Raw genomic sequence first — 71,821 nt, 5'->3', positions numbered from 1 at the left:
GTGAGAAACAGAGGGCGAGAAACAGATGGGATGAAACAGAGGGGCTGAAACAGAGGGGCTGAAATAGAGGGGCTGAAACAAAGGGGCTGAAACAGAGGGGCTGCAACAGAGGGGCTGAATCAGAGGGGCTGACACAGAGTGCGAGAAACAGAGGGGCTGAAACAGAGGGCGAGAAAAAGAGGGGCTGAAACAGAGGGCGAGAAACAGAGGGGCTGAAACAGGGGGGCTGAAACAGAGGGGCTGAAACAGAGGGAGAGAAACAGAGAGGCTGAAACATAGGGCGAGAAACAGAGGGGCTGAAACAGAGGGCAAGAAACAGAGGGGCTGAATCAGAGATGCGAGAAACAGAGGGGCTGAAACAGAGGGCGAGAAACAGAGGGGCTGAAACGGAGGGCGAGAAACAGAGGGCGAGAAACAGAGGGACTGAAACAGAGGGGCTGAAACAGAGGGGCTGAAACAGAGGGCGAGAAACAGAGGGGCTGAAACAGAGGGTGAGAAACAGAGGGGCTGAAACAGAGGGCGAGAAACAGAGGGGCTGAAACAGAGGGGCTGAAACAGTGGGGCTGAAACAGAGGGGCTGAAACAGAGGGCGAGAAATAGAGGGGCTGAAACAGAGGGTGAGAAACAGAGGGGCTGAAACAGAGCGCGAGAAACAGAGGGGCTGAAACAGAGGGCGTGAAACAGAGGGGCTGAAACAGAGGGGCTGAAACAGAGTGGCTGAAACAGAGGGCAAGAAACTGAGGGGCTGAAACAGAGGGCGAGAATCAGAGGGGCTGAAACAGAGTGCGAGAAACAGAGGGGCTGAATCAGAGGGGCTGAAACAGAGGGCGAGAAACAGAAAGACTGAAACAGAGGGCGAGAAACAGAGGGGCTGAAACAGAGGGGCTGAAACAGATGGTGAGAAACAGAGGGGATTAAACAGAGGGCGAGAAACAGAGGGGCTGAAACAGAGGGGCTGAAACAGAGGGGCTGAATCAGAGGGGCTGATTCAGAGGGGCTGAAACAGAGGGGCTGAATCAGAGGGGCTGAAACAGAGGGCGAGAAACAGAGTGGCTGAAACAGAGGGCGAGAAACAGACGGGCAGAAACAGAGGGCGAGAAACAGAGGGGCTGAAACAGAGGGGCTGAAACAGAGAGCGCCAAACAGAGGGACTGAAACAGAGGGCGAGAAACAGAGGGGCTGAAACAGACGGCGAGAAACAGAGGGGCTGAAACAGAGGGCGAGAAACAGAGGGGCTGAAACAGAGGGCAAGAAACAGAGGGGCTGAAACTGAGTGGCTGAAACAGAAGGGCTGAAACAGAGGGGCAGAAACAGAGGGCGAGAAACAGAGGGGCTGAATCAGAGGGGCAGAATCAGAGGAGCTGAAACAGAGGGGCTGAAACAGAGGGCGAGAAACAGAGGGGCTGAAACAGAGGGCGAGAAACAGAGGGCGAGAAACAGAGAGGCTGAAACAGAGGGGCTGAAACAGAGGGGCTGAAACAAAGCGGCTGATACAGAGGGTGAGAAACAGAGGGGCTGAAAAAGAGGGCGAGAAACAGAGTCGCTGAAACATGGCGAGAAACAGAGGGGCTGAAACAGAGGGGCTGAAAGAGAGGGGCTGAAACAGAGGGGCTGAAACAGAGGGCGAGAAACAGAGGGGCTGAAACAGAGGGCGAGAAACAGAGGGGCTGAAACAGAGGGCGAGAAACAGTGGGGCTGAAACAGAGGGCGAGAAACAGAGGGGCTGAAACAGAGGGCGAGAAACAGAGGGGCTGAAACAGAGGGCGAGAAACAGAGGGGCTGAAACAGAGGGGTTGAAACAGAGGGGCTGAAACAGAGGGGTTGAAACAGAGGGGCTGAAACAGAGGGCGAGAAACAGAGAGGCTCAAACAGAGGGCGAGAAACAGAGGGGCTGAATCAGAGGGGCTGATTCAGAGGGGCTGAAACAGAGGGGCTGAATCAGAGAGCCTGAAACAGAGGGCGAGAAACAGAGGGGCTGAAACAGAGGGCGAAAAACAGAGGGGCTGAAACAGAGGGCGAGAAACAGAGGGGATGAAACAGAGGGGCTGAAACAGAGGGCGAGAAACAGAGGGCGAGAAACAGAGAGGCTGAAACAGAGGGGCTGAAACAGAGGGGCTGAAACAGAGGGCGAGAAACAGAGGGGCTGAAACAGAGGGCGAGAAACAGAGGGGCTGAAACAGAGGGCGAGAAACAGAGGGGCTGAAACAGAGGGGCTTAAACAGAGTGGCTGAAACAGAGGGCGAGAAACAGAGGGGCTGAAACAGAGGGCGAAAAACAGAGGGGCTGAAACAGAGGGCGAGAAACAGAGGGGATGAAACAGAGGGGCTGAAACAGAGGGGCTGAAACAGAGGGGCTGAATCAGAGTGGCTGAAACAGAGGGGCTGGATCAGAGGGGCTGAAACAGAGGGCGAGAAACAGAGGGGCTGAAACAGAGGGCGAGAAACAGAGGGGCTGAAACAGAGGGCGAGAAACAGAGGGGATGAAACAGAGGGGCTGAAACAGAGTGGCTGAAACAGAGGGCGAGAAACAGAGAGGTTGAAACAGAGGGCGAGAAACAGAGGGGCTGAAACAGAGGGCGAGAAACAGAGGGGCTGAAACAGAGGGCGAGAAACAGAGGGGCTGAAACAGAGGGGCTGAAACAGACGGGCTGAAACAGAGGGCAAAAAACAGAGGGGCTGAAACAGAGGGCGAGAAACAGAGGGTGAGAAACAGAGGGCGAGAAACAGAGGGGCTGAAACAGAGGGCAAAAAACAGAGGGGCTGAAACAGAGGGCGAGAAACAGAGGGTGAGAAACAGAGGGCGAGAAACAGATGGGATGAAACAGAGGGGCTGAAACAGAGGGGCTGAAACAGAGGGGCTGAAATAGAGGGGCTGAAACAAAGGGGCTGAAACAGAGGGGCTGCAACAGAGGGGCTGAATCAGAGGGGCTGACACAGAGTGCGAGAAACAGAGGGCGAGAAAAAGAGGGGCTGAAACAGAGGGCGAGAAACAGAGGGGCTGAAACAGGGGGGCTGAAACAGAGGGGCTGAAACAGAGGGCGAGAAACAGAGAGGCTGAAACATAGGGCGAGAAACAGAGGGGCTGAAACAGAGGGCAAGAAACAGAGGGGCTGAATCAGAGATGCGAGAAACAGAGGGGCTGAAACAGAGGGCGAGAAACAGAGGGGCTGAAACGGAGGGCGAGAAACAGAGGGCGAGAACCAGAGGGACTGAAACAGAGGGGCTGAAACAGAGGGGCTGAAACAGAGGGCGAGAAACAGAGGGGCTGAAACAGAGGGCGAGAAACAGAGGGGCTGAAACAGAGGGCGAGAAACAGAGGGGCTGAAACAGAGGGGCTGAAACAGTGGGGCTGAAACAGAGGGGCTGAAACAGAGGGCGAGAAATAGAGGGGTTGAAACAGAGGGCGAGAAACAGAGGGGCTGAAACAGAGCGCGAGAAACAGAGGGGCTGAAACAGAGGGCGCGAAACAGAGGGGCTGAAACAGAGGGGCTGAAACAGAGGGGCTGAAACAGAGGGCGAGAAACAGAAAGACTGAAACAGAGGGCGAGAAACAGAGGGGCTGAAACAGAGGGGCTGAAACAGATGGTGAGAAACAGAGGGGATTAAACAGAGGGCGAGAAACAGAGGGGCTGAAACAGAGGGGCTGAAACAGAGGGGCTGAATCAGAGGGGCTGATTCAGAGGGGCTGAAACAGAGGGGCTGAATCAGAGGGGCTGAAACAGAGGGCGAGAAACAGAGTGGCTGAAACAGAGGGCGAGAAACAGACGGGCAGAAACAGAGGGCGAGAAACAGAGGGGCTGAAACAGAGGGGCTGAAACAGAGAGCGCAAAACAGAGGGACTGAAACAGAGGGCGAGAAACAGAGGGGCTGAAACAGACGGCGAGAAACAGAGGGGCTGAAACAGAGGGCGAGAAACAGAGGGGCTGAAACAGAGGGCAAGAAACAGAGGGGCTGAAACTGAGTGGCTGAAACAGAAGGGCTGAAACAGAGGGGCAGAAACAGAGGGCGAGAAACAGAGGGGCTGAATCAGAGGGGCAGAATCAGAGGAGCTGAAACAGAGGGGCTGAAACAGAGGGCGAGAAACAGAGGGGCTGAAACAGAGGGCGAGAAACAGAGGGCGAGAAACAGAGAGGCTGAAACAGAGGGGCTGAAACAGAGGGGCTGAAACAAAGCGGCTGATACAGAGGGTGAGAAACAGAGGGGCTGAAAAAGAGGGCGAGAAACAGAGTCGCTGAAACATGGCGAGAAACAGAGGGGCTGAAACAGAGGGGCTGAAACAGAGGGGCTGAAACAGAGGGGCTGAAACAGAGGGCGAGAAACAGAGGGGCTGAAACAGAGGGCGAGAAACAGAGGGGCTGAAACAGAGGGCGAGAAACAGAGGGGCTGAAACAGAGGGCGAGAAACAGAGGGGCTGAAACAGAGGGCGAGAAACAGAGGGGCTGAAACAGAGGGCGAGAAACAGAGGGGCTGAAACAGAGAGGCTGAAACAGAGGGGCTGAAACAGAGGGCGAGAAACAGAGAGGCTCAAACAGAGGGCGAGAAACAGAGGGGCTGAAACAGAGGGGCTGAAACAGAGGGGCTGAATCAGAGGGGCTGATTCAGAGGGGCTGAAACAGAGGGGCTGAATCAGAGAGCCTGAAACAGAGGGCGAGAAACAGAGGGGCTGAAACAGAGGGCGAAAAACAGAGGGGCTGAAACAGAGGGCGAGAAACAGAGGGGATGAAACAGAGGGGCTGAAACAGAGGGGCTGAAACAGAGGGGCTGAATCAGAGTGGCTGAAACAGAGGAGCTGGATCAGAGGGGCTGAAACAGAGGGCGAGAAACAGAGGGGCTGAAACAGAGGGCGAGAAACAGAGGGGCTGAAACAGAGGGCGAGAAACAGAGGGGCTGAAACAGAGGGGCTGAAACAGAGTGGCTGAAACAGAGGGCGAGAAACAGAGGGGCTGAAACAGAGGGCGAAAAACAGAGGGGCTGAAACAGAGGGCGAGAAACAGAGGGGATGAAACAGAGGGGCTGAAACAGAGGGGCTGAAACAGAGGGGCTGAATCAGAGTGGCTGAAACAGAGGGGCTGGATCAGAGGGGCTGAAACAGAGGGCGAGAAACAGAGGGGCTGAAACAGAGGGCGAGAAACAGAGGGGCTGAAACAGAGGGCGAGAAACAGAGGGGATGAAACAGAGGGGCTGAAACAGAGTGGCTGAAACAGAGGGCGAGAAACAGAGAGGTTGAAACAGAGGGCGAGAAACAGAGGGGCTGAAACAGAGGGCGAGAAACAGAGGGGCTGAAACAGAGGGGCTGAAACAGACGGGCTGAAACAGAGGGCAAAAAACAGAGGGGCTGAAACAGAGGGCGAGAAACAGAGGGTGAGAAACAGAGGGCGAGAAACAGAGGGGCTGAAACAGAGGGCAAAAAACAGAGGGGCTGAAACAGAGGGCGAGAAACAGAGGGTGAGAAACAGAGGGCGAGAAACAGATGGGATGAAACAGAGGGGCTGAAACAGAGGGGCTGAAACAGAGGGGCTGAAATAGAGGGGCTGAAACAAAGGGGCTGAAACAGAGGGGCTGCAACAGAGGGGCTGAATCAGAGGGGCTGACACAGAGTGCGAGAAACAGAGGGCGAGAAAAAGAGGGGCTGAAACAGAGGGCGAGAAACAGAGGGGCTGAAACAGGGGGGCTGAAACAGAGGGGCTGAAACAGAGGGCGAGAAACAGAGAGGCTGAAACATAGGGCGAGAAACAGAGGGGCTGAAACAGAGGGCAAGAAACAGAGGGGCTGAATCAGAGATGCGAGAAACAGAGGGGCTGAAACAGAGGGCGAGAAACAGAGGGGCTGAAACGGAGGGCGAGAAACAGAGGGCTAGAACCAGAGGGACTGAAACAGAGGGGCTGAAACAGAGGGGCTGAAACAGAGGGCGAGAAACAGAGGGGCTGAAACAGAGGGCGAGAAACAGAGGGGCTGAAACAGAGGGCGAGAAACAGAGGGGCTGAAACAGAGGGGCTGAAACAGTGGGGCTGAAACAGAGGGGCTGAAACAGAGGGCGAGAAATAGAGGGGTTGAAACAGAGGGCGAGAAACAGAGGGGCTGAAACAGAGCGCGAGAAACAGAGGGGCTGAAACAGAGGGCGCGAAACAGAGGGGCTGAAACAGAGGGGCTGAAACAGAGGGGCTGAAACAGAGGGCCAGAAACTGAGGGGCTGAAACAGAGGGCGAGAATCAGACGGGCTGAAACAGAGTGCGAGAAACAGAGGGGCTGAATCAGAGGGGCTGAAACAGAGGGCGAGAAACACAAAGACTGAAACAGAGGGCGAGAAACAGAGGGGCTGAAACAGAGGGGCTGAAACAGATGGTGAGAAACAGAGGGGATTAAACAGAGGGCGAGAAACAGAGGGGCTGAAACAGAGGGGCTGAAACAGAGGGGCTGAAACAGAGGGGCTGAAACAGAGTGCGAGAAACAGAGGGGCTGATTCAGAGGGGCTGAAACAGAGGGGCTGAATCAGAGGGGCTGAAACAGAGGGCGAGAAACAGAGTGGCTGAAACAGAGGGCGAGAAACAGACGGGCAGAAACAGAGGGCGAGAAACAGAGGGGCTGAAACAGAGGGGCTGAAACAGAGAGCGCAAAACAGAGGGACTGAAACAGAGGCCGAGAAACAGAGGGGCTGAAACAGACGGCGAGAAACAGAGGGGCTGAAACAGAGGGCGAGAAACAGAGGGGCTGAAACAGAGGGCAAGAAACAGAGGGGCTGATACAGAGGGCGAGAAACAGAGGGGCTGAATCAGAGGGGCTGAATCAGAGCAGCTGAAACAGAGGGGCTGAAACAGAGGGCGAGAAACAGAGGGGCTGAATCAGAGGGGCTGAATCAGAGGAGCTGAAACAGAGGGGCTGAAACAGAGGGCGAGAAACAGAGGGCCTGAAACAGAAGGCGAGAAACAGAGGGCGAGAAACAGAGAGGCTGAAACAGAGGGGCTGAAACAGAGGGGCTGAAACAAAGCGGCTGATACAGAGGGTGAGAAACAGAGGGGCTGAAACAGAGGGCGAGAAACAGAGTCGCTGAAACATGGCGAGAAACAGAGGGGTGAAACAGAGGGGCTGAAACAGAGGGGCTGAAACAGAGGGGCTGAAATAGAGGGCGAGAAACAGAGGGGCTGAAACAGAGGGCGAGAAACAGAGGGGCTGAAACAGAGGGCGAGAAACAGAGGGGCTGAAACAGAGGGCGAGAAACAGATGGACTGAAACAGAGGGGCTGAAACCTAGGGGCTGAAACAGAGGGCGAGAAACAGAGAGGCTCAAACAGAGGGCGAGAAACAGAGGGGCTGAAACAGAGGGGCTGAAACAGAGGGGCTGAATCAGAGGGGCTGATTCAGAGGGGCTGAAACAGAGGGGCTGAATCAGAGAGCCTGAAACAGAGGGCGAGAAACAGAGGGGCTGAAACAGAGGGCGCAAAACAGAGGGGCTGAAACAGAGAGCGAGAAACAGAGGGGATGAAACAGAGGGGCTGAAACAGAGGGGCTGAAACAGAGGGGCTGAATCAGAGGGGCTGAAACAGAGGGGCTGAATCAGAGGGGCTGAAACAGAGGGCGAGAAACAGAGGGGCTGAAACAGAGGGCGAGAAACAGAGGGGCTGAAACAGAGGGCGAGAAACAGAGGGGCTGAAACAGAGGGGCTGAAACAGAGTGGCTGAAACAGAGGGTGAGAAACAGAGAGGTTGAAACAGAGGGCGAGAAACAGAGGGGCTGAAACAGAGGGCGAGAAACAGAGGGGCTGAAACAGAGGGCGAGAAACAGAGGGGCTGAAACAGAGGGGCTGAAACAGACGGGCTGAAACAGAGGGCAAAAAACAGAGGGGCTGAAACAGAGGGCGAGAAACAGAGGGTGAGAAACAGAGGGCGAGAAACAGAGGGGCTGAAACAGAGGGCAAAAAACAGAGGGGCTGAAACAGAGGGCGAGAAACAGAGGGTGAGAAACAGAGGGCGAGAAACAGATGGGATGAAACAGAGGGGCTGAAACAGAGGGGCTGAAATAGAGGGGCTGAAACAAAGGGGCTGAAACAGAGGGGCTGCAACAGAGGGGCTGAATCAGAGGGGCTGACACAGAGTGCGAGAAACAGAGGGGCTGAAACAGAGGGCGAGAAAAAGAGGGGCTGAAACAGAGGGTGAGAAACAGAGGGGCTGAAACAGGGGGGCTGAAACAGAGGGGCTGAAACAGAGGGCGAGAAACAGAGAGGCTGAAACATAGGGCGAGAAACAGAGGGGCTGAAACAGAGGGCAAGAAACAGAGGGGCTGTATCAGAGATGCGAGATTCAGAGGGGCTGAATCAGAGGGCGAGAAACAGAGGGGCTGAAACGGAGGGCGAGAAACAGAGGGACTGAAACAGAGGGGCTGAAACAGAGGGGCTGAAACAGAGGGTGAGAAACAGAGGGGCTGAAACAGAGGGCGAGAAACAGAGGGGCTGAAACAGAGGGGCTGAAACAGTGGGGCTGAAACAGAGGGGCTGAAACAGAGGGCGAGAAATAGAGGGGCTGAAACAGAGGGCGAGAAACAGAGGGGCTGAAACAGAGCGCGAGAAACAGAGGGGCTGAAACAGAGGGCGCGAAACAGAGGGGCTGAAACAGAGGGGCTGAAACAGAGGGCAAGAAACTGAGGGGCTGAAACAGAGGTCGAGAATCAGAGGGGCTGAAACAGAGTGCGAGAAACAGAGGGGCTGAAACAGAGGGGCTGAAATAGAGGGGCTGAAACAAAGGGGCTGAAACAGAGGGGCTGCAACAGAGGGGCTGAATCAGAGGGGCTGACACAGAGTGCGAGAAACAGAGGGGCTGAAACAGAGGGCGAGAAAAAGAGGGGCTGAAACAGAGGGCGAGAAACAGAGGGGCTGAAACAGGGGGGCTGAAACAGAGGGGCTGAAACAGAGGGCGAGAAACAGAAAGACTGAAACAGAGGGCGAGAAACCGAGGGGCTGAAACAGAGGGGCTGAAACAGAGGGGCTGAATCAGAGGGGCTGATTCAGAGGGGCTGAAACAGAGGGGCTGAATCAGAGGGGCTGAAACAGAGGGCGAGAAACAGACGGGCAGAAACAGAGGGCGAGAAACAGAGGGGCTGAAACAGAGGGGCTGAAACAGAGAGCGCGAAACAGAGGGACTGAAACAGAGGGCGAGAAACAGAGGGGCTGAAACAGAGGGCGAGAAACAGAGGGGATGAAACAGAGGGGCTGAAACAGAGGGGCTGAAACAGAGGGGCTGAATCAGAGGGGCTGAAACAGAGGGGCTGAATCAGAGGGGCTGAAACAGAGGGCGAGAAACAGAGGGGCTGAAACAGAGGGCGAGAAACAGAGGGGCTGAAACAGAGGGCGAGAAACAGAGGGGCTGAAACAGAGGGGCTGAAACAGAGTGGCTGAAACAGAGGGCGAGAAACAGAGAGGTTGAAACAGAGGGCGAGAAACAGAGGGGCTGAAACAGAGGGCGAGAAACAGAGGGGCTGAAACAGAGGGCGAGAAACAGAGGGGCTGAAACAGAGGGGCTGAAACAGACGGGCTGAAACAGAGGGCAAAAAACAGAGGGGCTGAAACAGAGGGCGAGAAACAGAGGGTGAGAAACAGAGGGCGAGAAACAGAGGGGCTGAAACAGAGGGCAAAAAACAGAGGGGCTGAAACAGAGGGCGAGAAACAGAGGGTGAGAAACAGAGGGCGAGAAACAGATGGGATGAAACAGAGGGGCTGAAACAGAGGGGCTGAAATAGAGGGGCTGAAACAAAGGGGCTGAAACAGAGGGGCTGCAACAGAGGGGCTGAATCAGAGGGGCTGACACAGAGTGCGAGAAACAGAGGGGCTGAAACAGAGGGCGAGAAAAAGAGGGGCTGAAACAGAGGGTGAGAAACAGAGGGGCTGAAACAGGGGGGCTGAAACAGAGGGGCTGAAACAGAGGGCGAGAAACAGAGAGGCTGAAACATAGGGCGAGAAACAGAGGGGCTGAAACAGAGGGCAAGAAACAGAGGGGCTGTATCAGAGATGCGAGATTCAGAGGGGCTGAATCAGAGGGCGAGAAACAGAGGGGCTGAAACGGAGGGCGAGAAACAGAGGGCGAGAAACAGAGGGACTGAAACAGAGGGGCTGAAACAGAGGGGCTGAAACAGAGGGTGAGAAACAGAGGGGCTGAAACAGAGGGCGAGAAACAGAGGGGCTGAAACAGAGGGGCTGAAACAGTGGGGGTGAAACAGAGGGGCTGAAACAGAGGGCGAGAAATAGAGGGGCTGAAATAGAGGGCGAGAAACAGAGGGGCTGAAACAGAGCGCGAGAAACAGAGGGGCTGAAACAGAGGGCGCGAAACAGAGGGGCTGAAACAGAGGGGCTGAAACAGAGGGCAAGAAACTGAGGGGCTGAAACAGAGGTCGAGAATCAGAGGGGCTGAAACAGAGTGCGAGAAACAGAGGGGCTGAAACAGAGGGGCTGAAATAGAGGGGCTGAAACAAAGGGGCTGAAACAGAGGGGCTGCAACAGAGGGGCTGAATCAGAGGGGCTGACACAGAGTGCGAGAAACAGAGGGGCTGAAACAGAGGGCGAGGAAAAGAGGGGCTGAAACAGAGGGCGAGAAACCGAGGGGCTGAAACAGGGGGGCTGAAACAGAGGGGCTGAAACAGAGGGCGAGAAACAGAAAGACTGAAACAGAGTGCGAGAAACCGAGGGGCTGAAACAGAGGGGCTGAAACAGAGGGGCTGAATCAGAGGGGCTGATTCAGAGGGGCTGAAACAGAGGGGCTGAATCAGAGGGGCTGAAACAGAGGGCGAGAAACAGAGTGGCTGAAACAGAGGGCGAGAAACAGACGGGCAGAAACAGAGGGCGAGAAACAGAGGGGCTGAAACAGAGGGGCTGAAACAGAGAGCGCGAAACAGAGGGACTGAAACAGAGGGCGAGAAACAGAGGGGCTGAAACAGACAGCGAGAAACAGAGGGGCTGAAACAGAGGGCGAGAAACAGAGGGGCTGAAACAGAGGGCAAGAAACAGAGGGGCTGAAACTGAGTGGCTGAAACAGAGGGCGAGAAACAGAGGGGCTGAAACAGAGGGCGAGAAACAGAGGGCGAGAATCAGAGATGCTGAAACAGAGGGGCTGAAACAGAGGGGCTGAAACAAAGCGGCTGATACAGAGGGTGAGAAACAGAGGGGCTGAAACAGAGGGCGAGAAACAGAGTCGCTGAAACATGGCAAGAAACAGAGGGCCTGAAACAGAGGGGCTGAAACAGAGGGGCTGAAACAGAGGGGCTGAAACAGAGGGCGAGAAACAGAGGGGCTGAAACAGAGGGCGAGAAACAGAGGGGCTGAAACAGAGGGCGAGAAACAGAGGGGCTGAAACAGAGGGCGAGAAACAGAGAGGCTGAAACAGAGGGGCTGAAACAGAGGGGCTGAAACAAAGCGGCTGATACAGAGGGTGAGAAACAGAGGGGCTGAAACAGAGGGCGAGAAACAGAGTCGCTGAAACATGGCGAGAAACAGAGGGGCTGAAACAGTGGGGCTGAAACAGAGGGGCTGAAACAGAGTGGCTGAAACAGAGGGGCTGAAACAGAGGGCAAGAAACAGAGGGGCTGAAACAGAGGGCGTGAAACAGAGGGGCTGAAACAGAGGGCCAGAAACAGAGGGGCTGAAACAGAGGGCGAGAAACAGAGGGCCTGAAACAGAGGGGCTGAAACAGAGGGGCTGAAACAGAGGGCGAGAAACAGAGGGGCTGAAACAGAGGGGCTGAAACAGAGGGGCTGAATCAGAGGGGCTGATTCAGAGGGGCTGAAACAGAGGGGCTGAATCAGAGGGGCTGAAACGGAGGGCGAGAAACAGAGTGGCTGAAACAGAGTGCGAGAAACAGAGGGGCTGAAACAGAGGGGCTGAAACAGTGGGGCTGAAACAGAGGGGCTGAAACAGAGGGCGAGAAATAGAGGGGCTGAAACAGAGGGCAAGAAACAGAGGGGCTGAAACAGAGCGCGAGAAACAGAGGGGCTGAAACAGAGGGCGAGAAACAGAGTCGCTGAAACATGGCAAGAAACAGAGGGCCTGAAACAGAGGGGCTGAAACAGAGGGGCTGAAACAGAGGGGCTGAAACAGAGGGCGAGAAACAGAGGGGCTGAAACAGAGGGCGAGAAACAGAGGGGCTGAAACAGAGGGCGAGAAACAGAGGGGCTGAAACAGAGGGCGAGAAACAGAGAGGCTGAAACAGAGGGGCTGAAACAGAGGGGCTGAAACAAAGCGGCTGATACAGAGGGTGAGAAACAGAGGGGCTGAAACAGGGGGCGAGAAACAGAGTCGCTGAAACATGGCGGGAAACAGAGGGGCTGAAACAGAGTGGCTGAAACAGAGGGGCTGAAACAGAGGGCAAGAAACAGAGGGGCTGAAACAGAGGGCGTGAAACAGAGGGGCTGAAACAGAGGGCCAGAAACAGAGGGGCTGAAACAGAGGGCGAGAAACAGAGGGCCTGAAACAGAGGGGCTGAAACAGAGGGGCTGAAACAGAGGGCGAGAAACAGAGGGGCTGAAACAGAGGGGCTGAAACAGAGGGGCTGAATCAGAGGGGCTGATTCAGAGGGGCTGAAACAGAGGGGCTGAATCAGAGGGGCTGAAACGGAGGGCGAGAAACAGAGTGGCTGAAACAGAGTGCGAGAAACATAGGGGCTGAAACAGAGGGGCTGAAACAGTGGGGCTGAAACAGAGGGGCTGAAACAGAGGGCGAGAAATAGAGTTACTGAAACAGAGGGCGAGAAACAGAGGGGCTGAAACAGAGTGCGAGAAACAGAGGGGCTGAAACAGAGGGCGCGAAACAGAGGGGCTGAAACAGAGGGGCTGAAACAGAGGGGCTGAAACAGAGGGCAAGAAACTGAGGGGCTGAAACAGAAGGCGAGAATCAGATGGGCTGAAACAGAGTGCGAGAAACAGAGGGGCTGAATCAGAGGGGCTGAAACAGAGGGCGAGAAACAGAAAGACTGAAACAGAGGGCGAGAAACAGAGGGGCTGAAACAGAGGGGCTGAAACAGATGGTGAGAAACAGAGGGGATTAAACAGAGGGCGAGAAACAGAGGGGCTGAAACAGAGGGGCTGAAACAGAGGGGCTGAATCAGAGGGGCTGATTCAGAGGGGCTGAAAGAGAGGGGCTGAATCAGAGGGGCTGAAACAGAAGGCGAGAAACAGAGTGGCTGAAACAGAGGGCGAGAAACAGACGGGCAGAAACAGTGGGCGAGAAACAGAGGGGCTGAAACAGAGGGGCTGAAACAGAGTGCGCGAAACAGAGGGACTGAAACAGAGGGTGAGAAACAGAGGGGCTGAAACAGACGGCGAGAAACAGAGGGGCTGAAACAGAGGGCGAGAAACAGAGGGGCTGAAACAGAGTGCGAGAGACAGAGGGGCTGAAACAGAGGGGCTGAAACAGAGTGGCTGAAACAGAGGGCGAGAAACAGAGAGGTTGAAACAGAGGGCGAGAAACAGAGGGGCTGAAACAGAGGGCGAGAAACAGAGGGGCTGAAACAGAGGGCGAGAAACAGACGGGCTGAAACAGAGGGCAAAAAACAGAGGGGCTGAAACAGAGGGCGAGAAACAGAGGGTGAGAAACAGAGGGCGAGAAACAGAGGGGCTGAAACAGAGGGCAAAAAACAGAGGGGCTGAAACAGAGGGCGAGAAACAGAGGGTGAGAAACAGAGGGCGAGAAACAGATGGGATGAAACAGAGGGGCTGAAACAGAGGGGCTGAAATAGAGGGGCTGAAACAAAGGGGCTGAAACAGAGGGGCTGCAACAGAGGGGCTGAATCAGAGGGGCTGACACAGAGTGCGAGAAACAGAGGGGCTGAAACAGAGGGCGAGAAAAAGAGGGGCTGAAACAGAGGGCGAGAAACAGAGGGGCTGAAACAGGGGGGCTGAAACAGAGGGGCTGAAACAGAGGGCGAGAAACAGAGAGGCTGAAACATAGGGCGAGAAACAGAGGGGCTGAATCAGAGATGCGAGAAACAGAGGGGCTTAAACAGAGGGCGAGAAACAGAGGGACTGAAACAGAGGGGCTGAAACAGAGTGGCTGAAACAGAGGGTGAGAAACAGAGGGGCTGAAACAGAGGGCGAGAAACAGAGGGGCTGAAACAGAGGGCGAGAAACAGAGGGGCTGAAACAGAGGGGCTGAACAGTGGGGCTGAAACAGAGGGGCTGAAACAGAGGGCGAGAAATAGAGGGGCTGAAACAGAGGGCGAGAAACAGAGGGGCTGAAACAGAGGGGCTGAAACAGAGGGGCTGAAACAGAGGGCAAGAAACTGAGGGGCTGAAACAGAGGGCGAGAATCAGAGGGGCTGAAACAGAGTGCGAGAAACAGAGGGGCTGAATCAGAGGGGCTGAAACAGAGGGCGAGAAACAGAAAGACTGAAACAGAGGGCGAGAAACAGAGGGTCTGAAACAGAGGGGCTGAAACAGAGGGGCTGATTCAGAGGGGCTGAAACAGAGGGGCTGAATCAGAGGGGCTGAAACAGAGGGCGAGAAACAGAGTGGCTGAAACAGAGGGCGAGAAACAGACGGGCAGAAACAGAGGGCGAGAAACAGAGGGGCTGAAACAGAGGGGCTGAAACAGACGGGCAGAAACAGAGGGCGAGAAACAGAGGGGCTGAAACCCTAACCCTAACCCTAACCCTAACCCTAACCCTAACCCTAACCCTAACCCTAACCCTAACCCTATCCCTAACCCTAACCCTAACCCTATCCCTAACCCTATCCCTAACCCTAACCCTAACCCTAACCCTAACCCTAACCCTAACCCTAACCCTAACCCTAACCCTACCCTAACCCTAACCCTATCCCTAACCCTAACCCTAACCCTAACCCTAACCCTAACGCTAACCCTAACACGAACCCAACCCTAACCCTAGCCCTTGCCCTAACCCTAACCCTAGCCCTAACCCTAACCCTAACCCTAACCCTAACCCTAACCCCTAACCCGAACCCTAACTCTAACCCTAACCCTAACCCTAACCCTAACGCTAACCCTATCGCGGGCCTCCCTAACCATAACAATAACCCTAACCGTAACCCTATCACAGGTAAGCACGGGCCTAACCCTAACCCTAACCCTAACCCTAACCCTAACCCTAACGCTAACCCTAACCCTAACCCTAACCCTGACCCTGACCCTAACCCTGACCTTAACCCTAACCCTGACCCTAACCCTGACCCTGACCCTAACCCTAACCCTAACACTGACCCTAGCCCTAACCCTAACCCTAACCCTAACCCGGTCCCTAACCCTAACCCTAATCCTAACCCTATCCCTAACCCTAAACCTAACCCTAACCCTATCCCTAACCCTATCCCTAACCCTAACCCTAACCCTAACCCCTAACCCTATCTCTAACCCTAACCCTAACCCTAACCCTAACCTCTTTTTCCTTTTTTTTCCTCTTTTTCCTCATTTCTCCTCTTTTTTCCTCTTTTTCTCCACTTTTTTCCTCATTTCTCCTGTTTTTTCCTCTTTTTCTCCACTTTTTTCCTCATTTCTCCTCTTTCTTCCTCTTTTTTCCTCTCTTTTACTCTTTTCTCCCGTGGGCCGGTTACGATTTATCCGAGGATTCTCTGGGAAGTTAGGGAGGAGATGACAGAGCCTTTGGTTTTGATATTTGAGTCATCGTAGCCTACAGATTTAGTACCAGAGGACTGGAGGATTGCGAATGTTGTGCCCGTGTTCAAGAACAGCAGTTGACACGACCCAGGTAATTATAGAATAGTGAGACTTACGTCTGTTGTAGGAAAGGTTTCGGAAAGAATTATAAGCGATAAGATTTATAATCATCTATCAAGCAACAATTTGATTTCAGATTGTTAACACGGTTTCGTCAAGGGCAAGTCATGTTCACAAAACCTCACTGAGTCTTTTTTAGAAGGAGACCAAGCATGTGGATGAGGGTAGGGCAGTTGACGTGGTTTATATGGACTTCAGTAAAGCCTTTGATAATGTTCCACGTGGTAGGCTGTTGGAGAAATTGTAGAGGCATGGGATTGAGGGTGATTTAGCAGATTGGTTTAGAAACTGTCTTTATGAAAGAAGTCAGCGAGTGGCGGTTGATGGAGAATGTTCAGCCTGGAGTCCAGTTACTAGTGGTGTGCCACAAGAACATATTTGGGACCACTGATGTTTTTCATTTTTATAAATGACTTAGACGCAGGCATATGTGGATGGATTAGTAAATTTGCAGTTGATACAATTGTCTTTGAGTTCGTGGACAGTTTGGAACAATGTTACAGGTTGCAGGGGGACTTGGATAAACTGCAGAATTGGGCTGAGAGATGGCAAATGGAGTTCAATGCATTTAAATGCGAGGTGATGCACTTTGGGAAGAACTACAGGATGGCAGAGGACTGGGTCAATGGAAAGATCGTTGATAGTGTGAATGTGCAGAGGGATCTTGGAGTCCATGCATATAGATCCCTGAAATTTGCCACCCAGGTTGGCAGTGCTGTTAAGAAGGTATACAGTGTGTTAGGTTTCATTGTTTGTGGGATTGAAATCTGGGGCCACAATATGATGCTGGAAATATGTAGAAGGCTTGTGCGGCCACACTTCAAATATTGTGTAGAGTTCTGGTCACCATATTTCAGGAAAGATGCGGAATCAGTGGAAAAGGTGCAGAGGATGTTTGCCAGGTTGCTGCCTGTCCTGGAGGGAAGGTCTAATGAGGAAAGGCTGAGAGACTTGGGTCTGTTCTCATTGCAAATAAGAAGGCCAAGAGGGGATTTTATAGAGACATACAAGATGATCAGAGGATTAGACAGGGTAGACAAATAAACGCCCTTTCGTAGCGTGATGACGTCATCTTGAACGAGGGGGTATAACTACAAATTGAGGGGTGATAGATTTACGATAGATGTCAGAGGCAGGTTCTTTACTCAGAGAGTGGGAAGGGCGTGGAATGCCCTACCTGCCAATATAGTTAGCTCACCCACATTAGAGAGATTTAAACAATCCTTAGATGAGCACATGGATGATTTTGGGATAGTGTAGCGGGACGAGCTGAGAATAGTTCACAGATGGGCGCAACCTTGAGGGCCGAAGGGCCTGTTCTGTGCTGTATTGTTCTATGTCTAAGTGTTCTGGCAGAATAAGGCTAAGGGGTTTAAAATGAAGCCATATTTGTATCCTGATTATTCTTTTCGTTAAGGGTGGATGTGTAAAGATGGTGTCACCATGAAAACGTCATTTTGCCCTTTTTTGAAGAGATTTCGTAAATGCAGAGATGCAAAGGAGTCTATTTTAACAGGGGAGGGTCCAGTTCTCTGAGCTGAGTTTATTTATTAAGTTGGTTGAGCTGTAACACTCACAAGATGTGAGTCCAGCAGAGATGCAAGTGTCAGTAAAGAATTCCTCTGGCTTTCTTTTGATACCTCTCGTTGGCTTCCGTTGTCTCTTGCTTGTAAGAATCTGTGTTTGAATTCACATTATTGTCAACGGGTGTTTATACGATGTTACTGTATTGGAACAGGAAATTAGTAATTGCTAATCTATCGATACACTTGCATTTTCTAATGGTTAAGTTATTCTCAACGTTGTCTTCATTTGTTCGCATTTCAACTGTTATGCTTAAATCAGTTCTGTTTTGCTCAAAGTCAAATGTTTTAAACAATTGAATCACACTTGTAATATTCACCCCACATCTGCCTTTTTGAAATAAGTAAATGTTGTGTCCAGATTACTTTCTGAAAATATTTTGAGGGTGTCTGGCCTGGTACATACACATGGGTTCGCATTTTCAGGTATGTTTAACGAAGAATCTGATTAACGATTGGAAGAGGGCTGCAGTTGTAAGAAATAAGAACAAGATAGAAGTTCCCCACGATATTATGGAATTTTATGTACGTTTCTTCTCGAAATCACATTAAAATCTACTGAAAAAAAAATGTCCAAGTAAACAATGCATGTGGCTGTGTTTAGTATTTTGGCATTTTATTTTAAAAAAGGAACAGATTGTATTGACAAGGAAATCAAAACTATTTTGTTCTATTAGAAGTCATATAATTTCCGGAAAACAGACACACCAAACTGTTGTTAGAAAATAATTGCATGGAAAAGGTCCTCAATCGAATGATTTCCCTAAGGCATGGCATCAGGTATAAATGGAAAAGTGCTGCATTTAATTTCACAGCCTTCGCTCGAAATGCACGGAATACCAAAGGGCCTGTTGTTTGCCATTTACTATCCTCTCATTGCAGTTATCGGAGTTTCAGGTAAATGGTGAGAGTTAGGGACTGGCTGGTGTTGAGGTATATCAATTCTCCATTTCATTAACAGCCCTGCTCTCAGGTGCAGAATTTATTGTTTTTTCTGATATTTCTGTCTCTTTTTAAATATTTATTCTCTTTAACGTGCGTAAGTTTTTTTTTCTTATTTTATCCTATAAATTAAAATCTTCCTGCTTTGAAGCCATTAGTTCAGCATTTATTGTGTCTTCTGAGTATAATGATGTTATAACGTTGATACTGTACAACGTGAAGATGAGACTCTCCTGTTTAACTCCACAATTCCAAATCAGTACCAGCATAAGTACCACAAGCTTAATTTATGACTTTAGCTCTTCATTTCCACATTACGTCATGACAAGCAGTGCTTTGTTGCTTTAACTAGGTATTGCATCTCAGTTCCTTCTACCCTCTCAAGAGGAAATCTAGATCCACTGAGTGATTGACATTTTCACAGTCGTCAATTGTTGTATTATTGTTATTTTAAAAGTACAATCCTGTTGTGTTGTTGACAGTGCTGTAGTCAGTTACTTATTATATTATTGTAGATGGATCATGGTAAAAGAAATCTTTGTTGTTCAGTTTACCTTTAGAACATTATTAAACTAACATCATTTTTTTTTGTTTGAGCTTCAGTTCGAACTTAGTGTTCTTTATAATGAGGATTTATCATACTGCAATAATTATACACATATCAATCTACCAAACGTAACTTGTTACTCCTGTCATTGGATGTGTATAAATATACTGCCTGATCAGCACGTGCATCTGAATAACCTGTCTTTTCTGAAACAAAGCGTGGTTCAGTAATGTAATGTCCCCCCTCTGTATTTAATAATTCACAGAAATTATTGTATAATTGAAAGGTTTCAGCCATTTTGGAATCTCTCAACTTACAGAATTAATTACCTGAAGAAGCAGTCAAATGCAGGAGTTGCTGAAAACATCATAGAAAGCTTATTCGTTGCTTTATAACTACTCTTAACTCACAAAGTACAGAGTTCATATTCAACATTTTTTACTGTTTATTTGTGAAGTGTTGCAGTTACTGGGCCGGACAGGTATCTTTTTACCTGTCGATGTTGTCCTTGAGAACATCTATTTTAAGGGCATTTGAGCCGGCAACATTGAAAGAGCAGTGTCAATATCTAAGGCATGGTGATAATTTCCCCGGAGGGACCTGGTAATTGGCGGTGTTTCTGTGTATCTGCTGTCTTTGTCCTTTTAGATGGAAGTGCTTGTGGGTAAGCATGATGCTATGTAAGGACATATTGCAGCGTGTCGCTAGCACTGGAAGCGGGGTTGATTATGGATGTGTTGTCCTGAATGATACCAAGATTCTTGAATGAATGTGGATCTGAACCCATCCAGGGATTATTACATCACAATACTGACATGCGCATTCCATATATTGGACAGAGTTTAGGATGTGAGAAAGTGAGTTACTTCCTGCCTCAGCCTCTGACCAGGTCTTGTCACCACTGCAGTCAATGTGGTAAGTCAAGTTCAGATTATGAACAGTGCTATCTCCCGGGGGTTGAAGTAATAGAAGCATCATTGCACGTCAAGCCGTTGAGATGAGATTTTCTTGTATTGGAGATCGTGATTTGCAGGCAGTTCTGTGTCTCTAATGTCATGAGTCACGTGTCAGCCTGGGTATTGTCCAAAATGTGCCATAATTAAACATGGATTCTTTCAGTTGTTAAGTAAGCTGCTGTAGATGGCGGGCTAAGGAACCCAATCTGAAGGTCTGGGCAGAACTGTCTTGGAGTTGAAACGACAGACCACCAATAAGGACATCCATCTGTGGATGGGCCAGTCATACGGTGGCACAGTGGTTAGTGCTGCTACTTCTCAGCGCCAGAAACCGGCGTTCAATTCCCGCCTCAGGCAACTGCCTGTGCGGCGTTTGCACATCCGCCCCGAGTCGGCGTGGGTGCCCTCCCACAGTCCAAACGTTTGCAGGTTCAATGAATTGGCCATACTATATCGCCAGTGGTGTTAGGTGAAGGGGTAAACGTAGGGCTCTGGGTGGGTTGCCCTTTGGAGGGTCGGTGTCGACGTGAAGGGCCTAAAGCCACACTGCAAGTAATCAAATCTAATGACTGAAGTCAGAGGAGGATTTATCATTTAATACCCCTTTATTCCAGATTTTCAAGAGATCCTTGAAACAGCACTCGCTTGATGTCAAGGGCTGCAGCACTTATCAGGTATTCACATCCATTCTCCAGGTTTGAACCGAAGCTAAACACACTTCGGGAATTTCGTGTCCCTTGCCGACCCTAAACTGGCTGTAATTGAGCAAGTTAGTGCTGAGAAGCTGCTGCTTGATAACACTTTTGATAGCATTTCTTTATGGACCAGACCAATCCTCACATAGAAAATATTTTAATGAGCTAACTTTGAATTCAAATTCTATCACATCAAAAGGACTGCAAAAGTTGCTGTGTGCAGATATAATTCAATCGGCTGCACTACTCGGTAGTAATCAAACAAAAAATAACAAAACTAAGAACAAAGAGAAGTGCAGCCCAGGAACAGACCTTTCACCACTGCAAGACTGTGCTAATCTTCGTACCCTGAATAAACGGAGACATGTTTTTCCTTTTTTTTTCCATTTACGCTACATTTATGAGGAAAAAAGATCATTCTAAGCTGTTAGACACGACAATACGTTTCATTACATTGACTCTAAGCAGCTGGCAATCTGTAATGTAATACATTTCAATCCCTTTCTTCTGCCTCACAGGGCCAGGGACATAGGTTCGATTCCTGCCTCGGGTTTGCACATTCTGTCTGCGTCTGTGTGGGTTTCTTTTGGGTGTTCCGGTTTCCTCCCACAATCCAATGATGTGCCAGTCCGGTGAATTGGCCAGGCTAAATTGCCCATAGTGTGAGGTGTATTAGTTCGGGATAAATATGGGGTAGTGAGTAGGATCTGGCTGTGTTACTCTTCGGAGGTTCTGTGTGGACCTGTTGGGTCAAATGGCCTGTTTGCAGCCTGTATGGAATCTAATCTCATCTAAATGGTTTCCATTCATTGATTTGTAAATTCCAGAACTGCTCTTCAGTGACATCGTCAAGATAACTCGAGATTAATTACGAAAGCTCAGGCAATGCATTGAGTGTGAGGTTAACGTTTTACTATATGCCAATCCTGAGTCAGACTAGCTCTTCTTCCAAAGTGGAATTTGCAAAATATTACATGCATTGACCGTCTGCATTGACAGCCCATAGTTTGCGCATTTTTGTGCAAAATAGAATGTATCTGCCAATATTATTCTGCAAATGCAAATTCAATCCATATGCGTATATTTTTGTGTGCGTGCATGACAGAGAGACAGTGCGTGCGAGTGTGAGTGGGTGTGGGTTTGCATGTGTGAATGCTGGTAAAGTGTGTTTGTGGTTGCAATTGGTTATAAGCCTGTGAGAGAGTGTCTGTGTATGTGTGCGTTGCCAAGAGAGAAGTCTGTCTGAGAGAGGGTCTGCGAGTGAAAGTATCTCAGAGTTTGAGTGTCTATGTGCTTGTGTTAGTATGTGTATGTACGCACCTTCCTTTATCCAGACATGTGGAACAGCCATGGGGATAAAATGTTCAACTCAGTATGACAAGATTTTCATGCACGACTTTTTTGCTGCACAGAACCTCCAACGAACGCTATTCAGCAGATATAGCGATGACGGTTTCTTCCTCTGGACCCATGGCAAGGAATCACTGAAACAACTGCACAGTGATGTCAACAGGTTTTATCCCGCCATCAGACATTGCATGGTTACTCCATAGTATCTGTCTCATTCTTGGACACATGCATCTCCACCAAGGATGGGCACTTCAGAACTTCACTCTACCACTAAACCGCGGATAACCTCACAATGCTCCACTTCTCCAGTTTCCACCTGAAACACTGTAAAATAGTCATATCATATGGATAAAGGCCTACACTACACAGGATCTGTTAATATGAGAAGGAACGTAACAGACACCTGAATTTGCTCAAAGGTGCCTTCCTAAGAACAGAGTGTGGTACTCAACTCGTCGATGACCAGTTCAGACGTGCCACAGGAGATACTGTAATGATCTCTTTATGAGACAGACCCGGGTTGCAATTGACAGGGCATGGCTTCGTTGTCCAGTGCTTCCTGGGAGCCGAAAACCTACACCGTGTTTTTTGCGGCATAATCGATGAGGATAAGCATCTTACCTCAACCTCTACTCTTCACTTTAAACAACAACCAAACCTTAAACAGACAATTGTTTGCAGCGATCTTCCCAGCCTTCAGGCCAACGTTGGCCACAACACCGGACAACGCTGCTGTGTCCAACACTGCGAGTATACCCATGGAGACACCTGCTACTCCTTATACACGTGTGAACTTCATACACAAGCCATTTCTTTTAAATGACCTAGTACTTTGTTAAGGACCAGTCCTAGACAAGGCCATTTGCTGCTCTTCAGCTCGCACTGGGTCTGGCTTTACCACGTTAATAAACCTCTGCAGCTTATCCTGGTTAACCACATCTGCCTTCGCAGTGCTTAACTCAAACTTCTAGCATCAAGACTTCATGTGGCCGAACTGGTTGCAGTGATAGCAACTGAGGCTTTTTATGGCTTTTTCTCCACGCCATGGGTTTACTCTTTAACCTGGTATCTCCTAGGTTTATAATGTTCAATGAGAACGCATTTTCATTTCGCAATCCGGGATTTCTGGTTTCCCCACATTTTGTCCCTCACAGATTTAAATTGATGTCGCGAGGTAAATGTTGATTTGAATTAATTCATAATCAACTTTCATTTCTGCTACTAATCACACAGTCTTCCAGACGAGAATTCTCAGCGTTCGCAGAATGAATACTTGAAATCCTCCAAGACATCAATCTCTGAAAGAGTGGAATGTGTCTGATCTATTACATGGTCCTTATGTAACTATCAGATACATTGTTTAATCCTTTCAAACTCTATATAGATTTGAAAAAGGTTCTCTTCTAATATTCCTAAAACGTTATCTGCAGGATTCTGACTCTACTTTATCTGAACTTAAGATCTTTTTCATCTCTCATACTATCCAGATACCTTCTCTGACAGTGATGCAAATACTTCGTTAATCTACCTACTTCTTTTGAATGAACAACACGTACATGATAATAAGTCACTTCATTTAGAATAGATTCATAGAATCCCTACAGTGTGGAAACAGGACATTCGGCTCAACGAGTCCACACCGATCCTTCAAAGTTTAACCCATCCAGACCCATTACCCTATCCTAGTATCCTATTTTTATTCATGAATATTGCACCTAACCAACACATCCCTAAATACTTTTGGCAATTTGGCATGTTCAATTCATCTAATCTGCAAATCTTTGGGAACCGAGATGAAACCGGTGCACTCGGAGGAAAACCACACAAGCATGGGGAGAATGTGCAAACTCCACACAGACAGTCACCTCAGGCTGGTATTCCAACCTAGATCCCTGGCACAGTGAGGCATCAGTGAGAACTGCTGAGGCATCGTGCAGCCCCACTTTTGTTTAACCACTTCCTCAAATTATTTCATTAGAGAAGATGTCTTCGACGCCTATGCCATCAAACTTCAGAAATTCTTGGACATATTTAAATAAAGCCCCTAGACGTTTGGGTAAAATGGGCTTGCTTTTCATTGCTACTCCTGCCTTCGACATTCGCCATTTTTTAGTCGACATTCCTCTTTCAACGTTCAAAAACTCCCTATTTCTCGGTTTTCTTTGCTTTACTCATCATCATATGGTTTTACTTCTTTTCGTATTCAAGTTGTTTTAATTATTGTCTTCTTTCTTCACTGAAATGTTCTTTCTCTCGTTTTCTCTCTCTCTCTCTCTCGCTTCTGCTCTCTTTCTTTCACATTTAGCTCGCTTAGGGCTTTTTTTCCCTTCTTTTCTTGCTTGTACAACTAATTCAAGCTGTTTAATTTGCAATTGAATTTTAGCCAATCCAGTAATAGCAGTTGCGTTCCAAGCATCACAACTGTATTTCTGTACTTCGTTCACCATTCCACACAGCCACAGGCAATTCCTTCATCAACATGTTTGCCAATTGCAGAAGTTTGTAGTGGTCACTTCACCATATGCACTGCCTGAAGTGACGCATTCCATGCCCATCAAACTCTGAGCGACGAAACAAGAACTGTATTTAAATCAACCGAATACAGCACTCACAAAAAAAAAGAACTCACCAGCAGGGGGATTGAGTTTGAGACCTGCAAGGTTATTCTCAGCTCTATGGAGCCCTGGTGAGACCACTTGGAATATTGTATTCAGTTCTGGACATCTCGTTGTAGGAAAGATGTGGAAGCTTTAGAGATGTTTCAGAGGAGGTTTACGAGGATGCTTCCTGGAGTGGAGGGCATATCTTTTGTAGAAAGGATGAGGGAGTTATGATCTTTCTCATCAGAGCGTCGAAGAATGAGATGTGATTTGATAATGGTGTACAAGATGTTGAGTGGAGATCGAGTGGAGATCCAAAGCATTTTTTTCCATGACGAAAATGTCTAGCACGGGAGTGTTAATTTTAAGGCAATTGCAGGAAGGTTTAGGGGAGATGTGTTCTTAGCACAGAGAGTGGTGGGTTTGTGGAATGCAATGCCAGCCGTGGTAGTAGAGTCAGATACATTAGGGACATTTAAGCGACTCTTGGAAATGCACGTGGAAGTTTGCACAATCAATGGTATGTACGTTTTCTCATCTTAGAATCGGATAAAAAGACAGCAAAACATCGATGGCCGAACAGTCTGTCCTGTGCTGTACTGTTCCATGTTCCATGCTCTACGTTCAGTCACGGTCTTTGAGTCCGGTAATCTGAAACCCAAACTGGAATTACCGACTTCGAACCCAAAAAGAATTCCTAATTTGTCATGGATGAGATTTCTAGACTCCACCCAACTAAAGTATATCAGAGAGGTAGGTACAATTGAAATATGCTGCGCTTCCTATATAATTTAATTGGTTACACTACTTGGCTTTAAGAAAAAAACATATTTTATTCTTACCTTACATTTAAAATGCAAACAAATGAAAGAAAAGTTGGTATAACTTGACTCTATTGTAAAATTAACGGAATAATAGACTAGTAACAATGAAACACAACTGTTCCATTCTAGTAACATCCCATTAACACACACTTGGCAAAATTAAATTCAGTAAAATACTTTGTCTTAAATGCAATATTTCTCCAGTGCAGAGGGGACGAAAGCTTAGGCAAAATAGGAAAAACAGAGAACTCAAAGCTTGTGCAGTAGAAGGGAGAGACGGACGGGGAGTCACAACAACTATTAAAACCTCAACTAAAGCTCTGAATCTGTGGAGGATTGCCTCCATTCATTCATTCTGCTTTGATTGCTCCTCCTTTAATACAAAACCGAAGGCCTCACAAGATGCTTACATTACTGGCTTGGTGCAGAGCACTTGCCACATTTGTCGCAACCTCACTTCATAAAAAAGGACAAAATACATCCTTTAACGTCGTAGTACATCTCACCTTCCATCACTTTACTGATGTTCAGTGGCAGACTAATGGGAAATTAAGGAGGGCCGTTGGATTTGTTCTGTGTGGCGTGTACAGGGCGTACCAGGGCAATCAGCAAAGAGTGGGGACAGCAGATGCCGGTGGTCAGATTCGGGTAGTGTGGACTTGGACAACCACAGTTGGTCAGGCAGTATCGGAGGAGAAGAAGAGTCGACCTTTCAAGTCGACCTCTTCATCAGGACTTGATCGAGGGCGGGTACCAAACCAGCATATGGTGTCCATGTGGATTGGTTGTCATGGAAGCGTGAGATGGGTTCCTCGGAGGGTGGGCGGTGCTCCTCATGGAACAAGAAAGCCCAGAGGTAGAGGTGGCGGAAGAACATTTCAGTGGAGTAATGCGTGTGGAGTTCATTGGATCCAGGAGCATGGAGGGTGTGGCTAAGGTCTTTACTGAGGACCCGATCGTTCTTCCTCAGTGAGGGGGACGCCTGGTGGGATGATAGCAACACGGCGGAACTGGGAGGTCGGACCTTGTGTGTGCAGGGATTTGGGAGTGCGGGGGAGACTGTCAGCCGACTGGGCGTGGTTGCGGGGCCGTGGGTGATGCCGCCAACCAGTGTCGCACGAAGCCTGGGAGTCAGGGTGCAGAAAGGTCACATTCCGTGTGTTGGAAGCGTCGTAACCAGCTCTGGTTTCTGATGTCGGTGGAGGCGGAACTGGCTCAGGTCGTGGCAACTTCGAGGGCGGAAATGATGTACAGGTTAGACTCAGTGGTTGATTGGGGCAGGTTTGAATCGTGTGGCAGCAGTGGATATTGCAGTGGTCACCAGTGATGGACGCCTCGCTGGTGATTGTGAAGCTGGGGTTTGGGTTTTTTTTTTGAGCGGTGACGTGGGGGCTGTGGATGCAGTCTGGGCGGCAGCCAGGCGGAAATGACGCCATTGCTCGCTGCCGGGGTGGAGTCCGGTGCAGTCGCGTGGCGGCCGAGCGGTTCCGGAGGCAGGGATAAGGTTCTGGGAATGATCGAGGAATCCCGGGATTTGAGCTGAGTCCACGAAGGTTTTCCAAGGTTCCGTTCCTTGATGTCCACTCTGGTCGAGAGAGAAGAAAGAAAGTTTTCATTGAGCCTTTGTATTCCTGTAAGGATGAAGAGCAACAAAAGGGCCCGATGCACGCCTGGGAGAGTGCGACCAAGAGCGAAAGAACCGGCTGACTGCAGCGAGTTGTAGGCTGCGAATGTAGAGTCAAGTTTCTGGAGAGAGTCTTTGGATTTTTTTTAGAAATTTACTCGTCGCTCTGTTCCGATCCAAGTTGTGATTGCCCGTATGTAGCCCGGTGTCCATGAGGGATCAGTCGGTTCCATACGCAGATAGTGAGGAAGGAGATGTTCCTCTGTTAACAGATCTGCTTTAGATGTGGCTAAATAGCTTCTGGGCAGAGGGGAGTACTGGGTGGGGTGCAGTGATAGACACACTCATTAAGCTCCTTTTAGAGGGAGGAGGAGAACTTCTCCCGGGTAGGCATCATTGGAAGTGGTTTCGTACAGAGATTATAATCAATGAGGAGCAAGTAAGCATTGCAGATGCTGAAGGTCAGAAAGACGTCTGCACTAGCACCGATATGATGTCAGTTCCGATAGCAATTGCACATTCCCTTGTCTCCAAATTAAGAAATCACATTCTTAGTTTCACGTGACATGAATCGAATTGGCTGAAGACTAGTTCGATCACCTACAGAATGGAAACAGGCCCTTCGGCCCAACAAGTGCACACTGACCCACCGAAACGTAACCCAGCCAGACCCATTGCCCTACTGTACAGTGACGATGGGCACAATTTGACATGGTCAATTCACCGCGCCTGGGCAAGTTTGGGCTGTGGTGGGGTGGGGGGGGGGGGGGGAATCCCACGCAGACATGGGGAGAACGTGCGAATTCTACAGCGAAAGTCACTCCGAGTTGGCGGATCGAACCCAGGTGCCTGGCGCTGAGAGGCGGCCGCGCTGACCACTGAGCCACCGTGCTGCTCACAGCGGCGGGTCACTGGAGGTTGCTGAGATCGACTGGGGAACGCCAAGCTGAAGATGACAGTAAATGTTTCGAACATACATTTTGCTTCGATTTTGTCGGGCTGTCCCATCACTGAGTTTGGCTGTATTTGCAGAAACGTCTCCTCCAGTGATTTACTGACCTGTCCTTCCCCATTCGCAACTGGATAGTGGTCGAACTATCGATCTTTGATCTGACCTCTTCACTGTTATGTTGCTGAGCTGTATCTGTTCGCGTGTTGGTAGGCCTTCTTCACCAGACAGCTTCACCAGGCTGGTACCGCATTTTAAAATTTGCCTCGTGCTGCTATCGAGCGCTCTCCATGAACCTGGGATTAATCTCTTGGCTTGATTCCAATGGGGATATGGCAGGCCACGAGTTTTCAGATTTTGCAAGGATAATGTTCTGTTAGTTTTGATGGTCCCGAGCACCTCATAGATGCCCAGTCTTGAATTGCTCGATTTACTCGCAAGCTGCTCCATCTTGCTCGATGATCGTGCTACACAACATGGTGAGGATCTTCCTCATGTGAAGGTAGAACGTTGTTTCCACCAGGACTGTGCGTCAATTACTGTCATAGACGGGTGCAACCGGTAGATTAGCGAAGATGAGGTTAGGTGTGTTTTTGCCTCTTGTTCAATACTTCAACAGCGACTGCAGACACATTCTAGCTTTTGTGTTAGGCATTTAACTACCCTCCCCCCCCCCCCCCACCCCCCCACCAGAGGAATAAGGGCCCAATGCTGATGCCTTTACCACCTCAGTCCTCCCTCCAAGTGTTGTACAAAATGATAAAGTACTCACGTATCAGCTGAGGGAGGGCTGGACACGGTAACCCACCAGGCGTTGCCGTGACCATGCTTGACCAGAAGTTTTAATGAAAATTGGATTCAGTGTTGACAACAGTCAGGGCAATTTCATTCCAAGGTGTACCACTGTGCTACCACCTCTGCTTGGTCAGTCTGGCTGGTGGGTCAGCACATATCCAAGGGTGTTGATAACAGCATCTAGAAAATTGGCAGGAAGTTATGACCCCATGTGTAGACTTATGTCAGGCTGTTGTCTGACTACTGTCTAAACCAACCCTCCCAGTTTTGGCACGGGCTATTACATGTTAGTAAGCAGAAATTTGCAGGGTCGATAAGGCTTTTTCTAGCGTTGTGTTTTATAGTGCCCAGCTCGATGCCAGCTCAGCGACTTGTTTTCACTTTATTTTGAGACTGCACAGCGATAAGTCTAAGTAAATCGATTGCGAGGCCTGCAGGCAGCAAGTAAGCATCAACAACATTGCTGTGGGTCTGGGATAGCATGGAAGTCAGAGCAGGTGGGTATGGCAGACTTCCATATCCGAAGGACATTCATGGTGCAGACTGACCCACCGAAACGTAATCTTTCGATATTCGGTGGTGGTTTAATGATTATCAGTCGGACGCCCAGAAATGTACACAGTATTCCAAACATCGAATCGCCAGTGTCCTGTATTGGTGCAACGCGACCTCCAAACTCCTATACTTAATTGGAGATTTTTAAAATTATATACAAGTGTCTCAGTTCCGTGTGGTGGGATTCGAAACCAGCTCCCCAACGCATTTGTTAAGCTTCTGGATTAATAGCCGAATGGTAAGACAGCTAGGTCTCTCTTGAAGTCTGCTTTAGTTGGGTGGTCACCTTGCATGTGATTTACTGCTGTTGATGATGAATTTCAGCCAGCAAAAACGAATTGGCGACAAGGATTTCACTGCTTCCGTCCCCTGGCGTTGTCCCAGGATGCTCCTGAGCTCACTATTCCACACCGTTGTCGCTGATGACATCTCTCACCCACAGGGTACGACTCCATACGACATGGTCGATTATTCTAGTGGGCAGAAAAAAAATGAATCATTTTTTCTCAAAAGGTCTTCCTTCGAATCTAAACTCCTAATTTGTCAGTTCCAGTGCTTGAGATCAATAAGAACGATGTCCCCGACCAGTAACTGAAGACATTGGTATTAGCACTGAGGCTCACTCGAGGGTTAAAGTGTTCCTTGAAAAGTCGGCAGAGTCGTCAACTGTCCATTCACTTGCCTCTATTTCTCGTGATTTCTAATCTATTTCCTTGCCAACTATGGTTGAATTAAATAATTCTCCAGCACATCATTTTATAGGGCCACAGAGGGTTCACATTAAGATGCCAGGCCTTGTCTCTTTAGTTCAGAGACATATTGTTGTTTGGTTCCTTATGTATCTATTCCATTATTAACTTTGCTGCCATGTTGATGTTGTTAGTGAGTGTTCAAACTCTGTTTTTATTGCTATCTTTGAAACATTCATGTTATGCGTTGTCCAACGAAAATGTTAGGGCAGTCATTTAATTCCTTTTCTGATGCACACACAAAATTACTTTAAATGTAGGTTTTTTTCATGTTTGAATGAGTAAGTCTGTCCTGACTATAGTTTTGGAGATAACAGTAAAATGTTTTTACTAAGAATCAAATTAATGTCATTTATGCTGTTCGATTGGATGACATAAATACTCTCTTATTTGTTATGTCTCCCTCTTTGTCTCTCACTGTATACTGCAGCTAACCTGACAGTAATTGTGATCCTTTCTCGAAGAAGATGTGGTTTATCTGAATGCATCGTCTGCTACCTCGTGTCCATGGGACTGGTGGATCTCCTGGTCATCGTCACGGCTGTAATACTGAACAAAATTGCTGGGATTTATTTCCCAAACAGTCTCCTGTCTATCACACAACTGTGTAGCTTCCGTTCTGCCCTAATTTTTGTCACCGTAGACAGTTCTGCTTGGATAACGGTCACTTTCACTTTTGATCGATTTGTGGCCATTTGTTGCCAGAGGTTGAGAATAAAATATTGCACTGCAAATGCAGCAGCACGTGTCATAGCACTCGTGTCGGCTCTATCCTGTGTAAAAAATGCATTCTTATATTTTATATATGAACCTCTTTACGTGATTGATGGTGTATCCTGGTTTTGTAGTGTAAAAGTAATATTTTACAAATCACGTGCATGGGCAGCATATGATTGGTTACGTTGTATTTTAAACCCCTTTCTCCCATTTATTCTGATCTTACTGCTCAATGCTTTGACCGTCAGACACATTGTAGCAGCTAATAGAGCCCGCAGGAGATTCCGTACTCAGCATGCTGCTGAGAATCGGGCAGACCCAGAGATAGAGAAACGGAAGAAGTCTATTATTTTACTCTTTGCAATCTCAGGAAGTTTTATTCTCTTATATTCGTTGTTTTTCATAACTATCCTCTATGTCCGAATTGCAAAACTTACTTATTTCTCAGGTTCTAATTACATTCAATCAACATTTGTTCTTGAAGAAACCGGATTTATGCTTCAACTTCTGAGTTCCTGTATCAATCCATTTATTTATGCTGGGACCCAGAGTAAATTCAGAACTGATTTAAAGGATGGTGTAAAATATCCAATTAACTTAGTAATTAAATTACTTAGTAACTGGAAAAAGGCCTGTATGAAATAAATCAGTTATTGTTCACATCAAGCAAAATATCTTCGACAAGTTTCTCTGTCTTTTAAAACTGGTTCCACAGAATGAATTTAACCCACATCTGCTTTGTTATGTCGATACCTGAGGCCTGATTGTGTGCTTCGGAGTGAATAAGTCAACTTGAAGAACATTACCTGACATTCCTACCGTCTCTCGATTAATGCGTGGCTCTAAATACAACTACCTCCGCCAGACGAACGAGTTTGACTGTGGTGCTGCCGCCTCCGAATTGTTCAGCTGTCAATGCTCCGGCGGTAAATTCCACCAACTTGATGACATCTGCACTGTTGAAAGGGGTTGGGTATTCTGCAACCTGAAACAATTCAGATGTCCCTCATGCGCTCAGAGTTGAAGGAGCGTCGCAAAATTTCGTTATTCTTGATCCTCAGGTGCAAGTGAGATGAAAACATATAAGAGACAACAAATTGTCCTTTTGAATGTGTAAATTTTGGACGTATCTCTGTGTACTCGTGCACACATGGAAGTCTGGTTCATTCATTAATTTATGTTGCCTGACCTTCGTATGCTTCTCACTGCTCGTGACTTCTTCCTCTATCTCTGTGGCTCCCAACTTCAAAGCATCTTTTTCTGCAAGTAGTCCATGCATATAAAATGCGGTTCTGGTTAAAGACACTGTGTCAAGTTTTGTAGGCTCTCCTGTCCTGAAATCCGATATATTTGAATTTCAACTCAGTTGAAAACCAAATCCGCTCGCTAAGTTTTCATCTGTCTGTCTTTCCGAGCAGCTATTGAAACGCTACGTGCAGTGATCACAAATACCTCAGCAGTGTCATGCATGGTGAGGCTAACTGCCCTCAGCTAGTCAACAACAATATCTTGGCAAAGACTGGATCACCAGACTCCAAAACCTCAAGCTCTAATAAGGGTTGCATGTATAATATTATGAACTCTTGCTCTTCCATCTTGCTGGATTTTTCCAAGTCCTGAATTCTCTTCCAGGAAGGCACCCATCCGGAGAGGTGGAAACGCCAGATTGCGTCTTATCACCTCTGCAATCATTATTCACACCAGTTTAATTTTGCAAAACGAATTCATCCTTCCAATTTCGGATGAAGAGAGATGAATGTCACATTAAACCTTAAACACCTGGAGAGAAAGTAGAGAGATATCTCAGTGAGTCCATACTCAAGTGCTTCTCTGCAATGTGGCATGGTACTGCCCCTCACGATGTCAGATGTGTTACTTCTATGGAAGTATTTGTGTATGCAAAGTTAAGAAAGTGGCAGTCATACTCGCCCCGATTCCTGTCAATTTTTTTTCGATTTTCACCCCTGCATTATCTTTACTGGCTCTTTGCTACACCTTGACGTATCGAGTCATAGAGTCGTACAGCACGGATACAGACCTTTTGGTCTAACTTGTGCATGCTGACAAGGTATCCCAACATAATCTAGTCTCATCTGCCAGCACCAGGCCCATATCCCTCCAAACCCTTCCTGTTCATACACCCATCCAGAATGCCTTTTAAAAGTTGCAATCATGCAAACCTCCAGAACTTCCTCGATACCATACATGTACCACCCACTGTGGGAAAAATTTGACCCTAAGTTCTCTTTTACATCTCTCCCCTCTCATGCAAAATGCATGCATCCAGTTCTGGACTTCCCCACCCCAAGGAAGAGACTTTGTCTATTTATCATATTCATGCCCCTCATGATTTTATATGCCTTTATAAGGCCACACTCCAGCCTCCGACGCTTCAGGGAAAACAGCCCCGGCCTGGTCAGCCTCTCTCAATAACTCAAATCCTCCAATACTGACAACATCCTTGTAAAACTTTTCTGAACACGTTCAAGTTTCTCAACATCCTAACCAATGTCCGGTACGGCTGTAGCATGACCTCCACCCTCCTGTACTCAATTCTCTGACCAATAAGGACAGCATACAAAACGCCTTCTTCACGATCCTATCTACTTGCGTCACCACCTTCAAGGAGCTATGAAACTGTAGTCTCTTTGTTCAGCAACACTCTCTAGGACCTTACTATTATGTGAATAAGATTTGCTTTCCCAAATGTAGCACTTCGCTTTTATCTAAATTAGACTCCATCTGCTACTTCTCAGTGCACTTGCTCATCTGATCACAATCCCGTTGTTATCTGAGGCAACCTGCTTAATTGTCCAATGCCCCTCCAATTTTGGTGTCATCCGCAAACTTACTAAATGTTCCCTCATGTGTTCACATCCAAATCACTTAAATAAATGAAGAAAAGTAGTGAGCCCAGAACTGATGCATGTGGCACGCCACCGGTAACAGGCCTCCAGTCTGAAAACAACCTCCCCAACACTTTCTGTCTTCGACCTTTGTGGCCAGTTCTGTGTCTAAGTGTCTAGTTCTCCCTGTATTCCATGAGTTTTAACCTTGCTAACGAGTCTCCCTTGGGGAATTCTATCGAATGCCTTACTAAAATACATTTCTATCATGTCCACAGCTCTGCCCTCGTCAATCCTCTTTGGCATTTCTACAAAAAACGCAATCTACACGATGTCTCCACTTCCATTCCTGTTACAATGTCTCTAAGTTCGGTCCCCACTTTGCAACTACCGAACCACCACCAAGATTTAAGCCCGATTGATGGGTGCCACACAGTACAATGGGGCTCAGAACACATCACGTTGACCAATGATCTTACAGAATGGCTCAATCGGCTCAGTAGAGCCGCGTGGTCAAATCCTATTCCACATACAACGCTCCCAAAACTTCACATCTGCCTCTATTCACTTCCCTGCCCCTCTGTCACACTAGGTTTCAATGACTTCAAATAGACAATGAAAATGGAAAGATAGAATAACACAGACAAACACGACTCCAAGAGATTACATTTCAAATGGTGAAAAGAACCGGACTCTTATAACCAATGCTCTGCAAATCAAAAATCGAATTTGACGAATTAGTGCACAGCACTTCATTTCTTGTTGGGGAAATTCAATTGCTGACAGATGCAGACTGTAGGAGAATCTTTTAACTAGTGTTTCGACTCGGATGGCAATCCAGTCAGAGCAAGTTAGTGGTCATCGTTCAACCGCACAGGCTTTCTAATGTAGTTACTATACTGCGAAGTGAAAGTACTATCAAATTCCAAGCTTTTCAACAGAGTGAGGAAGAGACTTGCTTCCTTCCTGCAACTTTTGAAATCGGTTCCCGAAAGACCCTCCACATTATTGAAGCAGAATCTAAATCCACAATTGTCGCTGGAGAACTCACAGTAAAGGGCTACAAAGTATCTTCCAGCAATAAATTGGAACAAAGGCCACATCTCATTTCCCTAAAAAGGTTGCTTCAGACGTGTTTTCTTCGAAGTCAATTGACTTTCTGGCATAAGCAGATAGATCACATCTGATGTTAATCCATTGAATTAATTAAAAGAAGCTCCGTGTCTTGCTCAAACTCGCGTTAAAATAATCAATAAAATCCTCTTAATCTAAATACTTTCGAAACTGGTCAAAGTCCGCTGTTGATGGCATCCCATCCATGAATATAGATACTTGTCACAACAGCAGTATCTTTGTTGTGGTTCTGTTCGCCGAGCTGGGAATTTGTGTTTCAAACGGGCACCCGAGCTACAAATCTTCTCCCAAACTTTGAGCAGTATCTTTCCTTTAGATTCTCAGAAACTTTTATTTGCATGACTTTCTTGGCCTTTCGCTCCTGTTGGTTTTCATATGGATTGTTCTCGAGTTAATAAGATTGGTTCGACTTAATCTCTCCATTTCTATCTTTGTTCTTCCAGTCAGCTGGTGATATTACATGTAAATTCCAATGTAAGGTCAGATATAAATTGTCTGCACCATCTGAGCACTTTCAATGTTTCCATTATTAGTTCCATTTTTAAAACAGTAATGCTCTTTTCCAGCTTTTATTTGTATCTGAACTCGACGCAGCGAATTTCGACTTATCCTTTAAATGCTGGATTTGTCTCATATTCTGACTTCTACTGATGTCATATTTGGTTGACTTCTATTTAATCTTAACATTTTACTCTGCCAACTTTCGAACTTCGGACTTCATTTCTTGCAATATTGCATTCGTTACTTTGCCTCTGACAGCACATCTTCCTTGCAGAATTTATCTTTCTCAGAGAAATGAGTTTCACTGCAATAAAATATGAAAAGTTCCTTTAATATGTGGGCGGCACGGTGGCACTGTGGTTAGCACTGCTGCCTCACAGCGCCAGAGACCCGGGTTCAATTCCCGCCTCAGGCGACTGACTGGGTGGAGTTTGCACATTCTCCCCGTGTCTGCGTGGGTTTCCTCCGGGTGCTCCGGTTTCCTCCCACTCTCCAAAGATGTGCAGGTCAGGTGAATTCGCCATGCTAAATTATCCATAGTGTTAGGTAAGGGGTAGATGGAGGGGTATGGGTGGGTTGCGCTTCGGCGGGGCGGTGTGGACTTGTTGGGCCGAAGGGCCTGTTTCTACACTGTAAGTAATCTAATCTAATCTAATATCGACCATTCATTGTCTGCAAGCTTGTGAGTTAACCTTTCTCAAACAACATAGCAGGGAACTTGCTGCATTTCATATATTTCAAGTAAACCTTATTTAAGATTAGGAGATGAACTATTACAACATGCCCAAACGATCACTCTTAACGGGACAAAGATTGCATACCATCTTATTGCTTACTATCGAGAAGATAACAAGTTCACCTGTTATTTACTTGAATCTATATTTTATAAACCCTCAAGTGCATTTGATGCATTCACACTGCAGATAAAATCTGTTAGAATAATACATTCAAACTTGATGCAGATTGTTGCAGAATGTGTATCACAGATCATGATTAGGTCTTCATATCGAATTCATTCTGTTCCCATTCCCAGAGTTCAAATGCACAATTCATACCATTGCCAAGTTCTCTTTGATGTATCTTAACTCGCATGAATTAAAATTCATACATTATAGTTAATGAAACACATCGTAATTTCCAACTTTGTTCTCACAGCCATCATGTTCTTGTGCCTCCCTATCTCTGTATATCCCTCCAGCTTCATAACCCTCCCAATATCTGTGATCTTCTGTCTTTCCAAAACCCAAGACTGGCAAAGAGGAGGTTTTCGCAATTTTAGAACAGCTGAAAATAGATAGCTAAGACCATTGGGCTGGAAGGGATTTCGGCTTGGATTCTCCGGGAAGCCAGGGAAGAGATTGCAGTATCTTTGGCTTTGTACTTTACGTCATTATTGTCAACAGGGGTATTGCCCGAACACTGGAGGATAGCAAATGTTGTCCCCTTGTTTCAGAAGGGTGTCGGTACCAACCTGGTAAATATAGGCCAAAGTGCCTTACTTCTTTTGTGGGTAAATGTTGGAAAATATTATATGAGATAGGATTTATAATCATCTGGAAAGGAATAATTTGATTGGGGATAGTCAAAACGGTTTTGTGGAGGGTAGGTCGTGCCTCACTAGCCTAATTGAGTCCTTCGAGAAGGTGATAAAACAGGTGGATGAAGGTAAGGCGGTTGATGTGGTGTACATGGACTTCAGTAAGGCCTTTAATCAGAATCCACACACTAGGCTGAGTTTCGGGATTGAAGTTTATTTAGCGGTTTGGATCAGAAATTGACTTGCTGAAAGAAGACACGGTGTGGTGGTTGACGGGAAATGTTCATCTTAGAGCTCAGTTTTCAGTGGTGTGAGGCTGGGGTCAGTTTTAAAGCCACTGCTGTTCATCATTTTTATCAATAGTCTGTAGGTGGGCGTGGAAGGGATGTTTAGTAAATTTGAAGTTGTCACTGAGGTCGGCAGAGTTGTGGATAGTGCCTAATGGTGTTGTGTGTTCCAAAGGGACATCTGTTGGTATTTATACTGATTCCCCTGCCATCTCTCTCTGGCAGTAATGTTCACACCCACAGCAACGCTTGACATGGCACAGTGGGAATATGGAGCTGTAAATTGATGGGAGCGGTACATCCGGTCACTTCCAACAAGGGCTGCAAGCTCCCCACGCTGTGCAACAAGCTAACATGGTGTTACGGAACAACGCACTGGGGTGGTGCATATGCTGGGAATTTAAATGTTCCCGATATAGAGATAAATTCACTGGTATTATTTGCACAGCTACCAATGCCCGACGGACATTTAGTCCAGGATAATAGATCAATGCACAGTGTTCGGCATAGCTTCTCATTCTCGACAGATTGCCAAATTGGATTGAGTAGTACACTAACCTAGTCTGTACAATGCTTCATGCTGAAGAGATGGCTCACCCGGGTTTCTGATGTCTAAGCTGGTTCTGTGACGTGTATTGATATAACTAACCACATTGGCTGAACTGACAATGACTTCATATTATGGTTTCATTCCGGTGATTGGACCTTGCAAGCTAGCACTTCTCCAGCGACTCCCATTCCTGTGACGACCCTAGTATTTCTGAAGGTTGTGGGCCATTTAGCAATTATCCAACTGTATTACAAGTATCAGTTGTTATGTAGATTACCCTGTCTTTTTTTTTTATGTTGGTCGCTCGCGATTAATAGGGTCCATTACTGAGAAGCTCAGAAAAAATAAAGTTTAAAAGAAATCTGTTTCGCGCTCACTTACACTTTCGGGTTGTGCCAACTGGTGCTCCATGGACAAATGTGTGTCTGCCTGGTTCTTGTTCACTTCCCAGTGTGTCTAATGTGGTGCTCTCTGGACAGCGGTGCGTGCGCGTCCAGCTGTTGTTCAGTTATCAGTGTGTCCGATCTGGGGCTCCATGGACGGAGGGGGGTGTTGCACGCTCGTTAATTTCTGGGAGCGACTCAGATTTTGCTTCATGGACTGTGTGTGTGGGCAATCGACTGTTGTTCACTTCCGAGAGTGTCCCGGATGGTGGCCCATGGACGGAGGGGCCGTTTGCCTTACACTCTCATTAACTTCCTGTTGTGTACCATGTGATGCTAAAAGGTCACGGTGGGGTGTGCTGAGCTGTTCGCTTCCCAGTGCGTACCATGTGATGTTACATGGACAGGGGTGTTCACTTCTTGGTGTGTCCCATGTGGTGCTCCATTGACAGTTGTGTGCGCGCTGGACTGTTCTGCACTTCCCGGTGTTTCCAATGTGGTCCTGTATGGTCAGGATGTTCTTGTTTGGCTGCTGTTTACGCCCCGGTGAGTCGCATGTGATGGGCCATAGCCAGCGGGCTGTTATTCATTTCCCGATGTGTTCCATCTTATGCTCCATGGGCAGGGGGTTGGGTGCTAGGCTGTTTTTTTTCACTTCCCAGTGTGTCCCATGTGGTGCTCCAGGCACAAATGTGTGTTTGCCGGGCTGTTGTTCACTTCGTGGTGTACCCCGTTGGGAGATCCTTGGAGAGAGTTTTGTGTGCTGGGCTGTTGTTCACTTCGTGGTGTACCCCGTTGGGAGATCCTTGGAGAGAGTTTTGTGTGCTGGGCTGTTGTTTACTTCTTAGTTTGTCCTCTATGGGCATGGATGTGTGTGCGGGGATGTTGTTCACTTCCTGGTGTATCCCACATGGTGCTCCTTGGAGAGGAATGTGTGTGTGCTGGGCTGGTATTCACTTGCTCGTGTCTGCCATGTGATGCCCCAGGAACAGTGGAGTGTGTGCTCGGCTGTTGTTCACTTTCCTGTGTGTACAATGAGCTGCTACGTGGAGAGAGCTGCTACGTCTGTGCTGGGCTGGAGTTCACTTCTCGGTGTGTGCCATGCGTTGCTCCATGGAGTGAGGCATGTGTGATGGGGCTGTTGTTCGAGTTCCAGTATATTTCATGTGATGCTATTGAGTGAGAGGGAAATGTGTCGGGCGCTCGTTTACTTCCGGGTGCGTCCATGGACAGTGGTGTGTGCTGTTTTTCACTTCCCAATTTGTCCCATGTGGTTCTGAATGTGCAGGGTTTGTGTTCTGATCTCTCGTCCAGTTCCCGGTGTGCCAGATGTGGTGATCCATGGATAGGGTTGTGTGCCTGTCTGTTTTTCACTTCGTGGAGGGTCCCATGTGATGCTCCATGCTCAGGGGGATGTGATCTTGGCTGTTGTTCACTTCGTGGTGTGTCCAATTTGGCGTTTCATGTTACAGAGGGGTATCTGTCGGCCTGTGATTCACTTCCCGGTTTGTCACATATGTTGCTACATGGACGTGGGGTGTGTGCTGGGGTGTTGTTCACTTTCTGGTGTGTCTCACCGGCTGCTCCATTGTGCGGGAGACGTGTGTTGGCCTGTTGTTCGATTTCCAGTGTATCTCATGTGGTGCTCTTTGGACATGGGGGTTTGTGTCAGGCTCTCGTTCAATTTCAGCTGTGTCCCATGAAAGGCTACATGGATAGGGATGTGTTTGTGATGTGCGGTTTTTTTTTCACTTCGCAATGAATACCATGTGGAACCGCATAGACAGTGAAGTGTGTGTCGGGCGGCTGTTCACTTGTCGGTCTTTCCAATGTGGTGCTCCAAAGGCAGGATATGGTTGCTTGGCTGTTTTTCACTTCCGGATCTGTGTCATGTGGTGCTCCATGGACAGAAGGCTGTGTGTTTGGCTCTCGTTCACTTCCTGGTGTGTCCTGTTTGATGCTCCATGTAGAGTGGGGATGGTGTTGAGCTCTGCTTCACTTCCTGGATGTATCCTATATTGTTCTCCATGGACAAGGGAGTAGGTGCGGGGCTGTTTTTCACTGCCCAGTGTGTCCCATGTGGCGCTCCATGCAGAGGTGTGTGTGTGCTGGGTTGTTGATAACTTCCTGGTGTGTCCCATGTTGTACTCCTTAAAGAGGGCGATGTGTTCTTGGCTGTTGTTCGATTTCCGCTTTATGTTGTACTGGGTTGACAGGCTCTCGTTCACTTCCCCGTGTGTCCTATGCTGTGCTCCCTTGGTCGTGGAATGGACGTTGGGCTGCTTGTCATGTCACGGTGTGTCCCATGTGGTGTGCCATCGGCAGGGGGGTGTGTGCTGTGCTGTTGTTCACTTCCTGGTTTGTCCCATGTGGTGCTCCATTATCAAGGTGTGTGTGCCGAAGCTGTCGTTCACTTCCCGTGTGTCTCTGATGTGCTCTTTGGACAGGAGTGTGTGTACTGGGCTCTCGTCCGCTTCTCTCTCTACTGCTGCTCTTCCTTTTTTCTCTCTGTTCCGCTGGTCTTTCTTGTCCCTGTCTCCTAAGTTTAACCGTAACTCAAGCTGTTTCATTTCTGCTGCCCTTTCCTTACTTCTTACCTCTAACTCAATCTGCTTCATTTGCAATTGAATTTTCCCATCTCCGTAGAATCTGATAATTTCTCCAGCAAGATCAAACACTGAGCTACTGATGTAGTTATCTTTCCTATCCTCACAGAAGCAGACAGTTCCAATTCCACCTTTTGTGCTAATCTCTGCAGCTTAGTCTTATTCACTTTTTTCCACAAACTTCTAAAGTCACCGTGTCCACATCCAGAAATCTTTTGGCGACTGAAACAGCCATTTTTATTCTAAGTGCTGTCTATCCAAACAAATCAACACCTTAAATAAAGATACTAGCACCTACCACTCTTAAGATCCCAGACGAGCCACCAATCTGCTATGGACTAGGTCAGATCAGTCATGAACAGAGTGGGGGGAGGGGGGGGGTGTACTGCACTGTTGTTCACTTCCACACCGGGCTCAGTGTCCACAGTGCGCTGGGCCGAGTCACCATACCGTGCCAGGCCCAGTTTCCAGATGGCAGCGGACACACTCCCCAGGTTGCACAGGCTGCAGTCTCCAGACCAGGCTGGGTCTAGTCTCCTGAGGGCGCCATGCAGAGTCTACAGTCCACACTAGGCCCAGTAGGCAAACCGCACCAGGCCAAGTCTCCAGACTGCTGCGGGCAAAGTTTCCAGACCATACCAGGCCAAGTCTCCACAATGAACTGGGCCTAGTCTCTAGGTCGCACCGCTGCCGGCCAAGTTTCCAGACTGTACCAGGCTAAGTCTCCAGAACGCACCAAGCCTAGTCACCAGACTGCAGTGGGCCGGTCAACAGAATGCCTCACACCCAGACTCCAGATTGCATCGGGCCAATTCTCAGCCATCAGTGTCTACAGTCTGCAGACTGCATGCAGTCCAGTTTTGAGGCCGCAACAGGCCCAAATTCCAGGCCGCCCTGGGCCGAGTTTTCAGACCACATTGTGTCCAGTCTCCAAACTGCACCAGACCCATTCTCCAGAAGGCATGGGGGCGAGTTTCCAGACAACACGATCCAAGTCCTCAGATCGCACCAAGCCCAGTCTCCTGAGCACATCATGCAAAGTCAACAGTCCCCGTCACCGTCCAGCACCCAAGCTGCAACTGGCCCAGTCTCCAGACTAAGCCAAAGCCTAATGGAAACATTCTGTTTGGAAGTAAAAAAAAACAGTTTATCCCTGAGAGAATAGTTTTGCACAAAACTAATATCAATGCTAAGCCCATGAAATATTCACTTGGGAACTGCATCAGATTCCCATCCAAGTTTGCAAATTAAATTGTTGGACAGGGTAAAGGAGATACATCAAACTATATTAAAAATATGATTTCATTTTTTAACATTTAAGAACACGAGAGTGAAAAGTATGATTTCTGGCTCACCGGCGAATTCAGCATGTCATTGCATTTCGTTCAGCAACTGCAATCCTACTTGTTTGCAATACCATCATTTTAACTTTGCCATTGAGCTAACATGGACACCCAAGTCCCACTGAATAAAGGCTTACGATAATACATTTTGAACGTAGATTTCCTATTAAAGTGGATAACTTCACACTTTGCCAAATTGTGTTCTATCTGCCCCATTCCTGCCCATTCACTCAACGTGTGCACATCCTCTCTTCTTTCTTCCAACCACACACAGAAAGTCTGAGATGCAGCAGTTGAATGTGATGAGAAGAACAGACAACAGAAACAAGCGGAATGAAACGTTCCAGTTAGTGACAAGAACAAGCAGCTGCATTGATCGACTGGTAATAGAAGAAAAGACTGGAACAATGTATGTTCCACATTCCCCATTTTAAAAAAAACAGCATGGTAGGGATCCATGCAAGTACTCACAACGGTGAGTTCTTGTACAGGAAGTGAGTTGCATTAATTGAGGTAGAGTTGAAGTAGAGGCTGTCTAGTGTCATGTCAGGTTCAGAGAGAGACGCAGGTGTGAGAAATGGGACTGATTGCACAGCCATTTGAGGGATCAGCAGGGAGAGCCAAATATATCTCGGTGAGGGAAGGATAGAAAAAAAAGAGTGGATGTCCATGAATCAGATTAACTCGGCAGGATTGGCGTAATATCATTTTTTTCAGTGATGTATTTAAAGTAAGTTCCCAACCCTGCATTTGCAGCCAGACAGAACATATATTCATACCCCCAAACCCAATCCCAAACTATTTCTCCATTTCCTTTTGCAACACAAATACATATCTTACTGAAGAACTCTTTCTATACTGTGTCGTCCTTCAAATACCGATCTTTTTCAGGATCTGACTCCGGTACTGTTTGGTTCTAGTCCGTTTCACGTCTAAACGTTGGATTGCAGATTCCAGTTGTCCTGACTGGCACTGCCAGGACAAATGGAATCAGGGATTGACAAAGAAGTGATCTTGGGCAAAAAACGGAAACCTCCATATACCATACGAGGAAGTTTGAGAGGTGGAGTGGACAAAACCATGGAAATTTTCTTCTTTTGAAAGTGTAGTTGTCTTTGCTATAGGAAAACGTAACTCCAAGTTGAAACGCATTGGAAACATAACCTGAGGAACAATCTTGGCTGATTTGTTGCAGCAAGGAAGCCTCATTTCCTGATCACATTATAAACAAGCAAACAGTAACCCTCTAAATGAAGTGTAAAAAGGACAATTAATTTCAACCATCCCAACACCAAAAAAAAAATCCATACCCTATTGATAATATTCGCAGGTAGAATAAGTTACTGAGCTAAAGAACCTCCACACTGCTGACGCTCAACCTGATGGAACTTAATCAGTACTGTGGAACATTTGGCCCAATGCACAATTCTGCAACCCCACTAGAAATAAAGTCTCTGTTTCCAATAGATTCATTAAGTGAATATTTCCCGCTTGAGTAACTGAAACCTTTCATCAGGTATACTGTAAAACATCATTTAGTTTACTTATTCATTATCATTCACAATTGGTTTCACTCATTTGGCTTACTTGTTCGTTTCCAGACAACTGTGATGCCAGCTTCGTGGGTTCATTTCCAATCACTGGTTTGAAGTTACCATGCAGGACTATCCTTCTCAACACCTCTATCCTCGCCTGAGATCGATTGGCGTTCAGGTTAAATCGCCACCAGCCACCTCTCTTGAAAGAGAGAGTAGCCATGTTGTCTGCAAAGACTAGGGCTAGACAATACTGATCATCGTTTCAAAAATTGAAACCTTCACTTTCTCAAGCCAACACAATGTAGTCTTTGATTGCAACTGTACTGGCTGAAGGCATAATCTTCAATATAATTACAGAACTGAAATAATTGTGCATGGATCAAATTTTGCCTTTCTTCCCAATTCTAGTCACTTAAGTACCTGAGATTCATTGTTACAACGATGACAACTGCACTGGATATCTTTCTGCCTCTTCTATTCTCACTTAAGAAATGATTGCTATTCTGACTGGCAATCAGTGACTGGTAGTGTCTCTCTGGCATCTTTGTTGGCACCACAATTATTTGAAATTTTTGTTCTTGATTTGGAGTTGGGGACCAGGTGTAGGTTTTCAGCTTTTTGAAGATGTCACTATGATAAGGGGCGTAGCGGAGAACTGTGAAACTTTACAGAGAAACATAGGTACATTCACTGAGTGGGCAAATCTCTGGCAGAAGGAACAAAAAGTTAATAAATGTGAAGTCACATACTTTGGGAGGAGCAGCAGTAAAGTGGTTATTCATTGATAGCTAAATTGTTTCAATCGGTCGCGATGCAGCGGGGCCTGAGTGTCCTTTTGCATGAATCACAGGAGGTCGGTCTGCAGTTATAGAAAGTAGTTCGGAAGGCAAATGGAATTTTGTCCTTCTTTGCTAAAGGGATTGAGTTTTATAGCAGTGAGGTTATGTTATATCTGTACAAGGTGTTAGTCATGCCAAGCCTCTAGTGCTGTGTGCAATGTTGGTTTCCTTACCGGGAAAAAGGCACAGGAGGGTGTGCAGGGGAAGTTCACGAGGTTGGTTTCTGACTTGACGTGGTTGCGTTATGAGGAGAGACTGAATAGATTGGGATTATATTTATTGACATTCAGAAGAATGAGGGGTTTCTGAGAGAAACACATAAAATTATAAAGTGAATTCATAAGATAGAAGTACAGAGGATGTTTTTAAATGGCAGATGAAGCACGGACAAGAGGGGGGCATAACATCAATATGAGAGAGAGAAGATTTAGGATTGAATTCAGAAGGAACTTCATCACTTACAGGGTTGTTCATCTATGGAGTTCCTTGCCCGGTGAAAGAAAAGATGCTACTTCAATAAACGTTGTTAAAGCGAAGGTAGATTTTTTTGGACAATAAACAAATTCACCGATACAGTTAAGTGGGGAAGTGGATCTGAGGTCACGAAAAGGTCAGCCATGATCTTATTGAAAGGTGGAGCAGGCGCGAAGGGTTGGATAGACTACTGTTCCTCCCATGTTCTGACGTTATATTCAAGATGTTGCTTTAAACTCATGTTTCGACCATGCTTTTAGTCAACCCCCCAAAAAAAACCATGTTTCATTCAGTGTCAAGCTTTATTTGACGTTATTTCAAATAAGTATTTTTGGATTAATCAACACAGGACACAAATACAAAGTTTCCCATCAAATTGTCTTACTGCATACAGGTTGTCGACTATCATGCTGTAGAAAATTTTAAAAAAGATCATTTCCGACATCACTCCACCCAAAAATCTTGAATACCAAATAGCCTGCCGAGTCAGCAGAGTACCTTTGCGGGAATAAAAAATTCTCAATCTGGAATCAGTATGTATTAGGTCCCTTTACACACTTCAGGCCTACATTTCAATCGAATACATACTCATCCAAACATCCTGTAACCACTGAGGCCAGTAAGTGGCTTTGATTTATAAAAATTTTATTCTATTTATAAACACAACTGGGTGGGATAGAGTCAAAAGCAATGCACAAGGAATCTTCGCTGTGTTGTGTTGGTTAGATTAACGAGAGGGTACCTTTCTCTGCAGTATCTATCATAAGTTGTACGAGGTGCTTTTTTTTTAATTCAGTGCAGCTCTGTTGTGATTGCTTGCAATTGCTTCTGAAGAGAAAATATCCTCTGCAATTGCTCTTTCCCAAAATGACCATCTTTTCGATGAAGACACCACGAATAAATCACAAAATATACGACTGCACTAGATAATGGGTTTAATTCAATCAGGGAGTTTACAGGAAAGCTTGTCGTGAAGTGTTATGAAGAGGGTAACAATTCCTTCTCAATAATTCATCATTAATGCAAACTTGGCCAATGACAATCCAAAATGAATAACTCCACAAATGGACATTGCAGGAAAGAACCCAGAGGAAGAAAAAATGATGAATCGCACTGAAAAGTCTTAGCAAACCAATCTCCAGAAATAATGCACTGATCCAAATCAAATAGCTTATTTAATATGATTATTATGGGTTGGAATGTTGTTTGCCACCCTGCTTTGTGGGATGCCTTCCTGAAAGAGGATGGTCTGGTTCTCCAGAATGCACTCTCGCATTTTTACCGTCCAAATTAAAAATACAATTCAGCCTCATGTCAAATCAAATGTAATTTACCATCTATGTTTTCTTTTCTGCAGAACTGAGATGATCATTTCTTGAAACCTCGGTCTGTTAAAGTGTATTGTTCTGCAGTTGATCACAAACCCTGAGGATGGCACGGTCACTCAGTGGTCCCATGCTAAACTGTCCCTTCTTCGGTGCATTAGTCAGGGGTATGGGTCTGGGTGAGTAACTTTTCGAAGGGTCGGGTTGGGTGGTAGGGCCTGTTTCTACACTGTAGAATCTCAAAGAAAAGATGAATAATTTTTAAGTGGTTTTCAGCCATTGGGAAAAAAAAGCAAGTCTCAAAACGGTGCATTTCAAACCCTGCTCAGTTCATTTCATTAATAAACAACGTTATACTCGAAATGTTAAACTGCACAAGATCGCGAATGCTCCCTCAAAAATTCCTCAGCAAATTTGCAGGAAGTAACCCTGAGGGCAAAATCAGCTTGTGATCAGTTGTGTCGGCAGGTGTAACAGAATAAAAAAAATAACAGGCGAATGCAGTCAAGGCATTTATTCAGCAGATTGCATTTGCTATATAGTCTCGAAATTTCAGTCTGAGGTAAATTCAACACCTTCACGTTCAACTGCTGCTTGCCCTCCACTAAGTGCTGAATATTTTTGTTCTTTGGGATTAGCGAGAAACTATGCAAACAATTGAAAAGCTGGTTCCTCATCAACCTAAAATGCCACTGAGCGGTGTCCATACCATTGTTTCTGTGGTATGTGTTACACAACTCAGAAACATTTACATCCTCGTGAACACATTTCCGTTGATCTAACATGAGGCCACCCAGTTCTCCAGTAATTTCGTTTGGCATAACTTTATTGCAAATGAAGCATGGCATTGGGTCAAACTCACTTTTTGAAGGTCACTTCCTTTTCCGGTAAACGTCAACCCTCAACTTCAGAATTCGGACAGAGTTTTGACTCAAAGCCTGTTTCGCAGCTGCAAGGCACCTTTGCCTCAGCACATCATTAGTGATGTGGTTACGTATCCCACTTGGGGTAAACGGGATCAGCTGGAATGGGAAGAAGCAGGATTAGGCTACAGAGTTGGATGATCAGTCATTATTATAATGAATTAGCTTGTTGTGGACAGTTCCAATTTAGCTTCAAGGTGATTTTTCTCAGTATCGTCAGGTGTCTACATTGCAGTGTATATCAACTACCAACACAACACAGAAACATTCAGTGTTTCGAATTTAAGCAGAGGATTTTGGAGACATTCAACCGGTCACAGTACTCAAAACATTAATTCTGCTTTCTCGTCACATTTGCTGCCAGACATGCTGAGTTTGTCCAGCAATCTTTTTTTTTGTTTCAGATTTCAGTATCTTCAATTTTATTTTATTTTACCCTTTCTTTAGTTCTATCGAACTCGAACTCATCCATGTTAATGAATTATTTTTCCTCATGAATTCAACATACACTTCCTCTTCCTCAGACCTCAGCCAGGCATCTGCCTCCATACAGTTTAAGCAGGGGATTTACGATCATTAGGCTCATTCTTTTGCTATTCCTTCACGGCTAATGACTAAGAGTGACGTTTGAATTCCTTCTTAATATTATTTGCCACTCTCATTTACTTCTTCAGTTTCCATCTGAACTAACTACATTCAACTCGTTTTGCACTGTGGTTATCAATAATGATTACCCCTTGTGTCATCATGCATGGATCCAGAATTTTGTTTTTGCCACTATTTCATACTTGTAGAAACATTCTTGTAGTAGCTAAACAATCTCACCTTGTAAGGCAGACAATTGTTTCAATGCAGATTTGCACAAACTTTGAATATGTTGCATTGCACGAAACAGTTTGAAAACATCAGTAATTATCCAACTTTCCCTATGCACAATGTTGTATTCCAAACGAAGCAAAACCACACTACATCAAAATCATATCAAATCAAAGTTGTTCCCTCATGGTTGCACTGATGTCTGTTGAACTTTGATTCCATTCCTCCTGCCAATCTGGATTGTCAAATGTCCCCAGCAACACATGGTTATAAAGCACGAATTGAATGAAAAAGGACTTCCATTTCTGAATGACTCGTAAACATTTGAAAATAAATCCTTTAGACAGAAGGCTCGACATCTTATTTCCTCATTAGTTGACAGAGCAGACGTGTGATTACACGAGATGGTTTGTTCGCCCAACTTCCAGAGAATATCTGTAGTTTAACGGTTTAGCATTGCTGTAAGTAGATCTGGATGCTAAGGGGCAATCAATGTTCCCTTCTAGAATTTTCCACTGGGGCATCGACAAAGAAGGACAAAGGAAAGAAGAATTTTTTTAAATTCGATAAATGTAAATGAGTTAGAAACAATGAGATGGAAACTCAAATGCAGACAATTTTGCAAATTGTCTACTGACCTGATATAACTTTTTTTTTCAAAAAGAAAGAAATCCCTCTAATTAACAGGAATTATGCAAATATGAGGGGCTGTAATGATCTGTAATGATGCTGTAGAACTGGGGGATACTTTCAAAAAGGACCGAAGTTCTGGCCAAATCTGAATTTAGTCCCACTTCACATCGAATTTATGTTTTTTTTATTTCTGCGCTAAATTCTGGAGAAAATGCATTTCCAGCATCTTCGCAGTCTGGGCCGTCAAGGCTCTTGTTCCGACTGTTTTTTTTAAAAAAAACAAGAATATAAGAAAAGAAACATTCAGATTAGATTCCCTCCAGTATGGAAACAGGCCCTTCGGCCCAAGAAGGCCACACTGACCCTCTGAAGAGCCACCCACCCAGACTCATTCCCCTACATTGCACTATGAGCAATTTTAGCATAGCCAATTAACCTGATCTGCACATCTTTGGACTGTGGAAGGAAACCGGAGCACCCGGAGGAACCCACACAGACACGGGGAAGAAAGTGCAAACTCCACACAGACAGTTGCCCGAGGCGGGAATTGAACCCACGTCCCTGGCGCTGTGAAGCAGCAGTGCTGACCACTGTGCCACCGTGCCACCCTCAGTCCATTTAAATCCTTTAAAAGTAAACTTGATAATTCAATATTTCAGCTCGTGATTGCTTAGTTTTTGTTATTAAAAGTTCCATCCTCTAAAGGTCTGGTTATAGTATATGGGGATTTTGTTCAAATTTCACAGAAGTTTGCAGGAGTTTTTTTTTAAAGGATGGAGTGGGGCGGGTGGGGTACGTAATAGTGTTGGGAAACAGAGTTAGTAGTCAATTTCTGCAATATGTTTACTCTCATTGCATGGACCTGAAATTTGAGGGCAAGAAATGTTGAATTAAATACTGTGTTAAGCCATGCTCAGTTAACCGTGCAAAAACTGTAACAAACACTACATTGGACAAACTAGCCACCAGGATACCTGAACATCAACTGGTCACAAAACCACATGACTCTCTCTCACTAGTATCGTTATACTAGTGAGAGAGGACACCACTTCGACTGGGGCAACACATTCATTCTAGGAAAAGCTAAACAGAGAGACACAGGAGAATTTCTAGAAGCATGGCATTCCAACTTGAACTCTATCAACAAACACATCAAGTTAGACACCATCTGCCACCCCTGAGAAAAAAAAGAACAGGAAATGACATCACCACAGGAAATGGCATCACCAACCCAAAAAAACCCAAACTTGCAACTAGAAACTTGCAACTATTTATCAAAAGTGCTTCGACCGGAGGCCTACTCAAGATGTTCCCTACTGGGGGGATGGGTGGAGGTGATGAAATGAATCTTCCAGCTCAGCGAGTAAACCTACATCCAAAGATTTGATTGACCATCAATCGTTTCTTCAATGTAAAATAACAAACTGTGGAAACTGACAATCTGAAAGAAGAAAATAAGTTGCCGGAGACATTCAACAGGTTTGCAGCATCTGCAGAGAGAAAGAAAAGTTCACGTTAAATCAAGGGACCAATCTTTCAGAAATCTGCAAGTCTGAACAAGAATCATTCAATTCAAGACGTTAGCTCTCCTTTCTTTGCACAGAACAAAGAGATCTGCAAGCTTTCTGTCCAAAGTCACATTTTGTATGAACTTTAATTTTCGATTAACCCCTTAGTTTCTGGAGAACCAGAATCACCGGCTCCATTGCTCTTTGGGCTGTTGATGTTTTCAGAACTGAAAAGTGTTATAAATTAAATATCTACATTCACAATAAAGTCATTTTAATAAGCCTGAAGCGGAGTTTCAATCCAATGACAGTCGGACTGGAATATGAAAACAAAGGTTATGACAACCCAATTTCTTCAATAATTTGCACATGTTGTATCATTCAGAAAATTCTCAAATAAATAGCTTATAGGGCAGTTACAAAAGGACAGCTAATTATCCGACTTCTGCACTGACGGGATTTGTTTCCAAATGCACAAAAAAGACAGTTTGTTTTCTCATCAATGGGAATCTACTCAGTAATCAAAAACGTTTATAGAGTCATCGAGATGTACAGCGCGGAAACAGACCCTTCGGTCCAACCCGTCCATGCCGACCAGATATCCCAACCCAATCTCGTCCCACCTGCCAGCACCCGGCCCTTAACCCTCCAAACCCTTCCTATTCATATTACCCATCCAAATGCCTCTTAAATGTTGCAAATAAACAAAATCTCCAATCGCTCTGAAAGAAAGCAAACTTTTGAGACACATTAAAGCAAATTTGCAGTCTTCTTTTGCTTTGTTGCATTGCTCTGGCGTGAACTCGGTCTGAAGCCCCTTCTTGCAATTTTCAGGAAGTGGCAGCCATTTTCATTCACATTGTTGTTTTCTGTGTGAAAAAGTATTAAGTCACACATTGCTTAACTTTTGCTCAATGCGTTCATTAGTGGAATCTATTATGCCTCGGAAGTGTCATAGATTCCATGTCTGCAATTAGTGACACGGTAAAAACAAAGTAATATAAAACAAACACTTGAATCTACAGTTTTCATTCCACTGTTGACAAAACTCGTGATTTCAGCATTAGGACCCACGAGGTTCCTTAAAACTTTACATTGAAACTTCAATTTTGCATTTTATGTCACACCTGCCAGATCCTGTACAAACAAGAATGAATACAATTTTCACAATGATTATGTTCCATCTGATCGTTACTTCAATCCACATTTCTGCCAAACCCTGATAAACTTTTCATACAGCCCCCTACTATCAACAAGCCTCCATTTAACTTTGCCTTAAAATATTCTGTTTTGCCGCGCTTTTCATGAAGAGTGGTTCAAAAGGTAAAACATTGTGAGCGAAGTAAAATTATCACTTCTGGTTTTAAATAAGCAACCATTGACCTTTTGAAAACAACCCTTCTTTCTCATCTCTTCCGTAAGAGTAACGCTCCTCTCCATATCTGCGCTATCAAAATCCGCCAGGATCTTCTATTTTTCAAATCAAATTGCCTCTTCCTCCTCTGAACACAGATTGACGCAAACCTCGCCCTTCCAAAATTTCTTTCTTGAAAATCACACCAGGTTTCAATCCAACAGGTTTATTTGGAAACACTAGCTTTCGAACTTTGCTTGTTCATCAGGGACTTGTGGAGCAGGAACATAAGACACAGAGTTTATTGCAAACGATTGCTGTGTAACGTAACTTAAAAGATATTCTGAGAAAAAAATGAAGCGTATTGTTGTTAAACTTTTTAAGTTTGGCTTCATTTGTAAACCCCATAATTTCTTTTCAGTATAATTCTTCAGATAACGCAATATTTTATTTTTAAAAAGTAACATCTCAGCTCAAACAATGCGTTAAAGTTGTGAGTTTACAGTCTGTGTGTATGCCAACTTAAGTCAGATTGGTTCTATGTCGAAAGTGGGATTTGCGTCATTTTCCATGGATTGACTGCTGCATCAACACCCTGCAGATTGTGCATTATTTGAGAAAAATGTAAAGTATCTGCAAGTACAATCTGCAAATACAAATTCAGCCGAAAGACTTACATGTGTGCGTGCGTGCATGAGAGAGAGAGAGAGAGAGAGAAAATGTGTATGTGTGAGTGCCCATGAAGGAATGTGTTTGTATCTGTGCAAACTTGGAAGGGTTCGTGTGAGTGTGTGGTCTGTATGTGTGTTTGCATGAGAGAGGGTCAGATTAAATGTGTGAGTATATGAGAGGGAGTGGGTGTATACTTGCTTTTGTGTGTGTGTGTGTGTGTGAGTGAGACAGAGACACATACAGAGAGAGAGAGAGATTGCGCAGTGAATTAGGCTCACCTGTACTGTGACATCAACCAAACTTCCGTTTGAGACCTTTCTCATGAATCCTGAACTTGTTTATCATCTTCTGCTCAACCACTTTTTGCTGCCTATCCCAAACGTGGGACATTGTATTTAGTGCTGAGCTGAAGAGAAACGTCTTTACCCCAGAGAGTGGTGAGCCAGTGGAATTCTTTGCCCCTAGACCGTATTCGAGACCTTAGTATTAAATGCCTTAAAGAATGAGCTAGATACAGTTCTCGGGGTAAAACGGACCATACCGTCGAAAGCAGAAACAGGCTACCGACATGAATGATCAGACATGATCATAGCGAATGGTGGAGCATGCCTGCATCTTTGTTTCTATATCTATTGGGATGGTGTGTGGGGGGGTGGGGAGGGGAGGGGGGAGGTGGTTTTAGCAGAGAGAGGGACAGAGTCTCAGGGCAAGCAGTAAAAACAAAAATGAGAAAATGTCCTTCACAGAACCGCCTGTGAATTATAAGGTTTCTCTTCTTCAATGTTTCCAGATGTTCTAATATTTAGTTTTACGAAAGTCAGCATTGTCCTAGAGGGTCACCCTCTCACTACAAAGAGGGGACAGCTTGGTGAGCTTAATCTGACGGCCACCACAAGGTTGAGAACGCAGGGCCTTCAGGGTGACCTCAGCTGGTATGGGTAACTCAGCCCCTTGGTATCACTCTGCACCACAAAGCAGCCATCCAGCTGCCTGCGATTTATAGAATCCCTTGGAGTGCAGACAGAGGGGGCACTAGGTCAATCAAATCTGCATCCCCCCCCCCCCCTCACCCCCCACCGAAGAGCATTCCACCCACACCCACACACACCCACACACAACACAATCCCTGTAACCTTGGGATGACCGTGTGGAGTTTGCACTTTCTCCCCGTGTCTGCGTGGGTTTCCTCCCACAGTCCGAAGATGTGCAGCTCAGATGAATTGGCCACGCTAAATTGCCCGTAGTGTTAGGTGCAGTAGTCAGAGGGAAATGGGTCTGGGTGGGTCACTCTCTGGAGGGTCAAAAAAAAAAACCCTGCATTTCCCATGACAATCCAACGAAGCTGCGCATCCCTGGAGACTGTGGACAAAAATGTTAATTTTTTTTATCCTCCGTGGTTCAGGAGAATTCGGCACGTCCTGTGCTATACTATTGAAGTAATCCATGCTGGTATTTCATCAGGTGGGTGCTTCCTTGCTGCTGGCTGATGAAAAGGGATCAGAAGTTCCACCGAGACATTTCCTTAAGTTTTTCTTTTAAGACAAATGTTCCACTGGGTCCCCACATTGTCCTTTCATCACCCTGTGAGACAGCACCCACCATCTGAAATACCAGCATGAATTACTTCAATACAGGACATGTGTAACTGTTAGGAACACAAAGATTAAAACACTTAACACTATTATTCAAAGAGAATTTAAATGAACTGGTCCTGTTGTTTCCTGGTTTCTGCCTCACTCCCTTTTTAAATAACATTAGGTATTTTCCCAGTGTCAAGGAATCTCTGCATTTTAATTTCTGCAGAAAATAAAATAATTGGAAGAGCAATAGTGATAGAGAGAGATGGCATTGTAAGGGAACAAGGCAGATGTCTGTGAGGATGGAGATGTGACACCAGGCAGTTCAATGTCTCCCTTGTTCTAGAGTCTGGGATGTCACTAGGTGGCTGGACGACAGTCTGAATGGAGCCTGAAAAGCAGAATACAGGAAGCTGTGAAATCGATTGCAACGCAGGGCTTCAAAGGGCATATCTTAATGCCCCATGCCAGCGAGATCAGGAACGGATCAGGAAGAACCAGTGCGTGGGTCAATTTGAATTTTCACTCATCTTTTGATGAAGTCTCACCTCGAAATAACTGCGCAAAACCAAAGCACATGGGAACTTCTGGGAAATAAAACGTAAATAGGCCATTTCCAGACAATTCCGTCCTGTCTACCTGCGATGGCACTTTGAAGGAACCAGCACTCCACAAGGTCTCTTTGTGTGATAGTAGGTTGAGTCCTCTGAGCTGTTGTCTGCCAAGGCAGAAGATAAGGTGTTGTTCCTCCAATTCGTGGCTTGGTTCATTGTGGCAAAGGAGGATGCCAAGAATTGTCATGATGGAAAGTAAGTGGGAAGGGGAATTAAAATAGGTAGTGGCTGGAAGATCTGGTTGGTTCCTGCAGCCTAGACGAGCTGCATGACAAACCATTCCTTAAGTTCATGTTTGATTTCCCCGATGTCAAAAAAACCACATCGGGAGCATGAGATGCAGTAAACTAGGCAGGGGGAGAGGCAGCCTACAGCCCAGAGGACTCAACATTGAGCTTTCCAATTTCCTTCCCTGCCCCTGTCTCCCTAACACTAACCATAAACCTAACACTAAACCTAACACTAAACTTAAACCTAACCCAAACCATAAACTTTAGCCTAACCCTAAAACTAATCTTAAACTTAAACCTAGCCCGAGTGCTAGCCCAAGCACCTAACCCTAACCAAACCTTAACCCAAGTATAGACCTAGCCCTAACCTTATCCCTAAACCTAACTCTAACCCTAGCCCTCACGCTAACTCTAGCCCTAACCGTTGCCCCTGCCCAAATCCTAACACTAACGCTCACCCTACACGTAGCCCTACCCATAGCCCTAACAAAAGCCATAACCCTAACCATTACACAAACTATAGACTGAACCCTAGCGCTGGACCTAGCGCGAAGCCTAGACCTAACTCTAGCTCTAGCCCAATGCCTAACACAAATCCTATTCCTATTCCTACCACTGGCCCAAATCTTTAAGCTAACCCTTACATTAATCAAACCTTAATTCAAACACTAGCTACAGACCTAGCAATAGCCCTGACCCAAACCCTAACCCGATAACCCTATCGCAGATAACCCTAACCCAAACCCTAGCCCTAAACTAACCCTAACCCTCACCTTGTCCCTATCCCTAACCCTAACCCTAACCTAAACCTAAACTTAACCCTAAACCTAAGCCTGACCCTAACACAAAATCTATTGCAGGTAATGCTAACCCTAACCCTAACACTGTCACAGTAACCATCACCCTAAACACAACATTAACACTAACCTGAACCCAAACCTGAACCCTAATCCAAAACCCTAATCCTAACCTTAACACTATCGCAGGTAACCCTCACCCTAACCCTAACTGGTACTCACACCCCAACCGTAAACCCTCACCCTCACCCTAACCCTAAACCCTTTCCCTCACCCTCACCTTCGCCCTAACTCTAACCATTACAGTAAACCTAAACCTAACTGACACCCTAACCCCAAAATTAACTCCAACCCTAACCCCAAACATAACACTAAACCTAACCCTACATCTAAACCTAACCCACACCCTAACCCGAACACTCACGCTCTCAGTCACCCTAAGACTAATCCTATCCCTAACCCTCACTCTCACCGTAACCCTATACACTCACCCTCACTCTAACCCTAACCCTAACCCTCACCAGTACTCTCACTGTAACCCTAAACACTCGCCCTCACTCTCACTCTAATCCTAACTCTAAACCTAACCCTAACCCTCACTCTCACCATAAGCCTAAAAACTCGCCCTCAATCTCACTCTAACTCGAACCCTAACTCTCACCCGAACACTAAAACATCACTCTCACCCTAAGCCTAACCCTTACCCTAACCCTAAACCTAAGTTGAATCCTAACCCTAACTTGAACATCAATAATGCTCACCTTAACTTTCACCCTAACCCTAAACTGAATCCCTTAACCATAACATTAAACCTATCCCTAATCCTAATCCAAAACTGAACCTTAATCCTACACCTTATTCCCACCCTAGCCTTCACCCTTCCTAACCCTAACTGGAACACTAACCCTAATGCTAACCCAACCCTATTCACTCACCCTAACCTTAACCATAACCATAAGGCTAACCCCAACCCTATCGCAAATAACCCTAACACTAACCCTAACCCAATCGCAAATATAACCCTAACACTACCCTAAACCTAACCCTAACCCAATCACAAACCTAACCCTAACACTACCCTAAACCTAACCTTAACCCTATCGCAAGCCTAATCCTAACCCTACCCTAACCCAATTCCAAACCTAACCCTAACACTAACCCTCTCGCTGAAAACCCTACCCCTAACCCTCACTCTATCACAACCCTAACCATAACCCTATCGCAAGCCTAACGCTAACCCTACCCTAAACCTAACCTTAACCCTATCACGAACACTAACCGAACAATACCCATATTGCAGATAACCTTAACCCTGACCCGAACAAAACCCTAACAATAACCATAACCCTAATCCTAACTCTATTGCAGGTAACCCTAACCCTAATCCTAACCCTATCGCAACCCTGAGGCTAACCCAAACACTAAGCCTGACCATATCCCTAACCGTATCGCAGGTAATCCTAACCCTAACCCTATCAGAGGTAACCCAAACTGTAAACCGAACCCTAACCCAAAGCCGTACTCTCACCCTAACCCTAAACCCTCACCCTGACCGTATCTCTAATCCTAACCCTAAACCTAACACTATCGCAGGTAATCCTAACCCGCACTCTCACCCTAACCCTAAATCTAAGTCTAACCCTCACCCTAACCATATCTCTAACCACAACTCTAACTTTAACCATAACCCTAATGCAACCCTATCTCTAACCCTACACCTAACCCGATCACAGGTAACCCTATCTCTAACCCTAAACCTAACCCTATCACAGGTAACCCTATCTCTAACCCTAAACCTAACCCTATCGCAGGTAACCCACTCCCTAAACCTGACCCTAACACTAAACATAACCCATATTCTCACCCTGCACCTCACCATCACCCTAACTCTACCTCTAACTGTAACCTTAACCTAAACCTCACCCTAAGCCCGTACCCTCATCCTCACACTCACCCTCACCCTAACCATAAGCCAACCCTAGCCCTTACCGTCAGCCTCACCGACACAACAAACTAACACTAATCCTAACCTTAAACCTAATCCTAAACCTAAACCTTACCCTCACTCTAACCCACATCCTAACTCGGACCTAATCCTAACCCCTCACCCTAAGCCTAACGCTAAACTTAACCCTATCCCTCACCCTTACTCTCACACTAATTATAAACCCTCACTCTCACCCTAACACGACCATAAGACAAACCCTTACCCTAACCCTAACCCCCAAACCCTAACCCTAACCCTGTGGAGACTAATCCTAACCCTATGTCAGGAGACCCAAACGCTAACCCTGACCTTAATCCTAAGCCTAACCCTAACCCTAACCCTGACCCTAGCTCTATAACATAAGTCTAACCCAAACCCTAACTCTAACCCTGAGCGTAACCCTGTCCCTGGCCCTCAACCTGACACTGACACTGACACTAACCCAACTTTAGCCCCAACCCTAAACCGACCCTGAACACTAACCCCTCACTTAACCCTAACCCTGACCCTAACTCTAACCCTGAGCATAACCCTGTCCCTCACCCTGACACTGACCTAACCCAACTCTAGCCCCAACCCCTCACCGTAACCTTAATCCTAACCCTAACATTGACACTGACCATAACCCTAAACCTAACCCAAACCCTAATCCTAACCCTCCCCCTAACCTTAACCTTATTACGGGCCTAACCCTGACCTTGACCCTAACTCTAGCCCCAACCCTAACCCAACACCAAACCCTAACTTTAACCCATCCCTTACCCTAAGCCTAATCCAAACCTAAACGCTAACTATAAACCTAACCCCTAACCCTGGCCCTGCCTGTAACCTAACCCTAACCATTTCCCAAACATAACCCCAACCGTTACCCTGACCTTATCCCTAACTCTAACCCGACGCTGAACCCTAACCTTAACACATCCCTTACCCTAAGCCCAATCCAAACCTTAACCCGAACTCTAAACCTAACCCCTAACCCTGTCCGTAACCTAACACCTAACCATGTCCCAAAAATAACCCCAACCGTTACCCTGACCTTATTCCTAGCCTTAACCCTGACCCTAGTCTAACCCTAACCTTGACCCAAAACCTAACCCTTACCCTAACCGTGACCCAACTCTAACCCTAAGCTTGACCCTAACGCTGAGCCTGACCCTAACCCTATCGCACTTAAGGGGGCATTGGATAGTTATTCAGATAGAAATGTCAAGTGTAGAGAATATGAGGAAAAGGCAGGAAGATTGCAAGGAAGCTCACTTGAAGAGCTGGTTCAGGTAAAGGGACCTCTCTCTGAACTGTAATCACTCTGGAACGTTGCAATGTCTTAAACACTTTCATCTTTCATGGGAACTGTGTGCCCATTATGGTTGGTCAAGAACTGAGATGCGTGCTAGTCTTCCTCAGCGGGCAACTCAGTCACTGCACTGCTGGGAGTCACATGCAAGTCAGAACAGAGGGTAAAATCTACAGCTTTTTCTACAGTATTTCTCAAGGCCCGAGGAAGTAAATGCTGCATTTTGGGCAAAAAAAAAAGATGAGCAACTAAACCTCAGTTGCGTTTATACAGCTACCTTGAAAGTAGTAAAGAGAGAGAGAGAGAGAGAGATACGAGAGCACTTGGCACGTGTGTGCACACATTCAGTGGAATACACCCACTGGTTTGTTGATTTGTGGATCCCAGCGATCACCAGCCTGATGCTACCTGGTCATTTCCTGGTCAACCGAACACATCCCCTGGCTGGAATCTCTCTGCAGGTGAGGGGCCCCAAGCCTGGAGACAAGTCTCTCCCACTGTTTTTTTGTTCTAACGTGATGACTGCGAAACTGAAACATGAAAGTGTAAAGGGGCTGCATCTTTAGCAGAAGAACTGAACAATGTTGGGAGGGCACAGAGGATCTTGGGATGACCAAGAGCATAAACCCACGTGTGTACTGGAGCTTTTAAACTGCGGTTTCCCCAGTCTTGCCTCCTCCCCTAAAACCAACAGCACTTGCTGGAATTTAAGCTGAATTAATCAAGCAGCAAGAAAACTAGTCTCAGCGATGACGACCATGAAACGACCATCCATTATTTCAGGAGAGTGTCCTCAGACCCAACCACCTTCGGCTGCTTCAATGACCTTCCCTCCATCGTAAGATGTTCTCCGATTGTTACACAACGTTCGGCTTCATTCACCGTTCCTGAAGCAGTGTGACAAGATCAAGGACAAGATCCGGGCTGGCGAGTAACGTTCATGCCACGCAAATGCTGCTCACCGATATCGGAGAATCTAACCATCGCCTCCCCTTGACGTTCAATGGTGTTACCGTCACTGAATCCCCCCTCCCTCCCCCCACTATCAACATCCTGGGGGTTCCCATTGAGACAGAATCTAACCATCGCCCCCTTGACGTTCAATGGTGTTACCGTCACTGAATCCCCCCCTCCCCACCCACACTATCAACATCCTGGGGGTTCCCATTGAGGGAGAATCAAACCATCGCCCCCTTGACGTTCAATGTTGTTACTGTCACTGAATCCCTCCCCCCCCCCGCTATCAGTATCCTAGGGCAGAAATTGAACTGTCCTTCACGTCAATACAGCAGCTTCAAGAGCAGGTCAGAGGCTGGAAATCTTGCAATGAGTAACTCACCTCCTGGCTCTCACGTTAAGCCTGTCAAACATCGACCAGGCACAAGTGTGAAGGGAAACTTGCCACTTGCCTGGATGGGTGTGGCTCTGACGACACCCAAGAAGCTCGACACCATGCAGAAAAAAAAGCAGCTCCCAGCCCCTCGCTTGAGCAACACGCTAAACCCCCACCTTCAACACTCACTCCCCCCACCATCCACACAGCAGCAGCAGTACGTCCCGGCTCCAAGACACACTACAGCGACTTGCCAAGCCTCCTCAGACCGACAGCACCATATAAACCCATCACCTCTAACCCTCATCCCACACCCAGTCTGTCTGTCTGTCTCTCTCTCTCTCAGCACCAATCCAATCTACTTCATGTTCTGGGAACCCCACACTTGGTGATTCCCTGGACATGGCAGAAAGTTAATCAGAGACATAACGGGCTATTTACAAAAACTGCTGTTTATTCACGGACCAAGGAGAGCTCTCAGGAAGCCGGCACTCATCCGGTCGCCAATTTTCCCGGGAATGTCGGGATGATCCCTCGGGCACCGGCTCCCCTTCCGAGGGGAGGAAAGCGGGGACGTGGCTCAGGGAACCCAGGCCATACTCAGTCCAAGTCCTCCAGCTCTCCATCGATAACCCCTTGTTGGTTCTGGACCTGCTGCTGTTTCCTGTAGAGGTCAGCCACCTGTGGAGAGAGACAGAGAGAGAGGCACCAGCTGGTCAACAAACCAAGGACAAGGATTCCCTTCCTCGGTCCCACATCCACCACACCCATTCCTCGACCATGGGATCCTTGGCATGTCCACAAGAACTCTCCCCAAGATCTCATCCCTGACCGCTTGTTCCCAGTACTGGATGGTTGGGTGTCTGTGTCTCTCTGTCTGTCTCTGTCTACCTTGCTCTCCCCTCTCAGACTACTCCATTCTTGGTCTGTATCTCTCTCTTTGTCTCTTTTTGTCCCTCTTTCTCAGTTGCTCTCTCTTTTTCTCTCTCGCTCACTGTCTGTACCTCTCTCGGTCTCAGCCTCTCCACGTGTCTCTCTCTCTCTTTCTCTCTCTCTCTGTTCCTGTTGGCTGTATCCTCCTGTATCTGTTGGATGGTTTCTCTGTGGTGTTCTCTCTGTGGTTGTTTCTGTCCCTCCCTTGCTTCCCCTGTTCTCAGTATATCAGCTGGTTGTCTATCTATGTCAGTCTCTCTCTCTCTCTCCCTCTTAGTCTCAGGGTCTGTGTCTGTCTCTCTCTCTCTCACTCTTGTCTGTCTCCCTCTCTCTCTCTCTCTCTCTCTGTCTTTCTCCATCCCTCCATCCTCCTCCCTCCCTCCCCCTGTTCCCAGTATGTCAGCTGGTTGTCCACCTACACCTGTCTCTCTCCCTCTCAGCGTCTGTGTCAGTCTCGCTCTCTCTCTCTGTCTCCCTCTCTCCCTCCCTCCATCCTCCTCCCTCCCTTGCTCGCTCCCCCTGTTCCTGGTACCTGTTGGCTGGTTGTAGCATTCTCAGGTTTCTTGTCATCTCGGATACGGAGAAACCGAGGGAACCGCAACGAGATTCCCTTCTCTTCGTCCACCTGAGGGGTCAAGATCAGCAGTGAGACCAGTAAACTCAGTAATGGGGGTGGGGGGCATAGGGATGGGGGAAGGAGAGGGGGGGGGAACGGAGGACTGAGGGGAGAAAGGAGGTTGGAGAAGGACACAGGGAGAGAGAGAGGGGGGGGGAGGGCGGAAGAATCTGGGGGAAGCAGGGAACAGACAGAGAAAGGAAGGGGGGAGAGGGAGGACATTGAGGGAGGTGGGCATAGATAGAGGGGGAGCACACCGTCTAACTCGATTCACTGCCTCGTCACTCCAGACACTTGCCCCGTCCTCTCATTAACCCTCCCCCACCCAACCGCCTCAATATCCCTTTCCTCTCTCCACCCCCAGCCCTGCCCTCACTCTCGACCCCACCCCACGCCCCAGCCCTGATCTCTCTTCCCCTACCCCACTCTTGTCTCTCTCTGTGTCCGCCCCGTTCCCCCTCCCTCAGCGTCACGCACCAGTCCCAACGCTGCTTTGTAAACCGGGGAGATGGAGAGATCAGCGCACTTGACCTCCCAGACCTGAGCTGTGTCAAACCACTGGTCAGGTTCAGCCGAGTGATCCCAGCGATAGTAGGGGCGAGGGGCGTCGATGACGTGTTCCTGTGTTTGGGGAGGGAGGGAGGGAGGTGGGGGGGGAGACAGAGAGCGAGAGAGAGTTTAGATTAGATTCACTACAGGATGGAAACAGGCCTCTTGGCCCAACAAGTCCAGACCAACCCTCCGAACAGTAACCTACCCAGACCTATTTCCCTATGAGAGTATTTACCCCGAACGCAATGGACATTTCAGCCTGGCCAGGTCACCTGGGGGAATGTGGAGCACCCCGAGGACACCCATCCATTAGGGTGACATTGTGATACAAATGGGGGTGGCAAAAACCCTCGTGACTTTAACCCAGGCGTAGAGTGTACTTTATCTCTTTGCTCATTCATGGGACAAGGGTCGCGTCATTTATTGCCCACCCCTAATTGCCCCAGAGGGCTGCTCGGAGTCAACCACATCGCTGTGAGCCTGGAGTCACACGCGGGCCCAGACCAGGTAAGGGCGGCAGAATTCCTTCCCGAAAGGACGGCCGTGAACCAGATGAGTTTTCCCCGACGATAATTTCATGGTCACCAGTTGGTTGTAAGTTTCAGATTTTTTTTAAAAATTATCGATTTCGAGTTGAACCATCGGCCGAGGTGGGATTCGAACCCAGGTCCCCAGACCGTTAGCTCAGTTTCTGGATTAATAATCTCGTGACAATACCACCAGACAGTCCCTTATCCCATAACCGGGCAGGCTAAATTACCCATAGTGCCCAGGGATGTGCGGGTTAGGGTGGGGGATTGACCGTGCTAAATTACCCATAGTGCCCAGGGATGTGCGGGTTAGGGTGGGGATTGACCGTGCTAAATTACCCATAGTGCCCAGGGATGTGCGGGTTAGGGTGGGGGATTGACCGTGCTAAATGACCCATAGTGTCCAGGGATGTGCGGGTTAGGGTGGGGATTGACCATGCTAAATTACCCATAGTGCCCAGGGATGTGTCGGTTAGGGTGGGGGATTGGCCGTGCTAAATTACCCAGAGTGCCCAGGGATGTGCGGGTTAGGGTGGGGATTGACCGTGCTAAATTACCCATAGTGCCCAGGGATGTGTAGGTTAGGGTGGGGGATTGACCGTGCTAAATGACCCATAGTGCCCAGGGATGTGCGGGTTAGGGTGGGGGATTGACCGTGCTAAATGACCCATAGTGCCCAGGGATGTGTAGGTTAGGGTGGGGATTGACCGTGCTAAATTACCCATAGTGCCCAGGGATGTACAGGTTAGGGTGGGGATTGACCGTGCTAAATGACCCATAGTGCCCAGGGATGTGTAGGTTAGGGTGGGGTTTGGCCGTGCTAAATTACCCATAGTGTCCAGGGATGTGTAGGTTAGGGTGGGGATTGGCCGTGCTAAATTACCCATAGTGCCCAGGGATGTGTAGGTTAGGGTGGGGGATTGACCGTGCTAAATGACCCATAGTGTCCAGGGATGTGTAGGTTAGGGTGGGGATTGGCCGTGCTAAATGACCCATAGTGCCCAGGGATGTGCAGGTTAGGGTGGGGATTGGCCATGCTAAATTACCCATAGTGCCCAGGGATGTGCAGGTTAAGGTGGATTGGCCGTGCTAAATTACCCATAGTGTCCAGGGATGTGTAGGATAGGGTGGGGATTGGCTGTGCTAAATTACCCATAGTGCCCAGGGATGTGCAGGTTAGGGTGGATCGGCCATGCTAAATTACCCATAGTGCCCAGGGATGTGCAGGTTAAGGTGGATTGGCCATGCTAAATTACCCTTGGTGTCCAGGGATGTGCGGGTTAGGGTGGGGATTGGCCGTGCTAAATTACCCATAGTGCCCAGGGATGTGCAGGTAGGGTACAGGGATAGGGTATAGAGGTGGGTCTAGGTGGGATGCTCTTTTGGAGGGTCAGTTAAGTGGCCTGCTATCACACTGCGTTTCTGTGGTGTACTAGACTAGGGGATTAATCAATACAGTTAGAGATACAGATGCTAAAATTTCGGGTTACACAGAATAAACCTCTACAAATCCTGGGACCTCATAATTATGCCCAAACGAGAGGCAGGTCAGACCGATTCACAAAATGGTGAAGAATAACTAAAATCAGCAGGAAGAGATTCAGAGTAGAGGAGAATGGGGGTAACTAGGGCTGAGAGAACAGGGAGCTGGAGATTCAACAGATACTTAAAAAGGAAGAGAGTAAGTAAAGAAACCACTCACTCTTTGGAGGGGTGTGGAGACAGACAGAAAGCGAGAGAGAGAAAGAGAGACAGACAGAGAGTTGGACAGAGAGAGAGAGAGAGACACAGAGAGACGAAGAGAGTTGGACAGAGAGAGAGAGACACACAGAGAGACGAAGAGATAGAGAGAGAGAGAATTGGACAGAGAGAGACGAAGAGAGAGAGAGACACACAGAGAGACGAAGAGATAGAGAGAGAGAGAAAATTGGACAGAGAGAGAGACGAAGAGAGAGAGACAGACAGACAGAATTGGACAGAGAGAGAGAGAGAGAGAGACACACAGAGAGATGAAGAGAGAGAGAGAGACAGAGAATTGGACAGAGAGAGAGACACAGAGAGACGAAGAGAGAGAGAGAGACAGACAGAATTGGACAGAGAGAGAGACACAGAGAGACGAAGAGAGAGAGAGACAGACAGAATTGGACAGAGAGAGAGACACAGAGAGATGATGAAAAGAGAGAGAGAGAGAGAGAGAGACGGAGAGATATGGTAAGAAGGTCACAGACCGATATTTTGCTTCCACAGTCATGAGGATACAAAAACCATTCCATGAAACCTGGAGGTGGGTGGGAAGAGGAGATGAGGGGAATTCTAAATCCCCAGTGGAGTGATACTGAGCGAACTGATGGAGCCAAACTTGGACACATACTCAGAGTCCACTTATACTTCCACTTCAGGTACATCAGTTTGTACTGAGGATCTGTGGACGGGCTGAATGGCCTCCTGCTCGTGTAACAGGCTGGGGGGCGCTGAATGGTCTGCTCCTTACCCTCTCGGCCTCAGTCCTCACCTTGAAGAATTTCGCATGTTGCTCCAGCTCCTCGTCTTTGAATCCAGTCCCAATCTGCAGAGAGAGAGAGAGAGAGGAAATGAGTAAGAGAGAGAGAGATGGATGGAGGGCTGGGTGAGGGAGGGAGGGAGAGGGAGAGAGAGATAGAAGGAGGAGAAGGAAGTGAGGGAAGGAAGGAAGGAGAGAGAAAGGGAGGGAAGGATGGAGGAAGGAGAGAGGGAGGGAGATAGAGAGAGACAAAGGAAGGGAGAAAGAGACAGAGGGATGGGGAGGGATGGAGGGAGAGGGGGGAAGAGAGGAGAGAGACACAGAGGGAGTGAGAGAGGGAGGGAGAGTGAGGGAGAGGAAGGGAGTGAGGCAGGGAAGGAGAGAGAAAGGAGGGAAACGAGGGAGAGGGAGACAAAGGGAGGTAGGAGAGAGGGATGGAGAGATAGAGACTGGAGGGAGAAAGAGACATGGAAAGAGGGAAAGAGAAAGAAAGAGAGAGAGAGAGAGAGAGAGAGAGACAGAGAGACACACCGGGAGGGAAAGGGTGACAGAGAGAGACAGAGAAGGGGTAGAGAGAGAGAGAGAGAGAATCAGAGATAGAGAAGCAGAGACAGAGCAAGAGAAATAGAGAGTACAGCGTCAGGGTGTCAGGGACGGTGAGCGATAAAGGGATGGGCTTGGAATCCAAACGGCCTCTCACAGTGCAGAGATCAGAGCCAGTAATCCCTGACAGAACAGGGCCCTCTGACTGAGCCCACATCCCTCTGAACCTCAGGCTATCGGTCTCACCTTACAAATGGTCTGAAACTCCTCAGTGTCCTCTTCGTGACAGGCCAGGAGGAAACCCCCATACAGCCCAGTCCGTTTGCCCCTGCCATGATACGCTCCAATAACCACTAGGTCCAGGGTATCGCCAACACCATCGAGGTAGTCTTTCTTCAACTGGGAGGGAGAGCGAGAGGGAGAGAGAGAGACACACAGTTTGTTTAACAGTGAGAGAGAGAGAGCAAGTGAAATAGGGAGAGGGAGAGCGAGAGGGAGAGAGAGACACACAGTTTGTTTAACAGTGAGAGAGAGAGAGCAAGTGAAATAGGGAGAGGTAGAGCGAGAGGGAGAGAGAGACACACAGTTTGTTTAAAAGTGAGAGAGAGAGAGAGAGAGAGAGAGAGAGAGAGAGAAATAGGGAGAGGGAGAGGGAGAGAGACACAGTTTATTTAACAGTGAGAGAGAGAGAGAGAAATAGGGAGAGGGGGAGAGACAGAGAGAGAGAGAGACACACAGTTTGTTTAACAGTGAGAGAGAGCAAGAGAAATAGGGAGAGGGGGAGAGAGAGAGAGACACACAGTTTATTTAACAGTGAGAGAGAGAGCGAGAGAAATAGGGAGAGGGAGAGAGAGAGACACACAGTTTGTTTAACAGTGAGAGAGAGAGAGAGAGAGAAATAGGGAGAGGGAGAGGGAGAGAGACACAGTTTATTTAACAGTGAGAGAGAGAGAGAGAGAAATAGGGAGAGAGAGAGAGAGAGAGAGACACACACACAGTTTTGTTAACAGTGAGAGAGAGAGAGAGAGAGAAATAGGGAGAGGGAGAGAGAGAGAGAGAGACACAGTTTGTTTAACAGTGAGAGAGAGAGAGCAAGAGAAATAGGGAGAGGGAGAGCGAGAGAGAGAGAGAGACACAGTTTGTTTAACAGTGAGAGAGAGAGAGCAAGAGAAATAGGGAGAGGGAGAGAGAGAGAGCGAGAGACACACAGTTCGTTTAACAGTGAGAGAGAGAGAGAGCGAGAGAAATAGGGAGAGGGAGAGAGAGAGACACAGTTTGTTTAACAGTGAGAGAGAGAGAGAGAGAGCAAGAGAAATAGGGAGAGGGAGAGAGAGAGACACAGTTTGTTTAACAGTGAGAGAGAGAGAGAGAGAGAGAGAGAGAGAAATAGGGAGATGGAGAGAGAGAGAGAGAGACACACAGTTTGTTTAACAGTGAGAGAGAGAGAGAGAGCGAGAGAAATAGGGAGAGGGAGAGCGAGAGACACAGTTCGTTTAACAGTGAGAGAGAGAGCGAGAGAAATAGGGAGAGGGAGAGCAAGAGACACACACAGTTTGTTTAACAGTGAGAGAGAGAGAGAGCGCAAGAGAAATAGGGAGAGGGAGAGAGAGAGAGAGAGAGAGCGCAAGAGAAATAGGGAGAGGGAGAGAGAGAGAGAGACACAGTTTGTTTAACAGTGAGTGAGAGAGAGCGAGAGAGAGAGAAATAGGGAGATGGAGAGAGAGAGAGACACAGTTTGTTTAACAGTGAGTGAGAGAGAGCAAGAGAAATAGGGAGAGTGAGAGTGAGAGAGAGACACAGTTTGTTTCACAGTGAGAGAGAGAGAGAGAGAGAGAGAGAGAAATAGGGAGAGGGAGAGAGAGAGAGACACAGTTTGTTTAACAGTGAGTGAGAGAGAGCAAGAGAAATAGGGAGAGTGAGAGTGAGAGAGAGACACAGTTTGTTTCACAGTGAGAGAGAGAGAGAGAGAGAGAAATAGGGAGAGAGAGAGAGAGAGAGACACAGTTTGTTTAACAGTGAGAGAGAGAGAGCAAGAGAAATAGGGAGAGGGAGAGAGAGAGAGACACACAGTTTGTTTAACAGTGAGAGAGAGAGAGAGCGAGAGAAATAGGGAGAGGGAGAGAGAGAGACACAGTTTGTTTAACAGTGAGAGAGAGAGAGAGAGAGCGAGAGAAATAGGGAGAGGGAGAGAGAGACACACAGTTTGTTTAACAGTGAGAGAGAGAGAGAGAGCAAGAGAAATAGGGAGGGAGGGAGAGAGAGAGAGAGAGAGAGAGAGAGAGAGAGAAAAAGGGAGAGGGAGAGAGAGAGACACAGTTTGTTTAACAGTGAGAGAGAGAGAGAGAGAGCGAGAGAAATAGGGAGAGGGAGAGTGAGACAGAGACACAGTTTGTTTCACAGTGAGAGAGAGAGAAATAGGGAGAGGGAGAGCGAGACTCAGTTTGTTTAACAGTGAGAGAGAGAGAGAGAGAGAGAGAAATAGGGAGAGGGAGAGAGAGAGACACAGTTTGTTTAACAGTGAGAGAGAGAGAGAGAGAGCGAGAGAAATAGGGAGAGGGAGAGAGAGAGAGAGACACAGTTTGTTTAACAGTGAGAGAGAGAGAGCGAGAGAAATAGGGAGGGAGAGAGAGAGACACAGTTTGTTTAACAGTGAGAGAGAGAGAGAGCGCAAGAGAAATACGGAGAGGGAGAGGGAGAGGGAGAGAGAGAGAGAGAGCAAGAGAAATAGGGAGAGGGGGAGAGAGAGAGAGAGAGAGAGAGGCACAGTTTGTTTAACAGTGAGAGAGAGAGAGAGAGAGAAATAGGGAGAGGGAGAGAGAGAGACAGGCGACTGACTGTGTGGAGTTTGCACATTCTCCCCGTGTCTGCGTGGGTTTCCTCCGGGTGCTCCGGTTTCCTCCCACACTCCAAAGATGTGCAGGCCAGGTGAATTGGCCATGCTAAATTGACCGTAGTGTTAGGTAAGGGGTAGATGTAGATGTAGGGGTATGGGTGGGTTACGCTTCGGCGGGGCGGTGTGGACTTGTTGGGCCGAAGGGCCTGTTTCCACACTGTAAGTAATCGAAAAAAAGTAATCGACACAGTTTGTTTAACAGTGAGAGAGAGAGAGCAAGAGAAATAGGAGAGGGAGAGAGAGAGAGACACACAGTTTGTTTAACAGAGAGAGAGAGAGAGAGAGAGAGAGAGAAATATAGGGAGATGGAGAGAGCGAGAGAGAGAGACACAGTTTGTTTAACAGTGAGAGAGAGAGAGAGAGAGAAATAGGGAGAGGGAGAGAGAGAGAGAGAGAGAGAGAGAGAGAGAGAGAGAGACACAGTTTGTTTAACAGTGAGAGAGAGAGAGCGAGAGAAATAGGGAGAGGGAGAGAGAGAGACACACAGTTTGTTTAACAGTGAGAGAGAGAGAGCAAGAGAAATAGGGAGAGGGAGAGAGAGAGAATGACACACACACACACAAAAAAAAGAGAGAGAGAAAGTGGCTGAGTTAACTCCTGGGTTCACCTACCTTCAGCCAATTGTGGGATCTCTTAGCAATCTCGTATGTCGCATCCACTTCCAGAGTTTTCACCATCAGCCCCTCACAGGAATCTGGGAGCAGACAGAAAGAGAGAGAGAATGATCGATGGTTCCCTGTTTTAATGTGTCCTGGGACAGTGCGTGCTGTGGGACAGATGTAAAGATGGTGGAGGACAGTGGTGTGGGCAGGTGAGGCAGGGAGATGAAGGATAAGAGAGTAATTAAGTGAGAGACAGATTGAGGGAGGTGGTTGTTACAGGGTTAGGGGGACAGACAGAGGTAAAAGAACAGATGGGGTTGACCACCCACTGCCGTTAATAAACAGCAGGGAGACAGGCTAGAAGGGGCCTAGAATGGCCTCCTCCTGTCCTCGTGACACACTGACCCTTGATCGACTGCTCCAGAAACTCTGCAATCTCCTCTGTGTTCGAGCTGTCCATAAACTGGGCGAACATGAACTCCCCTTCCACCTCCGAGAAAGATTCACGCAGTAACTGGCGACGTTTAATGAGGGGCTGCTTCACTAGGGACTGCAGGGAGGGAGAGAGAGAAAGTGAGACTGACAGAGTGCGCAAGAGGGAGAGAGAGAAAGTGAGACTGACAGAGTGCGCAAGAGGGAGAGAGAGAAAGTGAGACTGACAGAGTGCGCAAGAGGGAGAGAGAGAAAGTGAGACTGACAGAGTGCGCAAGAGGGAGAGAGAGAAAGTGAGACTGACAGAGTGCCAGAGGGAGAGAGAGAAAGTGAGACTGACAGAGTGCGCAAGAGGGAGAGAGAGAAAGTGAGACTGACAGAGTGCGCAAGAGGGAGAGAGAGAAAGTGAGACTGACAGAGTGCGCAAGAGGAAGCGTGCGCAAGAAAGTTAGAGAGAGAGAGCGAGTGATAGATTGCAAGCAAGAGAGAGAGAGAGAGAGAGAGAGAGAGAGAGAGACTGACAGTGCACCAGAGGGAAACGGAGAGGGGGAGAGAGAGAAAGAGTGTGAGTGAGTGAGAAAGAGAGAGACTGACAGCGCGACACAGGGAGAGGGAAGTAGAGAGACTGATAATGGGCCAGAGGGAAAGGGAGGGAAGGAGAGAGAGAGAGAGAGAGAGAGAGAGAGAGAGGGACAGTGTGACACAGAGTAAAGAGAGGAAGCCACAGAGTAAGAGAAAGAGAAAAACAGAGAGAGACTGAGTGTGACAGAGGAAATGGAGTGAGAGGGGGAGAGATAGAATGAGACAGCCAGTGACGGTGCGACACGCGAGGGAGAAAGAGAGAGAGAGAGAGGCTGACAGTGCAACAGAGGGAAGGGGAGAAACAGCAAGGGAAGGAGGGGAGGGGGGAGCTTGAGAGAGACAGAGAGGTAGAGAAGTGTGAGAGAGAGAGAGAGAGAGAGAGAGTCAGACAGAGAGTGAGAGACAGTGAGAGAGAGAGAGAGAGAGACAGAGACAGAGAGTGAGAGAGAGTCACAGACAGAGAGTGAGAGACAGAGAGTGAGAGAGGGTCAGAGTCAGAGAGTGAGAGAGAGTCAGAGACAGAGAGTGAGAAACAGAGAATGAGAGAGTGAGAGACAGAGAGTGAGAGAGAGAGTGAGAGAGAGTCAGAGACAGAGTCAGAGAGTCAGAGACAGAGAGTTCTCACTGAGAGTGTGAGAGACAGAGAGTGAGAGAGTGAGACAGAGTGAGAGAGAGTCAGAGACAGAGAGTGAGAGAGAGTCAGAGACAGAGTCAGAGAGTCAGAGACAGAGAGTGAGAGACAGAGAGTTCTCACTGAGAGTGTGAGAGACAGAGAGTGAGAGAGTGAGACAGAGTGAGAGAGAGTCAGAGACAGAGTCAGAGACAGAGAGTTCTCACTGAGAGAGTGAGAGACAGAGAGTGAGAGAGTGAGACAGAGTGAGAGAGAGTCAGAGACAGAAAGTGAGAGACAGAGTGAGAGAGAGTCAGAGACAGAGTCAGAGAGTCAGAGACAGAGAGTTCTCACTGAGAGAGTGAGAGACAGAGAGTGAGAGAGTGAGACAGAGTGAGAGAGAGTCAGAGACAGAAAGTGAGAGACAGAGTGAGAGAGAGTCAGAGACAGAGTCAGAGAGTCAGAGACAGAGAGTTCTCACTGAGAGAGTGAGAGAGTGAGACAGAGTGAGAGAGAGTCAGAGACAGAAAGTGAGAGAGAGTCAGAGACAGAGAGTGAGAGAGAGTCAGAGACAGAGAGTCAGAGACAGAGAGTGAGAGAGAGAGTCAGAGACAGAGAGTGAGAGACAGAGAGTGAGAGACAGAGAGTGAGAGACAGAGAGTGAGAGAGACAGAGAGTGAGAGAGAGTGAGGGAGAGTCAGAGACAGAGAGTGAGAGAGAGAGTCAGAGACAGAGAGTGAGAGAGAGTGAGAGACAGAGAGTGAGAGAGAGTTAGATACAGAGAGTGAGGTAGAGGGAGTGTCAGTAAAACAGAGGGAGAGAGAAAGAGACACAAGTGGTGAAAGCGTGGCAGACTGTGCTGATACACTGGAGACCCAGAATGGGTTGGGGGTTGAAATGGGTTAAATCAGCCTTAGCAGTGCTCAGAGTCACAGAGATGTACAGCATAGAACGAGACCCTTCAGTCCAACTCGTCCGTGCCATCCCAGACACCCTAAATTAGTCTCAACTGATCTGCCAACACGTGACACTAAACCCTTCCTCTTTATATTCCCATCCAGATGCCTTTTAAATGTTGTCATTTTAGCAGCTTTCACCACTTCCTCTGGCAGCTCATTCCATACACACACCACCCGAAGGTCCCTTTTCAATCTTTCCCCTCTCACCTTAAACCCAGGCCTCTCTAGTTCTGGACTCCCCCACCCCAGGGCAGGAAGACTTGGTCTATTTACCCTCTCTGCGCTCCCTCGTGATTTTATAAATCTCTACCAGGTCAACCCTCAGCCTCCGACACTCCTGGGAAAACAGCCCCCAGCCTC

The 71,821-nt window shown here is 47.3% G+C and overlaps 1 protein-coding gene across 1 annotated transcript; it reads right to left on the bottom strand.

The window, feature by feature from the left end:
- Positions 1-60,145: 60,145 nt before the first annotated feature.
- Positions 60,146-69,466, bottom strand: LOC140471389 (DNA ligase 1-like). Its single transcript, XM_072567410.1, has 7 exons — positions 69,284-69,466; positions 68,888-68,970; positions 65,630-65,782; positions 64,853-64,906; positions 61,736-61,879; positions 61,175-61,267; positions 60,146-60,390 (listed from the first exon to the last, which is right to left on the bottom strand). Exons 1-7 carry the CDS (start codon positions 69,351-69,353, stop codon positions 60,310-60,312), a joined length of 678 nt encoding a protein of 225 aa, XP_072423511.1. The 5' UTR covers positions 69,354-69,466; the 3' UTR covers positions 60,146-60,309.
- Positions 69,467-71,821: the final 2,355 nt, after the last annotated feature.

The sequence above is a fragment of the Chiloscyllium punctatum genome, unplaced genomic scaffold (assembly GCF_047496795.1).
Source record: "Chiloscyllium punctatum isolate Juve2018m unplaced genomic scaffold, sChiPun1.3 scaffold_56, whole genome shotgun sequence".
Classification (NCBI taxonomy): Eukaryota; Metazoa; Chordata; class Chondrichthyes; order Orectolobiformes; family Hemiscylliidae; genus Chiloscyllium; species Chiloscyllium punctatum.
The sequence above is the reverse complement of the archived record's forward strand: the minus strand, read 5'-3'. Positions and strand labels throughout refer to the sequence as shown.

Coding starts and splice junctions, on each gene's coding strand:
- LOC140471389 (XM_072567410.1), bottom strand. CDS start 69,353: ATGTTCGCCCAGTTTATGGACAGCTCGAACACAGAGGAGATTGCAGAG. Junction 64,907..65,629: donor AGTTTCAGACCATTTGTAAG/GTGAGACCGATA, acceptor CTCTCTCTGCAG/ATTGGGACTGGATTCAAAGA. Junction 61,880..64,852: donor AACATGCGAAATTCTTCAAG/GTGAGGACTGAG, acceptor CCCCAAACACAG/GAACACGTCATCGACGCCCC.